This window comes from Parambassis ranga, unplaced genomic scaffold, assembly GCF_900634625.1.
Source record: "Parambassis ranga unplaced genomic scaffold, fParRan2.1 scaffold_24_arrow_ctg1, whole genome shotgun sequence".
NCBI lineage: Eukaryota > Metazoa > Chordata > Actinopteri > Ambassidae > Parambassis > Parambassis ranga.
This window is the reverse complement of record NW_021144797.1, coordinates 1,442,710-1,514,798: the sequence shown is the minus strand read 5'-3', so window position 1 is coordinate 1,514,798 and position 72,089 is coordinate 1,442,710. Positions and strand designations below refer to the sequence as shown.

The following is a 72,089-nucleotide window of genomic DNA, read 5'->3' as shown; positions in this document are numbered from 1 at the left end:
TCATGCGTAAATGCCATAGTTTTCTCATAGATACGGCTGCAGCGGCATTTCTTAAGTCTAGGGCTTGGCGATAAAAATGACAATTATCGCGATATAACTTTTTTCAATAACAACATGACAAAAGTTCGATAATGCTCAATAAATGTGTACATGTTGTGTGACGCTGCACATGCGTATTGCATGCTGGGCTCTCGAGTGCTACATGTGGAGCTGTACCGTCACTGTGAGGAGTTGAGACTTGGAGGAGTGGTGAGAGAAAAAAACGGCACAGACAACGTGGAAGGAAAGGTCACAAAACGTCTGTAGTGTGGAGATATTTTGGCTATTTTGTTTTTGTTTGTTGAAATTATACCTAAAGCACTTAGAACTTGCACATGCAGCCACGTTACTTGTGTTTTATAATATTGCCCCTTCGGAGTCGACAAACGCATGTTTTACAAAGTCGCTTACAGTTCAACTTTTTTTTTTTTCTCTGAAAAAAACGACACTTTAGGCTTTCTATTAGTATACTCCGCCATGTCTCTGTCTTGTTTACAGGCTGTGTCTATGGGAAAGTCAGTGTCCAATCGGACGATCGAACGAGATCAACAAAATCCAATTGTAGAGCTTTCTGCTCTCACGTGGTATATCAAATATGGTTGATTCAACAAGAGACGTATCACCCCTGACTAGCTGGGTCGACGCATAGCGGACCGTTATCTCAGCTGGAATGTCATCAAAGTCAATAGAGCGAATGGCACATTTTTTACTTATAGTGTAATAAATTTGTATGGGTTATGGTTCTACATTTTAGTACAAAGATATAGATTGTAATATTGATTTTATGGAGATTTTTATTAAGAGATATACACCTTAGTTTTTTTGAAGAATTGGTCATGTCATGTTTTGACAAATAAAGAGAAGCTTAACACCACAATTAACCATCTGGTTTCTACAAACTGTTCTCCTCTAAATGTGAAATAAATATAGATTTTACATATCGTGTTAATTATCAATATCGACTGATATGGAAATAAATTATCATGATACATTTTTTGCCATATCGCTCAGTCCTACTTCAATCCGCGACCTCCTCCATACCCGGCGCCAAAACCACGTGTCTATGTGTCTGATCTGCAAACTGCTCACTCACGTTTCGAATCCAGGACCTCTTGCACTCAAAACACTGATCATCCCGCTGCGCCACAAGAGAATCATTCTCAATGATGTCACTAACGAGTTGTCGATTGCTAAATAAGTTCGAATATTACTCAAGTACTCGAGTAATCGTTACAGCCCTAAAAAAAGTACATCATAGATATTTTCTATCAACCACAATGGTATTTGAGGTGTTAGTGTTAGTATTAAATAACAATGTTGATACAGCAGTATACCAAAGGGGTACTGGGAAACTCACTCTAAGCTTGAACTGGAAAACTTGAGAGCTCTGCTTTGTGTCCATTTGTTCCTCCAGTTCTCCCTCAACAACATGACTGTAAGGAGGAAGAGATCCTGTCTGACCAGCAGCTCTGTAATCAGGAAAAAAAATCCAGTCTGGACCATTTTGAACCGATTGTCATCCAATACAAAGAAGAGATCAACCATCAGGACCCACTGCTGACACCTGAGATAAAGTTACACAGAACAGGTATGTGAAACTGCAAACAAGCAGTGAATCCAGTGACTCATGCGGGATCTTACTCAGTTCTGTGCAACGTTTATATTAAGCTCAATGATCAAAACTGTGAAACATGTTTTCTTGTTTCTTCTAACCCTTTAGATCTCACTCACAATTTTAAGGAGAAAGAGCTGATTCTGGCTGACCAGCAGCTCTGTAACCAGAACAGGAACAGCAGCCTGGATTGGGAGGAACCAGAACTCCCACAGGTTAGAAAGGAACCGCATGTTCTCTGCAGCAGTCATGAGGAAGAGCAGCATGAACTGAGAGAGGAGACTGAGCCCTCTATATTGACTGTTGCTAATGAAAGGAACTATGTTGAACTAGAACCAAGCTGTGACAGGATTGTCTCTCACAACTCTCCTCCAGGAAAAAAATCTGTAAAATGTAAACCTGGTAGAAAAGGTGAGAAGCCATTTTCTTGCAGCACATGTGGAAAATTCTTTTGTCGAAATCATGATTTAACTATTCACATGAGAACCCACACAGGTGAGAAACCACATTCTTGCAAAACATGTGGCAAGTGTTTTAGTCAATATAACCATTTAACTACTCACATGAGAACCCACACAGGTGAAAAGCCATTTTCTTGCAAAACATGTGGCAGGTGTTTTAGTCGATATAGCCATTTAACTACTCACATGAGAACCCACACAGGTGAGAAACCATATTCTTGCAAAACGTGTGGGAAATGTTTTACTCAAAATGGTACTTTAACTGCCCACATGAGAACCCACAAAGGTGAGAAACCATTTTCTTGCAAAACATGTGACAAATGTTTCAGTCATAAAAGTAACTTAAATGTCCATATGAGAACTCACAGATAAGAAGCCATTTTCTTGCAAATTATGGTGGAAATGTCTTAGACAAAATAGTGTTTTAACTGTCCACAAGAGAACCCACACAAATAAATCAAGTGTTTGCCAAACAGGTGTGACCAACTGAACCATTTGTTTGAAAATGTTCCTTGGTAGGTTTTATTTCTGTGTACTATTGAATGTGAACTGACAGCTGACACTGAGATCTGTCATGTTAATTTGTGTGTATGTCAATCATCAGTTCTAACTGTTAGTTCTAGTTCTGATTCTAGTTTTAATTCTAGTTCTTACTGTTAGAACAGTTAGAACTGATGAAGCTGCTTGGATGAGCAGCGAAACATCTTCAAGAAAACTCTACAAGTCCAGACGCCTTGCTTCAATCTTCTCTATGTATGATGACCTGGATGACTGAGAATCTTCATCAACAAAACAGCACAAAAAAACCCAGTAAACTAAAAGCTTGTCTGAATAAAAGTTTTTTCAGCTGGCGTTTAAAAGAATGAACAGACTCAGCCACACGGATAGGGAGGGGCAGAGCGTTCCATAGTCTGGGTGCCACTGCCTGAAAGGATCGGTCTCCCTGGGTTTTAAAGTGGGTTTTTGGAACCTCATGTAGGTGCTGGCAGGAGGATCGAAGAGTGCGTCTAGGGGAGTAACACACCAGCGTGTCTGTGATGTACTGGGGGGCTTGCCTATTTAAAGCTCTGAAAGTTTGGGTTAAAATTTTAAAATCAATTCTGAATTTAATGGGGAGCCAGTGTAAGGAAGATAAATTTGTGGTAATGTGTGACCATCTGTTTGATCCTGTTAAAAGCCTTGCAGCAGCATTCCGAACCAATTTCAGGCGTTTGAGTCCAGAATTGTAAAAAAACAAATAAAAAGTGAATTGAAGTAATCTAAACGAAACCAGATAAAAGCATGGATAATCAGCTCTAGATCTGCATTTGACAACATCGGCCGTAATTTTACCTGTTTATGGTTTAATAATATGAACAATGAGCATTCAAACGTGTTTTTGTGTGGGAGCTTTTTTGATGAAGATCAGAGTGAGTCTTAAATGTTCATATGATTTATCAGATTTGTCAGAATAAATATAAAACAATACAAGTGAATATACACACACACACTGCATACAGGACTATAACATACTATTCAGCCCATTCACCCATGTGAAAATATATACAACATATACAGGTCAAATATTATACAATAAAATTAAACAGCACTGCATAAAGACAGCCTTATCTAGACATGGAGGACAGTGTCAGTCAGTGTTGATCCTAACTGGACAGGCTGATTTCACACAAGTGTGACTGACTTGGAGTTACATTGTTACAAAGATTTCTTCTCTTCATTGTTCTCTTTTTTTCATTCATTAGAGTGCTAACCATTACACCATGGAACCTCCTCTTTACGTAAACCTGCCTGGAAGAGAACCAGAGACATGTCTTGTCCAGATGGTCTGTCTTTCCAGAAACGGAGTCTGTCATTGGTTAAACTGAGTGAGCTGATGTCCAGGTGTAGAACAAAGGAGCTCCTGCTAGCAGTGGTACAGTTTGTACCTACCAGCTTCAAATGAGACAGAAGTGTCCTCTGAGGACTCACACAGCACTACAGTAGATCCTTACTATAGTCATCCATCTTGTCACATGACCTCACAACACACTGAACTGTTAGTGGGATTTGAACCCACACTATCAACAACAAATTTGGAACACCTTTTCCACTCTCATTGATCCTCACCAATTATTAACTTCTTATTGATTCTTGTTGTCCATTGATTCATTGATCAATCAGTGACATCATCAATACAGCAAAGCTGAACTTCATGTGGTTCATTAATGCCAGCCTCTTATTGGTTGTTGCTGGTCATTAGATAAAGAATGACAGACCTATAAAAGGCTGAACTTTTCTTGCTGAACCTTCTCTTCCCTCCAGCCAACCCTTCATTCAGGTACTTTTACTGCCATAAGCTGTTGGCAAAGATAGGACCACTGTCCTCTATGGACTAGACTGATACCATCAAGGCCACAGCAACAGTAACTGTAATGTGAGGAACTGGGCCTGCTCATCTGACAAAGATTGCTGAAGGTAAACCTGTTTTATATTTATCGACACAACTAATGGAACGACACAATTAATGCCGAACACCAAACTCACATGTATATAACGTCTTTATATGTCTTTAATGTAGTGCTGACTTTGCGGATGAAGGCCCCAGTCGAGCTGCCTACGGCTCCAACACAAAGATGTGCAGGCAGCGTTGGTGAGGTGGTCACCGCTGCAGAGGGCCAGCAGATACATGAGACTGCAAGCAGGTAGGAGACCGGCTACATGTTCTTTTACATGAAAGAGTGGACTGCTGATCGACACACACTTGGCCCGCTGTGAGTGCCACCACGACAAAGATATATTTGGCTGTCTGAAGCCACTCATCCAAGTGCTGCAACCTGAAGCTGAGGCTGGACACCATTGGCTGCTTGGGCGAGGAACAGGATGTCAGCCAGCTGGAAAAACAAGCACTGGCTGAAGGACTAAACTTTGCCAAATTGCCGGAGCAGATTCCATTGGTGGAACTTATCATGAGGTGGAGTCCTCAACACACAGTAGAAGAGAGATCCCACTAGCAACTAAGAAACAGATAGTCAGCTACCTACAGAAACTGGAGAGGGATCAAATAATCAGCTGCCAGCTCTGCTTCCAGCTTTATCCAGGCCTGTATGGACTCCAAGATACACCAAGAAGGAGTCTCCCTCAGACCCATCATCAACAGCACAAACTCAGTCACACAGAATGTGGTTAAGCACTTGGCATCCTGACATCCTGACACCACACTGCACTCAGTGTTCGACTAGAACAGCCTTAATGCACCATTCTGATATGGATTGCTTCTGCCTGATATAGACCCTGGTGGGGAATAGTTTATCCATTCCTGATAAAGCTCCCGATGAGACAACACCTCGGCTGCCCCGCAGACGGCGCAGCCCCTGCGGAATGCCTCTTTGTTTATTTGATGTAGCACTATTCCAGGGTGTATCTTTCTGTGCCTTAATCTAACGTCCATTGTGAGCACATTCCCAGGGGCCATGCCGCTCCTGAGTGTGGCCCAGATCCTGTCCCCCCGGAGGCCAGGGAAAACCCTCCTCTACGCCTGGTCAGCCGCTGGTGGTCTCCTCTTGTTCCGGACGAAGATGTGATACAACCCTTTTGTGGGGATGTCTTGTAGGTTTTTCTGGTCCTGTCGGGTATAAAACTCACAACAGAGTGGATTAGTTGTTCCTGGCTGCCTTCCCTCCCTCAGCAACCGTAATCAGCGCTGAGGGACAGAGGCAGCCAGTTTATCACATACATCAACAATGTTGCCTTTTCTGAAAACTATTCTCCCCCTCCTTAGGATGGCCAGGATCCCCGCAGCTTCTATGCCACCGGCCGGGTCGACAATGTCCCCGAACCGGACTAAGTATCATGACGTCATGGGCGACCTGGTTCATGTTAGACCTCCACAGGAAGCTGCTGATGGCTTTGTTAATGTTGCTCTCCTGCTGTGGGGACAGAGGACAAACAGCCAGGACATGATTCATGGTAGACATCATTAGTGAATTGATTACAGTTATTTTTCCCTTTATCCCCAGCTGTCTCTGCTTCCACAGGTTAATTATGTTCTTGATTTTTCCTGTTAAAATGTCCCAATGTTTTTGATTTGCTCTCCCTTCATCTTTCCCCACCCACACCCCCAGTATCTTTATTTCCTCTCCCGCATTCTGAAACCCCCATGTGTTGCGTGTGCTTTGTGCTCCCCCACACATCATTATTTGTGTTTTATTAATATTCATTTTTGCACCCGATGCTTTACAAAAAGAATCTATCGTGCCCATCACCTCATTAACACTATCTTTATCTACCACCGTGGCATTTGTGTCGTCTGCGTACTGCACAATCTTGCAGCACGCAGACTCTCCCACTCTAATCCCTCTAATATTTACATTTCGCTTCTGCCAGAGGCTCTGTCACCAGGGTGAAGAGCATGGCAGACAGCGGACAGCCCTGTCTGATCGATCTGCTCAGCGGAAACGCGCCCGTGCACGCGCCGTTTATTTTGACGCAGCTGGTGGCTCCGCTGTACAGAGTTATGATCCAGTTAATGTACCGCTCTCCAAAGCCCAGCCTCTCTAGGACTCGCCATAGAAAGGTGTGCTCCACACGATCAAAAGCTTTTTCAAAATCTACACTCAATAAAAACCCCCGTTGTGCACATGTGTTTGACCAGGCATCTGACGGCCAGGACAGAGTCAGAAATGTCTCTGCCCGGCACGCCATGTGCCTGTGTCTCACCCACCACCTCCTCAATGACCCTTTTCAGCCTGTTTGCTAAAATGTTCGCCATTATTTTATAATCCGTATTCAAAAGACTTATCGGTCTGTAGTTTTCTAGTTTGTTTTATCCCCTTTCTTTTTATACACTATTGTTATTATTCCTTTTGCAAAAGTCTCCGTTGTTGTTTTTCTTCTTTCTATTTCGTTGAAATAGGATGGGGGCCAGGTTAGGACTGAACGCTTGGTAAAATTCAGCTGTCAGTCCCATCCTGGGCTTTTCCCCGTATTCAGTGATTTTATGGCTGTTGTGATTTGTTGTATTGTCAGGTCGGAGTCACAGAAGGCCCTGTCTGCTTCGTCTAGCTTTTTCTCCAGGTAATTTATATTTTTTCCCTTTCGTCCTGATCTGTTGCTTCAGTTTGAAATAATTTGCTATAGAAATTCTGCGCCGTTTGTAAAATCCCTCCCAGATCCGTTATTATTTCCCCCTCACTGTTTACTATCGATTTTATAAAAGGGTTTTCTTGTTTTCGTTTTTCCAGCCCCAGAAAGTAACTTGTTGATTTTTCCCCTTCCACTAGATATGTTGCTTTTGCTCTTATTGCCGCTGCTTTGCATTTGCTGGCCGTTAAATTGTGCAATTTTGCCTGCGCTGTTGCGAGTATGATTGTGTTTCGATCTGGATTTTCTTCCATTTTTTTCGTTTCTATTTTTATTATTTCTAATAATTCGTTCTCTTCCTGTTTTTCCTACCACAGTTTTTTTATCCTATTTTTTACCCCCTCCCACCATTTCAATAAGTCTTCGGTTTCCGTTATTTCATATTTTATTCGTTTAGAAAAGAATTAATCTTTATTTTGAAATGTTCATTTTCTCAGATTTGATTGTTTAGAACCCACAGACCGCCGTTTCTGGGCCTGCCCGCTCCTCTCATGCGAACCTGAAGCAGGGAATGATCGCTCCACCTGTTAGGCATGTAATCCACGGTGTCCACCTCTGTGACTACTCCAGGAGACGCCAGTACCAAGTCTATTCGGGATTGTCTCAGCTTCCCCCGCACCAGCTGTCTCCTGGAGTAGTCCCGACCTCCCGGGTTTAGCATAAATCTATTAAATTATATTCCGACATTAACTTTAGTAATTATTGTCTGCTCGTGTCACTCTTTAATTTGTTGTTTTTTATATTTACTGTATCTTCTGTTGTCATTATTATATTAAAGTCCCCAATTATGATGCAATTCCCCGATACCCATTTGCTTAGTTTTTCCCATAGTAAATCTTTCCTTCCCTTTTCATCATTGTTTCCATATATATTAATTACTTAGATCCTTGCTGCCTTCTTTCAGGTCCACCATGACCAACCGGCCCCCGCCGTCGGTGTGCACACAGGCCACATCGTGAGGGAGGCCCGGTTTGATCCGCACAGCAGCGCCCGCTGCCAGAGAGGGTCCAGGGTCATAAAATATTTCTCCTCTCCAAATGTTCTTTACTTGACTTAATAGGTCTGCGCTCCACCTTACTTCCTGCATACAGAGAATATCCGTGTGTGTGTGTTGTATTGTCCTTATTGTCCTTGCGCCAGGAATGTTTAAAGATGTGATTGTGATCAAGAAGTAAGGTGGAGGCAGACCTCAATGCAACAGTATCATTTCTTTTTCCTAGCATGCCTATTCTGTTTTGCTTCCTGCATCTTTTTTCTATATAATTTCTGCCCTGCCTCTCTCTCCAGGTCAGAGTCGGAGGAGATCACCCTATGTCCCAGGAAGGCGGGCACAGAGACGGCTTCTCTTGCCCTGGCTTTTTCAGCCAGCAGGGACTTACTGGAGCGAAGGGTGAGCCTCACAAAACTGTCTTTCATGGTGCTTTGCCCAAGCTCCTGGGAGCCGGCATATAGGCTAACGTCATCCAGGCTGGATCCTAACGACAGAGCCTCTTCACCACCTGGCAGCCTCCGGGCAGGGCTCTTCACCTCCCCTTCCGGGTGCGCTCATTTTTTTTATATGCTACAGGATCCGGGGTAGGGCCAGACTCACCGCCCCCTTCTGGGCAATCCCTCACGATTATGGAGCCAAATCGGGGTCATAAATTTTGTTAACCTGAAAAAATAAAATTCATTCAAACACTAAAACTTGAAACTGAAAATTTATGTTTTGATGTTGATTTTTTTCAGCTCAAAATTTTTTTTAATCAACTTTGAAATTCTTTTGAATAAATTGTCATGGTTTCAGCCAGGTCTTTTATTTTGTAGTTCATTTTCTGTTTGTATTAGTTCTAGTTTTACTAGTCACTTCCTGTTTTATTTTGAAACTCGATCTTCCCCTTGTGTTTCAGTTCTGTTTACTTCCCCTTCCTCATGTGTGCTCCCTTCCCCCACCTGTGATTACCTGCTCCGCCCTAATGTGCTTCACCTGTGTCCAATTGTCTTCCCGCCCTCCTGTGTATAAAGCCTGTGTGTTTCCTGCCCCTTGTGGCCAGTTCGTTTTGTGAGTCTTCCATGCGACACAGCCGTCCAAGTAGCCTTTCTGCTCTTGTGATTATCCCTACGTCTTTTCGAGTAAGTTTCCCTACGTGTTCTCGAGTAAGTTTTGGATTCTTGTGTTTTTTCCTACGTGTTTTCGAGTGAGTTTTGGATTCTCTTGTGTGTGACTTGTTTTTTGGATTTGACTACTGCTTTTTTGCCTTTGCCTTTTGGATACCTTTGCCACGTTGACTGATCACCCGTGTACCGAACCCTGGCCTATATTAAAGGAACTGAGTTTGTTTTCACCTCCGGCTAAGTCTGCATTTGTGTCCGCCATCTCACAACCCCTGACATTACGAACTGGCCATAAGAGGACGCAGCAGACATGCAAGATGTCGGAGCGGCTGTTAAAAGCCAAAATCTTCAGTGGGCACCTTTTAAAATGGTGCGCCTCTGGAGCCAGGTTTACCGGCTTAGGGAAACTGTTCAAGCCGAGTTAAATCTGTTGGACAACCTGACCTCACCGCCTACAGAGGAGAAGGAGATGTGGCGGATGGTTAACCGCAGGGTTGTCCTGCTTCAGCAACTGGGAAAATTATGGAACTGGAAAGAGCTACTGAAAGCTGGCATGGACCAAGCGCTGAACGCAGAGCCTTGGCTCCACATCCATTACATCGGGGCGTTCCAGGAAATGGAGGAGTTCACTGCTCCTGTGGCCTCCTTTCTGCCCTCCTGGTTTCCCAGTCTCCAGTTGACGCCATTCTCCCCAGTTCCGCCCGGAGGCGGGCTCCCGATGACGTCACCACTTCCGGTTCCGCCCAGAGGCGGGCACCCGTTGACGTCACCACTTCCGGTTCCGCCCGGAGGCGGGCTCCCGTTGACGTCACCACTTCCGGTTCCGCCCGGAGGCGGGCTCCAGACGGCGCCGCTCCTCCCGTCTTGGACAGGGGGCGGGCTCCCGATGACGTCGCCACTTCTGGTTCCGCCCGGAGGCGGGCACCCGACGACGTCGCCACTTCCGGTTCCGCCCGGAGGCGGGCTCCCGACGGCGTCGCTCCTCCCGTCTCGGCCAGAGGGCGGGTTCCAGACGACGTCGCTCCTCCCGTCTCGGCCAGAGGGCGGGCTCCCGACGGCGTCGCTCCTCCCGTCTCGGCCAGAGGGCGGGCTCCCGACGGCGTCGCTCCTCCCGTCTCGGCCAGAGGGCGGGCTCCAGACGGCGTCGCTCCTCCCGTCTCGGCCAGAGGGCGGGCTCCAGACATCGCCACCTGCCCCTGAAACCTCCAGTGCCCCCCGCAGAGGACTTCCTGCCAAGACTGGAGTGGCAGAGACACTGGAGGCCACCTGTCTGGATGCAGGGGGTGCATCCAGCCTTGATCTTGGAGGGCCATCTGTTCTGGGTCCACGCCCTGACCCAGAGGGACCCTCAGCCCCAGCGACTGACTCTGTCACTGGGGAACCCCCAACTCCAGTTTCTAGCCCTCAGCCTGGTGGGGTTCCGTCCCCGGCTTCCTGTTCCGACCCCGGTGGTCCACCGCTCCCGAGTCCCTGTTCCGACCCCGGTGGTCCACCGCTCCCGAGTCCCTGTTCCGACCCCGGTGGTCCACCGCTCCCGAGTCCCTGTTCCGACCCCGGTGGTCCACCGCTCCCGAGTCCCTGTTCCGACCCCGGTGGTCCACCGCTCCCGAGTCCCTGTTCCGACCCCGGTGGTCCACCGCTCCCGAGTCCCTGTTCCGACCCCGGTGGTCCACCGCTCCCGAGCCCCAGTCCCGACGCTGGTGGTCCCTCGCCTCTGGTCTCCAGCCCCGACGCCAGTGGTCCTCCCTCAGTTCTGGTTTCCTGTCCGGACCCCGGAGGGTCCTCGGCTCTGGTTTCCTGTCCGGACCCCGGAGGGTCCTCGGCTCTGGTTTCCTGTCCGGACCCCGGAGGGTCCTCGGCTCTGGTTTCCTGTCCGGACCCCGCAGGGTCCTCGGCTCTGGTTTCCTGTCCGGACCCTGGAGGGTCTTTTGCCTCGTCTTCGGCTCTGGCTTCCAGTCTGGACCCTGGAGGGTCTTTTGCCTCGTCTTCGGCTCTGGCTTCCTGTCTGGACCCTGGAGGGTCTACTGCCTCGTCTTCGGCTCTGGCTTCCAGTCCGGACCCTGGAGGGTCTACTGCCTCGTCTTCGGCTCTGGCTTCCAGTCTGGACCCTGGAGGGTCTTCTGCTCCAGCGCCAGTCTCCAGTCTGGACCCTGGAGGGTCTTCTGCCTCGTCTTCGGCTCTGGCTTCCTGTCCGGACCCTGGAGGGTCCGCAGACTCGTCTCCGCCGGCGTTCTGCCCGGACCCTGGAGGGTCCGCAGCCTCGTCTCCGCCGACCTTCTGCCCTGACCCTGGTGGGTCAGCCTCATCGTCTCCGCCGACCTTCTGCCCGGACCCTGGAGGGTCCGCAGCCTCGTCTCCGCCGACCTTCTGCCCTGAACCTGGTGGGTCAGTCCCATCGTCTTTGCTGGTCTTCTGCCCGGACCCAGGAGGGTCCGCCTCGCCTTCCTCGCTGGTCTTCTGCCCGGACCCAGGAGGGTCCGTCGTCTCGTCCTCGCTGGTCTTCAGCCCGGACCCAGGAGGGTCCGTCGTCTCGTCCTCAGGAGGGTCCGTCGTCTCGTCCTTGTTGGTCTTCCGCCCGGACCCAGGAGGGTCCGTCGTCTCGTCCTCGTTGGTCTTCCGCCCGGACCCAGGAGGGTCCGTCTCGCCATCGCTGGTGGTCTTCCGCCCGGACCCAGGAGGGTCCGTCTCGCCATCGCTGGTGGTCTTCCGCCCGGACCCAGGAGGGTCCGTCTCGCCATCGCTGGTGGTCTTCCGCCCGGACCCAGGAGGGTCCGTCGTCTCGTCATCGCTGGTGGTCTTCCGCCCGGACCCAGGAGGGTCCGTCGTCTCGTCATCGCTGGTGGTCTTCCGCCCGGACTCTGGAGGGTCCGCGTCTCCATCGCTGGTGGTCTTCCGCCCGGACTCTGGAGGGTCCGCGTCTCCATCTCTGTTGTTTTTCCGCCCGGACCCTGGAGGGTCCGCGTCTCCATCTCTGTTGTTTTTCCGCCCGGACCCTGGAGGGGCCGTGTCTCCATCTCTGTTGTTTTCCCGCCCGGACCCTGGAGGGGCCGCGTCTCTATCTCTGTTGTTCTTCCGCCCAGACCCTGGAGGGTCTGCAACCTCGTCTCTGGTGTTCCCCCGCCGTTTCTCTCGACCCTGGGAAATCTCGGCCTTCTCAGCCTCTGGCCTTGCTCTCTGAGCCCCCCCAGACTTCGTCACGCTGGGTCTCTACCCAGTTTTCTGAGTTTTTGTTTTCTGGACCCTTATTAGACTGAGTTTTTGCTCCCTGGATTTTTGTTCGGACTTGTGGTTTCTAGTGGAACGTCTGGGAGCCGTTCCTTGAGGGGGGGGTACTGTCATGGTTTCAGCCAGGTCTTTTATTTTGTAGTTCATTTTCTGTTTGTATTAGTTCTAGTTTTACTAGTCACTTCCTGTTTTATTTTGAAACTCGATCTTCCCCTTGTGTTTCAGTTCTGTTTACTTCCCCTTCCTCATGTGTGCTCCCTTCCCCCACCTGTGATTACCTGCTCCGCCCTAATGTGCTTCACCTGTGTCCAATTGTCTTCCCGCCCTCCTGTGTATAAAGCCTGTGTGTTTCCTGCCCCTTGTGGCCAGTTCGTTTTGTGAGTCTTCCATGCGACACAGCCGTCCAAGTAGCCTTTCTGCTCTTGTGATTATCCCTACGTCTTTTCGAGTAAGTTTCCCTACGTGTTCTCGAGTAAGTTTTGGATTCTTGTGTTTTTTCCTACGTGTTTTCGAGTGAGTTTTGGATTCTCTTGTGTGTGACTTGTTTTTTGGATTTGACTACTGCTTTTTTGCCTTTGCCTTTTGGATACCTTTGCCACGTTGACTGATCACCCGTGTACCGAACCCTGGCCTATATTAAAGGAACTGAGTTTGTTTTCACCTCCGGCTAAGTCTGCATTTGTGTCCGCCATCTCACAACCCCTGACATAAATAGTTTATTTTCAGGTTTCATGTCAATAATTATTTTCATATTTACCATTTTATTTTTTAAGTTTCAGAGTTTTTGTTTTCAGATTCAAATCTTAATTTTTTACAGTTTCACATCTTGTGTCTTCAGGTTCAAATCTTTTTTTCAGCTTCAGATTTAGTTTTCAGGTTCAAATCTTTTTTTCGCTTTCGCCTCTCCTTTTTTCACCTTTGAGGTTTTGACCCCGATTTTGCGGGGGGGTGGGACATGGGTGTGGCCTGCTGAGTGACAGCAGGACAATGATGCTGAGGCAGAGCGCGCTCTGGGCTGAGGCCTTAGCTCGGCCATGGTGCCTTCAGGGAACATCGGACGTGTGTCCGTTAAACTCAACATGCGCTATCTATCGTATTGACGTGACTGGCTGCAAAACACTGACACCAGGCAAAGTTGTAGACAGTGTCGCATCAAAAGGGAGAATATTAATAATTTGTGGAAGCGATAAGACGCTAAACACATCATGCAGGCCTCCTGGCGGACCCTGAAAGGAACTGTCGGCTGGCTGTCACTCTCTTCCTGCTCTGTGCACCAGAGAAGTAATAAGCGTCAGTGCTGAGTTACAGCAAGAATAAATACATAACATCATCAAACATGGCAATTACTGCAGGTTAGATTTGCTAAAACCAACAAGGGCAGCGATGCTACACAGCCAGTTAGCACTGAATCTTTATTATGACTCTTCACATCACCAGACACCTACCTGCTCTACTTTAGTCTGAACACCAATCATACTGTATGTAAGACCTGGTCAAGGACAGTAAAGCTCTGTTTATTGACAACATATAAATGTTTATTGTTTACTGATTGTCAGGTCAGAATTCAAATCCTGAGCCTTGAGCAGACCCATCAGCTGCTGGACCAAGTCTGACCTCTGACCCCCTCACCATGGTCCTCCTGCAGCAGGTGCAGCCAGCTGTTGTTTCTGAGGGAGCTGCAGGCTCAGATGATGCTGTGGCCAACCTGGTGACTGGTGCATCCTCATGCTGACACACACAGGCCTGTATAGAAGGAAGGCGCCCCACACCTAGAACTGGCCTGTTATCTCTTCAGGTTCTAACATGTTTGGTGCTTCACATGAGAATAAATATCTGTTCATTTAACAACTGTAACTGTGATTGTTGTCTATTACAGAAAACATTCAGTCTTTGTTATTTTAAAAAGCTGCACAAATAATGAAAACCGGATATGTTGGCAACAGTTTACTGTATTTGGATTTAAATAAAATACATAACATATATATGAACAAAATCAGTGATCATTATTATCACGTGCTGTCCTCAGGCAGGTGAAGACTGGTCTGGTGCAGCTTCTGGCCATAAGATCACAGAGCTGTGGAGAGAATATCACAATTACACAATGTACAGTAATTACAGCGAGACATAAAGAGAGCAGCAGTAAACTGAACAATGATGACAGCAGCAGGTCTATGACAGAAGATGCTGCTCTGCTCTGTGAGAGTCACACTGAGTCACACAAACAGAAGCTTCTGTGGTTGCCTGGCCTCACACAATCATGTCCTTCCCTAACTCTGCACCAATGGGGTCAGCTCAACTGATATTTAGTTTACCTTATTTGGTAATGGTTAAACCTGAGAGTCAGGAGAAAACAGAAAGAAATAGCAGGGGGTCCCCTTTTGTCAGTCGTAAACCTAAGTTGAAGATAAGTTCTCCAGGAGAATGATCACTGTACCATACAAGTGACTTTATGACGCCCCATAAAAGCTTACACCTCTTCCCCCATGTAAGTTCACTTTAAGTCCTAACATCTCATAAGCTGTGGGTCAGATCTGGAGGTGACCAGGAAGACAAACTCACAGGAAAGGTGGGTCGAAAAATGGGGTCATGGGGATGAACACATTCTTTCAATCAAGATCTGGATTTACAACCTTAGCTTGATATCAACCAGAGCTGTCTCCAAAGAGCAGACAACAGCTAACAAAGGAAATGAAATTCAAAGTCTATGAGAAGTAGGGAAATGACACACTTCTCAATACCTTCAGTATACCTGTCTTCCTTTGATCTTCTGTAAAACTTACTTAACACAAAAGTACTTATAAAACACATTACAGTAATATGCATACAGAAATGAAAACTTCATGTTAGGGACACACTTCTAGATATGTGGACCCACACCACATAACAACATCATGCAAAATAAAATCTTTCACCTAACACCCTCCCTCCTAAAATGCAGGCTGGAGGATGCGGGCATCGACCCCGCTACCTCTTGCTTGCGCTTACTGCATCGCGCTAGTCGAGCCAAAGTAAGCCCAAAGTAAGCCCACATTAGCCAATCACGTTCCTTTCCCTGGGCTTACTTTTGACCAATCACGTTCCTTTCCCTGGGCTTACTTTTGACCAACCAATCGCTTTCCTTCACTGTGGCTTACTTTTGACCCTTCCTCGTGAAAACGGTAAGATGAAGTTTACTTCACCTTATTTAATTTACTATAAATGGGCCATTGTCTGTTCAGATACAGTCTGTACCTTAAGAAAACAAAACAGGCCGACATAGCGATATAGCGATTGGACATTATATAGCACACGTTTTCTTCGACGTACCCGTCAACCTCTAAATACCGACCAAAAAATGTCACTACCATTGATCGCTATCGCTATCATGGCCACCCGCTAACAGGCTATACGTGCAATTGATTCTCTGTAAACTGGTAGATATTGCTCTATTGTTCGTTTTATGTAATGTACACATAACATACTAATATGCATGTAATACCTTGTAATGGTGTAAACCGCTTTTTGTAGATGTAAAGTAGCCTACATGTAGGCTAATCCAGGAGGTCATTCACTATCTCTATAAACTATAAACGTAGGATATTGATCAGTTCAGAAATTCCAGTTTTAACATTAATATAGTAAAGTTAAGGATTCAGACATTGGGGTTTTCAAAATACATCAGAATAAATCAAAATAGAATACTTTTTACTCTTACAAATTAAGTTATGTTATGATGTTAAAATGGTTTGTTTTCAGGTGGGTGTTTTATTACAATCCCTCCCCTTTAACAACTTACCTCTACAAATATTTAAATAAAGGTACAATACAATAGCTCAATGAAAATAACATGGTTTTGCTTTGTAGGAGACACAGTAGTACACATTATCATAGTAATGTGAATTACTTTATCAATCCCTGTGGGGAAATGAAGTAGCTTGTTAAATGATCACACTCTAAAAGTACATTTCAGAAAATGTATGCTTATCCGGTTTTTAAGCGGCAGTCGGCTACATCACAGCGTCTCCTCATGGCGCCATCAGAGGAGGCGATGCACATGCAAAATGTGGAATCTGGAAGGGCCAAACCTGAAGAGGAAGTGCTGGCGGAGGCCAGAACTTTTGTGGGTGTAAACGGTGGAGACCCCAGTGACCAGTTTTTGGTGCTTGCTCACTGCAAGCTCCAGTTTGGGAAGTACCAGGGCCAGAGATTTAGATGGCTCCTGGAAAACTCTCTGGGGTATGCATTGTATTTGATGGACAGCATATCTAAAGAGACGATGCAGGCAAACCCCCTGTCACAAAATAAGCAGCTGTTCATTCAGTACACATCTCTTATTAGAGAGATGGCAGAGGAACTGGAGAAGTTTAAAACAAAGCAGCAATTGCAAGCAGAAGCCCGGGAAACTGGAGACCAGGGATGTTTGATGGTAGAGTTTGGAGACTTCAAGGGCCGGTCCATGAAGGACGTCTATGAAGACCAGAGCAAGGAGGCCCAGGCTCTCATCAAGTACCTGATCAAGGCAGATGCCAGGCCCAAAACCAACATGGCTATTTTCAAGACATACGTCTTGAAAAGAAGGGCTTCTGCTGGAGCATGTCAGCCTGCACCTACACCTGCAGCCTCCAGTGCCTCTGCACCTACCCCTGCAGCCTCCAGTGCCTCTGCACCTACACCTGCAGCCTCCCACATGTCTGCTCCTTCACCTGCTGCCATCCAAACTGGTGTGTGGAAGACTGGCACTGTGAAAGCACTGTTGGCGCGTGGCAAACATTTGTCTCCTTCACAGCTGGCTAAAAAACTGATGTCACCAGTTAAACCCTGTGAGTGTAACTGTGCAACATGTACAGTATATGTATTCAGTTGTCATTATGGCAGACTACACAGACTTATCCACTTGCTGTTTCCAGCCCCAGTACCGCAGTGCACTCTGCCAACAGAACCCCCAGCCAAACATTTGGCACAAAGGCAGCCTTTCCCTACTGGTAAGTAACATCGTACATTGTTTGTCCTTGTGTCTTGTCAACAGTAATAATTTTATTAACCTATTAATAAATGCTAATAACATTTTATATTTGTGCTGCAGGCACTTCTGTTGCCCCTTCTGGAGCGGGTGACTTTGCTGAAGACGATGATGAGGAGCTGGTATCTGCAGTGTCACAATATGAAGCACAGCAGAATACAGGTGTGGCATACGACACAAATGCAAATATTATGTAAATGTTTAGTGAAAACACACTGTGAAGTATTATTTTTGAGGAATAAAAAAATCACTGTTTTTTCAAATATTTTTGTTTACAGTACAGGATTATGTCGCATCAAGCTTCAAGCGGGATGCATTCTTTGAGTGCACCTGTTCAAAACCTTAAGGATATCCAAAGGTGTTGGTGTTTTCATTTGTGTTTCCCGTTGAGAAACAATCATTGGATAACATTTTCACTAACATCACTTGCTTTTCTCACTCACTATCTGTCTAATCCCCTGAACAGGACGGAGGAGATTCATTGTTTTAATGATCACAGTAACTGTTTTTCATCACTGCAACTGTGTGCACGCTTCATGTCTGTGGGCATCACTACTTTATACTAAATTCATCACAACTTATTTTCTTTGCTCTATTCCATCTAATCCTTTTCAAATACAGCTCTGGAAAAAATAAGAAACCACAGTGGTCTCTTATTTTTTTATGTCTAACTATTAATTATAATCATAATCTATTAATGCTTGTCCAAATGTATGCTGTGCAGGCAGAATGTGGACTGCGATCAAATACAACAGTCATCCTTATATTATTTTTTTCTGCATTTCTCCTTCAAAAGCTCCAGCCATTGCTCATTCAGAGGCCCGTGCTGGTCCGCCTCTAGTGGTAAAAATACCAGACCCTCCACATCATCAGCCACCTACTGAGCTCCCTCGTCACTGGAAGGATCAGCTTCCACCTTTCCAGCAGGAGTGGATCCGTAAGACCCTCTTCAAGGCCAACCTACACACTGGCAAGCCAGAGCTAGTGCCCCAGCTGAAGCTTTGGTGGCATCCTCCTCAGCCCCCTCTCATTCACAGTCAGCTGCCCACCTCACCTGACCTCTTCTTCTGTCGGCCCCTTTTTTTATGGATGCCGCTGAAGATGTGGCAGTTCCCTCTTGTCTGTGTTCGCCCAGACTGTGGTAAACACAGACTAACAGCGGCAGGACTGTATCGTACTGTGCGCAAGGTCTTAGACATCGACGGGTGGTATGACCTTGCAACAGAGTACTTGGAGTGCAAACGCTGCACAAAAAAGTATCCAGCCTGGTCCGAAGACATCTTAGGACAACTGGATATGGGCCACCGCAGTCAGTTTCCTGCTTTATTGACATACAGGCAAGTCATAATTAAGATCAAACATTATTAGGTGCTTTGATTTGTGTTATTGTTTAACCAAAAACTGCATTTGTGTTATTACACTGGTCTTTCATTAGATACTCATGTGACAACCGGGTGGTGAGGATGATGAGGGAGAGGACATTGGGCAACAGTGTGACTCAGCTTCACAAGAAGTTGATGGAGCAACATGGTGAGGCATGGTCGCAGCGTGTACTGCAGTACCTCACTGCCTGTGAGCCATTTGCAAAGTCCTCCCTTTGCAGCCTCCTGTGTTCCTTGAGCCTCCTCCCTTACCTGCCATACCTAAACCTAAGTGGCTGTTAGCTGTATACGCCAGGGATGTTCTGGGGCGACTGCATGAGGTCAAGGCCAAAATTACATCTGTCTTTGGGTCTGTGCTCAAGATTGACTCCACTAAAAAGGTATCACAGCATTTTACCTATACAGAATGTTGGCCAGATATAAATATGTTTGCGTGCATAATGAACACTCTGTTTGACCTTTTCCAAATAGGTCACAAAGAAACTCGCTGGGGCTGCTTCAGGGACAGCTGCTTGGTGCACAAATGTGGGAAATGAACACGGCCAAGTCCTTGTCTCTGTGCTCACAGCTGCCGAGGGACATGGATTGGATGCCATGGCAGCTGGCCTGATGAAGCGCTATCGGGAGGCAGGACAGATGCCCCCAAAAGTGATGTATGTGGACAGAGACTGCTGCAGTCAGCATGGCCAGTCTCGTGTTAAGGCCATGTTTTCAGAGTGGGATGACCTCGAAGTGCGCCTTGACATCTGGCATTTTATGCGGCGATTTGCTGCAGGTGTCACAACAGAGGCTCATCCACTCTATGGAGTCTTCATGGCACGTCTGTCCACGTGCATCTTTGAATGGGATCCAGAGGATGTCGCTGCTCTTCGCCGTGCAAAGGAGGGGGAGCTAGCAGCAAAGAAGACCGGCCACCTCTCAGAAAAGGCACTCAGTGCTCGCATTACCCGGAGGGAGTTGGCACTGCACTGCCGCAGGAGGACCAGAGGGATGGAGGAGACCACCAGCCTGATTGGATCACTGATTGATCACTTTGACAGTGTGGATGGGAAGGACACTCTGGGAGTTCCTCTACTGGACCATGATCGGATCCAGCAAATATGGAAAGAACAGCAGAAACATGTACTGTGTATCCAAGACCCAGAGAACTTCCCACTCTACATTAAGAAGGGGACACTGAAGAAAGGTGGTTTGGAGCTGTGCTGCTACAGGTGTGCCCGTGGCTCTACCTCCCTGGAGTCTTTCCACCTCCACTTGAACCGCTTCATCCCAGGTATCCCATATGGATTACAGTGTCTCTTTAAGTATTATAAGCACTGTAACTGTTTCCATTACTTTAAAGTAATGTCACATTCTACAGTAATATTACAGTCCTTTTCTGATGTCAGAACAGATCTTATCTCACAAGAAACTAATTTAATTACTTTTCCTCATTAATTCTGGTTATAATGATGATTTTTCATGTATTTACATAACTCTATTGCATGTAACCTCATAGTACCTCAAATGTAGCACATATCTTGCGTGTGTGTGACCCTTTTTCCTATTTTATTTAACCTTTAGGAACCAGTGCCAGTGATGCACATTTTCAGGCCTATCACTTTATGCCCCATCCATCGTTTACACTTAACAAGTCTGATGTGTTAACAAGCTCTATGAAAAAGTTCATCTTGACCAGTCAGAGTGCTGCCATTTATATTGACTGTCTGAGGACCAAACCCTGGCACAGTCCACCTGACACTTCCAAAAACTATCATTTTAAAAACGCTGGACCGAGAGCAACTGGTGTGCAATGAGGAGGCAAAGGATAAAACGTCCCAGCACATTTCAAACCCAGTTTCACCCTGAGGCAGAGACTGCTTCACCTTAAGGACAAAACACCTGGGAAAGGCAGATCTCAAGGTACTACAATAGTCAGAATGATTCATCATATGGTGACCAGATGAAACATCTCATCTCTGGCTGTCCGCATCAGTGTCAGTGAAGATTTCAGATTGTTTATTAAGTGTTCATCCTTGAGCTTTTCCAAACTTGTTGTGGACAGCACACTTTTCATGTCAGGATGGCCAAGGCGCTGCGTTCAGGTCGCAGTCTCCACTGGAGGTGTGGGTTCAAATCCCACTCCTGACAGTTCTGTTTATTTCCTCTGGAGGGGAAATAAGTAATCATTTAAATAATTTATCCTCTGGAGGGGAAATAAGTAATCATTTAAAACATTGACTGACTTAGATTCTAACCCAGACCACAGAAGCCAATTGGATGATTTCATCTGATATGATGAGACATTACACCAAACCTACAGGGGTTCTTCCTGTTTTTTCCTGCCACTGTTGCCCTTAAGGAGGTTCAGTCTCTGGCTCTGATTGGATGACGTCACAGGCTGCTGTCAGGTTAGGGATTTAAGTCCGGAATTTTGTCTACCATTCTGGCATGGATGGATGTCTATTCTGGTATGCTGCCGCTCGTTCTAGATTTCTGCCTTTCAATCTGGAATGATTTCTTTCAATCTGGAATGCTTTTCATTCCAGAATGCTGTCTTGCTGACTTTTGTCCCGGAATGTTGCCTTCCATGTCGGAATGCTGACTTCCATGACGTCACAGGCCGCTGTCGGGTTAGGGGTTTAATCCCGGAATTTTGTCTACCATTCCGGAATCCTGCCTATTATTCTGGAGTGGGTGGATGTCTATTATGGTATGCTGCCACTCATTCTAGATTTCTGCCTTTCATTTGGGAATACTTTCTTTTATTCTGGAATGCTTTTCATTCCAGAATGCTGTCTTGCTGACTTCTGTTCCGGAATACTGACCTCTGTTCCAGAATACTGACTGTTATTCGGGAATTCTGCCTATCCTTCCGGAATACTGATGTCTATTCTGGTATGCTGCCACTTATTCTAGATTTCTGCCTTTCATTCTGGAATTTTGACTTTCATTCCAGAATGCTGTCTTTCATTCTGCAAATGTGCTCTTCATTCTGTTATGCCGATGTTTGTCCCGGAATGTTGCCTTCCATTCTGGAATGGTAACTTCCATTCCAGAATACTGGATCTCATCTCAAGGCATCACAATAGTCAGAATGATTCATTATGTGGTGACCATGAATGCAGATGAAAACTCTCATCTCTGGCTCAAGACTTGTTGAGATAGCACAGAGACACTCTCAGTCTGTCCACATCAGTGTCAGTGAAGATTTCAGATTGTTTAAATAGAGAAGCAAGAAAACAAGTCAGCCTTATCTTTCACAAAAACACATGACAATAACATGTGAGAAAGAGAGTTTTATGTTCAGTGCTCCCCCTGCTTGTTGGGACAATTGTAGAGCACCTTCCTAATAAAGTAAACAGCTTAGAATTGACAGTGAAGGCTTGTAGTCTCAAACGACCATGTGATTGTGAACACAGCCGGCTTGGAAGCAATTCAACCTGTGCCATGTTGGCACGTGAGTACTTGCTCAGCTGTCGGCAACTTTCTGTGATAGCTGCCTGTCAAACGGAGACTCTGGTGGGCGCAGATTTACCTGCGAATGAAATGGAAAACAAGTAAAGGAGCACCAACACCAATCTGGACAGGACAAACTGGACAAGACCATGCACTCATGGACAGAACCAACCTGGGTCGTCAGACTCTTCATTGTTACCTTTTGCCGGTTGTTGTGGCCGAGTGGTTAAGGCGATGGACTAGAAATCCATTGGGGTTTCCCCGCGCAGGTTCGAATCCTGCCAACAATGGTTTTTTTCATCTCCAAGATCACTTTATGCCCCATCCATCGTTTACACTTAACAAGTCTGATGTGTTAACGAGCTCTATGAAAAAGTTCATCTTGACCAGTCAGAGTGCTGCCATTTATATTGACTGTCTGAGGACCAAACCCTGGCACAGTCCACCTGACACTTCCAAAAACTATCATTTTAAAAACGCTGGACCGAGAGCAACTGGTGTGCAATGAGGAGGCAAAGGATAAAACGTCCCAGCACTTTTCAAACCCAGTTTCACCCTGAGGCAGAGACTGCTTCACCTTAAGGACAAAACACCTGGGAAAGGCAGATCTCAAGGTACTACAATAGTCAGAATGATTCATCATATGGTGACCAGATGAAACATCTCATCTCTGGCTGTCCGCATCAGTGTCAGTGAAGATTTCAGATTGTTTATTAAGTGTTCATCCTTGAGCTTTTCCAAACTTGTTGTGGACAGCACACTTTTCATGTCAGGATGGCCAAGGCGCTGCGTTCAGGTCGCAGTCTCCACTGGAGGTGTGGGTTCAAATCCCACTCCTGACAGTTCTGTTTATTTCCTCTGGAGGGGAAATAAGTAATCATTTAAATAATTTATCCTCTGGAGGGGAAATAAGTAATCATTTAAAACATTGACTGACTTAGATTCTAACCCAGACCACAGAAGCCAATTGGATGATTTCATCTGATATGATGAGACATTACACCAAACCTACAGGGGTTCTTCCTGTTTTTTCCTGCCACTGTTGCCCTTAAGGAGGTTCAGTCTCTGGCTCTGATTGGATGACGTCACAGGCTGCTGTCAGGTTAGGGATTTAAGTCCGGAATTTTGTCTACCATTCTGGCATGGATGGATGTCTATTCTGGTATGCTGCCGCTCGTTCTAGATTTCTGCCTTTCAATCTGGAATGATTTCTTTCAATCTGGAATGCTTTTCATTCCAGAATGCTGTCTTGCTGACTTTTGTCCCGGAATGTTGCCTTCCATGTCGGAATGCTGACTTCCATGACGTCACAGGCCGCTGTCGGGTTAGGGGTTTAATCCCGGAATTTTGTCTACCATTCCGGAATCCTGCCTATTATTCTGGAGTGGGTGGATGTCTATTATGGTATGCTGCCACTCATTCTAGATTTCTGCCTTTCATTTGGGAATACTTTCTTTTATTCTGGAATGCTTTTCATTCCAGAATGCTGTCTTGCTGACTTCTGTTCCGGAATACTGACCTCTGTTCCAGAATACTGACTGTTATTCGGGAATTCTGCCTATCCTTCCGGAATACTGATGTCTATTCTGGTATGCTGCCACTTATTCTAGATTTCTGCCTTTCATTGCGGAATTTTGACTTTCATTCCAGAATGCTGTCTTTCATTCTGCAAATGTGCTCTTCATTCTGTTATGCCGATGTTTGTCCCGGAATGTTGCCTTCCATTCTGGAATGGTAACTTCCATTCCAGAATACTGGATCTCATCTCAAGGCATCACAATAGTCAGAATGATTCATTATGTGGTGACCATGAATGCAGATGAAAACTCTCATCTCTGGCTCAAGACTTGTTGAGATAGCACAGAGACACTCTCAGTCTGTCCACATCAGTGTCAGTGAAGATTTCAGATTGTTTAAATAGAGAAGCAAGAAAACAAGTCAGCCTTATCTTTCACAAAAACACATGACAATAACATGTGAGAAAGAGAGTTTTATGTTCAGTGCTCCCCCTGCTTGTTGGGACAATTGTAGAGCACCTTCCTAATAAAGTAAACAGCTTAGAATTGACAGTGAAGGCTTGTAGTCTCAAACGACCATGTGATTGTGAACACAGCCGGCTTGGAAGCAATTCAACCTGTGCCATGTTGGCACGTGAGTACTTGCTCAGCTGTCGGCAACTTTCTGTGATAGCTGCCTGTCAAACGGAGACTCTGGTGGGCGCAGATTTACCTGCGAATGAAATGGAAAACAAGTAAAGGAGCACCAACACCAATCTGGACAGGACAAACTGGACAAGACCATGCACTCATGGACAGAACCAACCTGGGTCGTCAGACTCTTCATTGTTACCTTTTGCCGGTTGTTGTGGCCGAGTGGTTAAGGCGATGGACTAGAAATCCATTGGGGTTTCCCCGCGCAGGTTCGAATCCTGCCAACAACGGTTTTTTTCATCTCCAAGATCACTTTATGCCCCATCCATCGTTTACACTTAACAAGTCTGATGTGTTAACGAGCTCTATGAAAAAGTTCATCTTGACCAGTCAGAGTGCTGCCATTTATATTGACTGTCTGAGGACCAAACCCTGGCACAGTCCACCTGACACTTCCAAAAACTATCATTTTAAAAACGCTGGACCGAGAGCAACTGGTGTGCAATGAGGAGGCAAAGGATAAAACGTCCCAGCACTTTTCAAACCCAGTTTCACCCTGAGGCAGAGACTGCTTCACCTTAAGGACAAAACACCTGGGAAAGGCAGATCTCAAGGTACTACAATAGTCAGAATGATTCATCATATGGTGACCAGATGAAACATCTCATCTCTGGCTGTCCGCATCAGTGTCAGTGAAGATTTCAGATTGTTTATTAAGTGTTCATCCTTGAGCTTTTCCAAACTTGTTGTGGACAGCACACTTTTCATGTCAGGATGGCCAAGGCGCTGCGTTCAGGTCGCAGTCTCCACTGGAGGTGTGGGTTCAAATCCCACTCCTGACAGTTCTGTTTATTTCCTCTGGAGGGGAAATAAGTAATCATTTAAATAATTTATCCTCTGGAGGGGAAATAAGTAATCATTTAAAACATTGACTGACTTAGATTCTAACCCAGACCACAGAAGCCAATTGGATGATTTCATCTGATATGATGAGACATTACACCAAACCTACAGGGGTTCTTCCTGTTTTTTCCTGCCACTGTTGCCCTTAAGGAGGTTCAGTCTCTGGCTCTGATTGGATGACGTCACAGGCTGCTGTCAGGTTAGGGATTTAAGTCCGGAATTTTGTCTACCATTCTGGAATCCTGTCTACCATTCTGGCATGGATGGATGTCTATTCTGGTATGCTGCCGCTCGTTCTAGATTTTTGCCTTTCAATCTGGAATGCTTTTCATTCCAGAATGCTGTCTTGCTGACTTTTGTCCCGGAATGTTGCCTTCCATGTCGGAATGCTGACTTCCATGACGTCACAGGCCGCTGTCGGGTTAGGGGTTTAATTCCGGAATTTTGTCTACCATTCCGGAATCCTGCCTATTATTCTGGAGTGGGTGGATGGATGTCTATTCCAGGATGCTCTCATTCTAGATTTCTGCCTTTCATTTGGGAATGCTTTCTTCCATTCTGGGATGCTTTTCATTCCAGAATGATGTCTTGCTGACTTCTGTTCCACAATACAGAGTGTTATTTGGGAATTCTGCCTATCATTCTGGAATACTGATGTCTATTCTGGAATGCTGCCACTTATTCTAGATTTCTGCTTTTCATTCCGGAAATTTGAATTTCATTCTGGAATGCTTTTTATTCCGAAATGCTGCCTTTCATTCTGCAAGTCTGCTTTTCGTCCAAGCGGCTGTGTTAAGGTTGCAGTCTCCACTGGAGGACAATCCTGAGACTGAAACTGGTACACCCAAAGGATAAAACTCCCAGGGAGAAACACAGCAATATCATATATGCAGTCCAGTGCAGTGAGGAATGCTCTGATCTGAACAACCACTCCACAGGAGAATGGCTCAGCACAGGAGAGCCACCTCCTCAGGACAAAACTCAGCTGTTCACCTCCACCTCAAAGAGAAGGGACACTCCTTTCAGGACAACAATGTTCACATTTTAGACAGAGAGGAAGTCAAGGAAGCCATCTATGTTAAGCTGGAAAAACCTTCTCGAGGTGGTGGCCTCATCTTTCTACCACATACAATGCAGTGATTTCATCCATTTCCAGGAAGTTTCACTCCAAGTCACATGCTAACAGCAAGAACAATGGGCTGTCTACCAGCAGTCTCATAGTTGTTAGCCAGTCATTAGACACACCTGGCACAGGCAGCCAGATCATCACAGGTAATTATGGAAACATTTAGTGCTATTGTTTGTGAGTTTTACCCAGCTGATGAGCTGCTGTGGGATTGTATTCAGACTTAAAATTACGCATAATTATGAGCGTTGGCGCTTGAGCGACAGACGGTTGCCATATCACAGCACGAGTTTCCTGCTTCCACGATTGCCCGCCCCCCTAAACTCCGCTAGTGCTACCCCTCTTTGTCCGTATTTTGAGTTTTGGCGGACGCACCGCTGCCAACATGGTGGTGATCAGAGTGTCCCAGAGCCTCCCACCGAGCTTCAAAGCGGCTCTTCAGAAACAAATGGGCGATGTCTCAGAAGCTCTGTCCATAGTTTTTACTGTTGAACTTAAAACACAACACGACGAGGATGGGATTCAAACCCACGCATTCAGAGCACAATGGATTGGCAAACCATCTTTGAAGAAGAACTTGTTTCTGTCACAGCTTTTGCCTTAAACATAAGCATCTTGTTTGAAGACAAACTTTGACAAACATTGAAGGCCAGTTTTTGGAGTAGTTGTTTGGTTTCTCCATTGTACAGAACAGAGCATGCCTCACTGGACCGCACTGGACTGCATATATCCAGGGGTGGCAGTAAAAAGCAGCTTCCCTGAGGGGAAACTCAGTGATGCTGTAACCTCTGTTACGCTCACTTTTTAAAAAAAAAATACTTTAATAATACTTTAATTTAAGAAGGGAAATTGCTTAAGGCTGCTGCCAAGCAGTGTCATACAATGACCAGCACTGGAGGCAATGTGGGTAAAGGACACAACCCTGCTCTACCACTGAGCCACTGTTGATGTTACCTTCCCTTCTGGACTGCTGACTTGCCAGAATACTGACTGTTACTCCTGAATTCTACGTATAATTCCGGAATACTGATGACTATTCTGGAATGCTGCTGCTTATTCCGGATTTCTGCCTTTCATTCGAGGACAAAAAAACAGACTGCTTTGTGGCTCTGTGGCACAATGGATAGCGCATTGGACTTCTAGTTAAACACAGGAGAAGTGATTCAAAGGTTCTGGGTTTGAGTCCCACCAGAGTCGAAGTGCATTTTAACTTCCTGTGATGCCGTCCTTCAGGGTGGATACCTGTTGCAGCACCTCCTGTCCTGAGAGCTAGAAAAAAGGACTGCACTCAGACATCCCGGAAAACAGCATCGCTGCCCCCGGCTTTGTGACCGTACGAGATGTGACTGGTGTGAGCTTTTGCTTGGCACAGAGGCAGCTAATAAACTGAAAGTTGTACCTTTTTCAAATGACATGGTGAGGAGGAGAGCAGAAGATCTCTCAGCTGACATTCAGGCAAAGCTGCTGGATAGACTGCGATCATGTAAGAAATTTTCCTTTCAGGTGGATGAATCGACAGAGCAGAGCATCTCCAGTGCTGCTCAGTTGATAGTTTTGGTGTGCTATCCCCGGAAAGGAGATATTTTGGAAGACTTTCTGTTCTGTAGGTTATTGCGCAGATAAAGTCTGTCAATCCAGAGATTAAAGCGGCTCACTGTATGCTACTGAACATGAGGCACTGCTGGATCACTCTGAGGTGCGATGGCTGTCGCAATGGCTGCAGCACAGAGCTCAAACTGTACCGACCAGCTCAGAGGAGAAGAAGAAGGAGCAACATCACATCAGGAAGGCCCTGCAAACCTGTGACTATCCCAGCTGGGCTGTCATCAAAGCCACAAAAACAAGACCCACAGACAACAAGACAAAGACAACAACTGGCTGAGGAAGAACATTGTCACTGCAGAACTGAAGAAGCTACTCGGGGGAGTGTTGGTCCCACTTAAGATTCAAATTTAGGGTGTTTTCACACACTTGCTCTCTGCGGCTCTCTAAACGAACGCAGATCAATAACTCAGGATTTTTTGCTCTGTTTAACTCTAACTCTATTTTCCCTGAATGTGCAGTAATTTAACCAGAAAACACAGGAGAAAGCCGACATTCTGCTTCAAGTGAAAACTACCCAGAATTCAGTGCAGTGGAGGAGTCTGAGAGCTCTAGTGGACCTGGTGTGAACAGAAAGAGGACTAAATTACATAAAACCAGTGACCCTGACATGATTTGAACATGCAACCTTCTGATCTGAAGTCAGGCGCGCTACCAATGCTCCATGAAGCCCGTTCACAGCTTCTGCTCTTCCAAGGACTCAGTTTAGCATGACATGATCAGCTTGATGTTCATATATGTGTTACACATTATTACTAGATGAGCTGCACTGAAACATCCAAGCGACCACGTCCCAGCACATATCAGAGATGCAGAACAGATGGAACAGTCTTATGGAGTGATGGAGGCCATGAAGCCTCCTAAAGCTTTGAATGGAGCTGAAGTCATGATGCACTGATCTTTCTTATATTATTATTATCTTATTATATGTGGTTACAGACCTATGTGGGTGGGTCTGGGTAAAACTTAAAAAAAATAGCACTAAATGTTTCCATACTTACCTGTGATGTTCTGGCTGACTGGCCCAGGTGTGTCTAACGACTGGCTAACGACTATGAAACTGCCGGAGGGGGACTGGTTGACAGCCCTTTGTTCTTACTGTGAGTATGTGCAAACTTCCTGGGAATGGATGGAATCACTGCATTGTATGTGGTAGAAAGATGATGTCTGAGGCCACCACCTCTGTTAAGGGAAGGTTTTTCCAGCTTAACATAGATGGCTTCCTTGACTCCTCTTTCATACCACCTTTCCTCCCTGTCTAAAATGTGAACATTGTTGTCCTCAAAGGAGTGTCCTTTGTCTTTGAGGTGGAGGTGAACAGCTGAGTCTTGTCCTGAGAAGGTGGCTCTCCTGTGCTGAGCCATTCTTCTGTGGAGTGGTTGTTTAGTTTCTCCAATGTACAGATCAGAGCATTCCTCACTGCACTGGACTATATATCACATTGCTGTGTTTCTCCCTGGGAATCTTATCCTTCGGGTGAACCAGTCTCTGTCTCAGTGTTGTCATCGGTTTGAAATGGACCGGGATGTCATGGTTGTTGAAGATCCTGCGGAGTTTCTCTGATACTCCTGACACATATGGAATGGAGGTGTTCTTTCTCCGCCTGGTGTTGTCCTTCTTCTTGTTGTTGGGGGGTCTTGTTTTTGTGGCTTTAATGAGTGCCCACTTCGGGTAGCCACAGGTTTGCAGGGCCTTCCTGATGTGGTGTTGCTCCTTCTTTTTCCCCTTTGAGCTGGTGGGTACAGTTTGTGCTCTGTGCTGCAGGTTCCTGATGACTCCCAGTTTGTGTTCCAGTGGGTGGTGTGAATCAAACAACAGGTACTGGTCCGTGTGTGTGGGTTTCCTGTACACTTCCACATTGAGGCTCCTGTCCTCCTCAATATGTACTGTGCAGTCCAAGAAGGCCAGATTGTTGTCCTTGGTGTCCTCGCAAGTAAACTTGATGTTGTTATCCACTGCGTTGATGTGTTCTGTGAACCGTTCCACTTCGTTGGTCTTGATTTTGACCCAGGTGTCATCCACATATCTGAACCAGTGGGTGGGGGTGGTTCCAGGATAGGAACTCAGGGCTCTTCTCTCCACTTCTTCCATGTAGAGGTTGGCCACAATAGGAGACACAGGTGATCCCATCGCACAGCCGTGCTTCTGTCTGTAAAAGTTCCCATTGTACTGGAAATAAGTGGTGGTCAGGCAGAGGTCCAGCAGGTCACAGATGTGGTCTGGCGTTAGGTTGGTTCTCTCCTTGAGTGTGCTGTCTTGTGTGAGGCACATCCTTACCATCTCTGTGGCTTCTGATGTAGGGATGCAGGTGAACAAGGAGGTGACATCAAATGAGACCATAGTGTCGTCTGGGTCCATTCGGATCTTCTCTACCTTGTTCACAAAGTCCTACCAGTGGTGTCAGGAGTTCAGCCAAGTGCTTAGCCACGTTGTATGTGACTGAGTTTGTGCTGCTGACGATGGGTCTGAGGGGGACTCCTTCCTTGTGTATCTTGGGGAGTCCATACAGGCGTGGAGTGGCTTCCCCAGGATACAGTCGAAAGTAGAGCTTGCGGTTGATGATTTGGTCCTTCTCCAGTTTTTGTAGGTAGCTGACTAGTTTCTTCTTGTAGTTTCCGGTGGGGTCCCTCTTCAGTATCTGATATGTGGCTGTGTCACTGAGGAGATCTGTCACTTTGGAGTGGTAGTCCTGTGTGTTGAGCACCGCTGTGCATCTTCCTTTGTCTGCTGATAAGATGGTGATGTCCCGGTCCTTTTGTAGTGCAATCAGGGCCTTCCTTTCATCGCTGGAGAGGTTGGATGGCGGTGCTTTAGCAGTGGAGAGTGTGGCTGTGACCTTCAAGCGGAGTTGCTCAGCTTCTGTGTCTGTCAGGTTGTTGTTCTTGATGGCTGACTCTGTGGCTGTGATGAGGTCCACCACTGGAATCTGCTCTGGTGAGATGGCAAAGTTGAGTCCTTTGGCCAACACGTCTTTTTCCGGCTGGCTCAGTTGTCTGTCTGAAAGGTTCTTTACCCATTTGTCCTGGGTGTCCTGCTGTGGCAGTGAGTGGTCTTCCCTCCTCCATGTGTGAAGGTTAGCTGCATTTTTAACAGAGAAAACAGTTTTCAATTTATGGAATTTGCGTTTTTGTCGTTCCTTACCCCTGGTGTGCTGTGCCGTCTGGACTTTTTCAGTCAGTTTGATGACTTCATCCATGACTTCGCTGGGTAGGAGGGTGGCAAGCTGTGATCTTGTCTGCTCCGTGGTGACCATGAGGGTGTCTATGGTGAAGTTGATCTGTCTGATCCTTTCGTTGAGGAGTTGGTTCTGGGCTTTCTGCAGGATGGTGTCTGCTCTGTGGCCCTTGACAGTGGATCCGAGACGTAGGCTGTTCGGGGTTAACTTTTCCTGTCTGCATCTCAGGCTGAAGCGTAGGTGGTTCCTGTAGTCTGCCAGTTTCCTAGAGGTCTTTTCATGTTCCCTCACCAATCGTAGGGTGTCCTTCCCAAAGTGATTGGCAACATGTTGATGAAGATTCTCAGTCAGGGATCAGCTGTTAGCCCTCAGGGACACAGCGGTGCTGCACAGCAAGAGACCCGACGTTCCCCGAGACATAAGGAGGAGAAGACGACGGGGAACCTGTGCCGGAGCTGCGCATCATTCCAGGAAATGTTATAAACCTGTACTCCCCTTGGTCATCACTGGGAATGTTTGATCTCTCACTAATAAGATGGACGAGCTGACGGCGCTGACCCAGCACCAGAGGGAATATCGTCAGTGTAGCATGCTGTTGTTTACTGAAACTTGGCTAACGGTGCTAACACTGGACTCTAACGTTGCGCTAAATGGATTTCAGTTGGCGAGGACAGACAGGACAGTGGAGTGCGGTCAGAGGAAAGGAGGGGGGCTGGTATTGTTTGTTAATGATAGATGGTGTAATCCTGGACACATCACTGTCAAAGAACAGATCTGCAGTAAGGACATTGAGCTGTTAGCCGTTAGCATGAGCACTGATTGATTAAGGATCTACTGTAGTGCTGTGTGAGACCTCAGAGGACACTTCTGTCTTCATTTGAAGCTGGTAGGTACAAACTGCACCACTGCTAGCAGGAGCTCCTTTGTTCTACACCTGGACATCAGCTCACTCATTTTAACAACTGACAGACTCCATTTCTGGAAAGACAGACCATCTGGACAAGACAGGTCTCTGGTTCTCTTCCAGGCAGGTTTACTCACAGAGGAGGTTCCATGGTGTAATGGTTAGCACTCTGGACTCTGAATCCAGCGATCTGAGTTCAAATCTCAGTGGAACCTTTTGTTTCAACAGTTATCCTGGTGTCCTTTCTACACAGTTAAGTCTATGGAGAAGTCCACAGTCTGTTCATTGGTCCAGCTGTAGTCATTAATGGACTGAAGGCCATGAAGGAGGCTGTGGTGCTGAATCCTGCTGCTTGTGCTGGATGATCCAGTTATAACATGGAATCCTCTGCTGTCCATGCTGGTATGTCCTGCTAGTACTCATTATTCAGGAAACAAGAACAAGTATTAGGGAGTGCTCTCAAGTGCTCTCTAAGCAAAATAAAATAGCTTTGTTTCTATGGTGACCCCACAGGCTGCAGCAAAACACCACTACAGGTGCTGGTCATATAATTAGAATATCATCAGAAGGTTGATTTATTTCAGTAATTCTATTCAAAAACTGAAAGCTGTATAATGCAAACATTCATTCCACACAGACTGAAATATTTCAAGTGTTAATTTATTTTAATTTTGATGGTTATAACGGACAACCAATGAAAACCCACATTCAGTATCTCAGCTGGATGGATGAGTATGGATGGATAATGTAGTGGACTCCCACCCAGCAGATCAAGTCCCAGAGGTTACAGCATCATTTATAAGCTGAGTTTCCCCTCAGGGAAGCTGCTGTTTACAGAGAGAAGCAAGAAAACAACAGTCAGCATCATCTTCCATAAAAACACATGACAATAACATGTGAGACAGAGCGTTTATGATCAGTGCTCCCCCTGCTGGTTAGGACATATGATGACAAGTACCAGTCAAAAGTCACTCAGTGGTTTGTCTTTGTTTTTATGACTTTCTACATTGTAGATTCATCCTGAAGACATCAGAGCTATGAAGGAACACATGTGGAATGATGCAGTGAACACAAAGTGTTAAACCAAGCAGAATATGTTTGATGTTTGACATTCTTCCAAGCAGCCAGCTTTTTGCTTTGATGACATCTTCACACACTCTTTGCATTCTCTCAATCTGAACTGAACCACCAATGCTGTGCAATGCTGACATCTAGTGGTGGAATCGCAGGTTACAGAATCAGAAATTACTTTTTTTAGGGGAAATTCTTGTTTGTTACAGACAGTAGTTTGATAGAGATGGGCCGGAATGACTTCCTGTCTTCTCACCTGCTCTGTGGTGAAGGTGATCGGTGGAGGTGGGGAACCAGTAACTCCCAGGTGATGACTGTCAGCCGAGGGGTCTGAGGACGAGGTGCGAGCAGGGCCATCTGGATGAGCTGTGGGAGAAGAGAGGGCAGGTGACGTGGCTGGTCGTTGTCGCTCAGCTGCTGAAGAGTCGTTAGCAGGGTGAACTGGGGTCACTAAAAAAACTGATACAGCTCATTGGCCCTTTCCACACTGCCATTAACTCCACCCCTGCTGCTCCACCTGTAACCAGTGATGGTCCTCATGCCACTCCACACCTCTCTTGTGTTGTTTTGCTGAAGTTTCCACTCCAGCTTCCTCCTGTACTTCTCCTTGGCCTCCCTGATTTTTATTCTCAGGTCCTTCTGTGTAGCTCGCACCTCCTGCCTGTCGCCCTCTTTGAATGCCTTCTTTTTTCTATTCAAAATGGCTTTAATGTCCTTAGTCACCCATGGCTTGTTGTTGGGGTAACAATTCACTGTCCTAACTGGAACAACACTGTCCACACAGAAGTTTATGTATCCAGTCATGCACTCTGTGATCTCATCAATGTCCTGGCTGTGGGGTTCACAGAGTGCCTGCCAGTCAGTCACTTCAAAGCAGTCCTGAAGTGTTGAAGCATCCTCATTCCAAAATCAATCCATCCTCCACATAAAGTCAAAAGTTCTAAATGTGAGTCATTAAATGAGAGGTTCCAGCAGAAACGTCCAAACATCTGAAGAGAAGCTGAGAAGCCTGAGATACAGGGGCTGCAAGCTGTGCTTCAACTGTTCCTGTTTAGACAATAAGAACAGATCATCATCTTCATCACCCTCAATAAGAACTGATCATCATCTTCATCACCCTCAATAAGAACAGATCATCATCTTCATCACCCTCATCACCTCTCACCAACCTCCCTTCATCTGCTTGGAGCCGCAGCCAGGCGGTGCCAGATCGTTCATATGGTGGCATATTAGTCATTCATTTATTGCCACATGTTTTCATTGAATGTTACATGTATTGATTTAATTTCTGCTTTGTGGGTCAAATAAAGGTTTCCTCCATTTTAATTCATATTGATTCAGTTCACGCTGTGTTTATGTCTCCCTGTAGCTGACAGCAGCAACAACAGGGCTCAGTCTGTTTAACCACTGGATGTAGTGAAGTTTGTAGTTATCCAGAGAAGGACTGTGTATTTTATGATTTGTATCTTAAAAGGAGATTTGCATATTAGGGATGAAATAAATACAGCGTGAAATATAAATAAATAAATTGCAAATTTCCCTTTCGGGGCTCCATAAATGTTAATCCTAAAAAAGGAACATCCAGTGTGGACTTGCATACACAGTGAACATAAACTGCTATAATAACAACTTTAAAAACAATCAGACTAATTCCACTGTGATCCTTAGCAGCATTATCCGTAATAAGATTGTCAGTGAAGAAAACAAATATAAACACACACACACACTCTTCTCCCAGCTCTTATAAAGACATCCGTCATGGAAGCAGAGTCCTACCGGAGCTCCAGAGAGACACAAACAGCAGCAGCACTCTGTGACCCATGTCCACTCTGTGTGTCCTCCAAACAGTCTTCCTCAGGTCTTTATCAGGACAGCAGTCAGGTCCAGCCCTCTGGGGGGTTCTGCTCTCAAAGGTGATCTGGAATGACAGCTGACAGCAGAGAGAGGAAAGCTTTAAATGTACTGCTACAACCTGATTGGCTGCATGAGCAGCGAGGCAGCGCCTGATTGGTGGAGGAGCTGACTAGAGAGCGTGTCAGTGCATCAGTCATGTGACTTATCAGCTCTGCTCTTTCTGCCTTTTCCTCTGAATCTTTTCATCTCATCAGTGTTCCGCCCTCATACGTCCTGCATCAACATGAAGCTGCTGTTTATTCATGCATTTCTAACACACAGAACAGCCACCTGCTGGTGATCAGCTGCATGTACCAGAAGCAGACAGAGATTTCTGATATGATGTTAAAGGTGTCACAGAGGAGGATCCGACTGTCTGACATCTGATTCTTTTCTTGACGTGAGCTGTTTTTCTCTTCCAGGCCTGCACACTAGCTCTGTGGAGGCCTGCCTCTCTCTCCTACTCACCTCCACCTGCTTTAAACACCCCATGACACACAGACACACACAACCTGTGGCTGCATCACTCCCAGTGAGGGGGCATGAGTGAGGTTGCTTCTAGGGAGGCTGAGGGTCTCTTGATCTGCACCAAGCTGAAGTCGTTGTTTGTATAGATCAGGAGGAGGACTTTGTGAATGTCTGTTATCCAAGTCAGCTATTTGTCTTTCCAGCTCCATTTGTTTTCATTTAGAATCTCTTTTCTTTTTAGCCACAAAAGATATTACCTGGCCTCTCAAGTATGCCTTAAGGGCTTCCCAAACAGTCAAAACAGAAACATCTGGTGTCATATTAATATCTAAATATAAGGAAATTTGATCTGAAAGAAAACGCACAAATTCTTCATCCGATAATAAGAGAGAGTTAAACCTCCAGATTCGGGTGGGAGTCCTGGTATCAGTGATATTCAATTTGAGTAGAAGAGGGGCATGATCAGAAACTACTATAGGTTGATATTCACATGAAAGAATATCTGAAGAAAAAATAGTCAATTCTACTGTACGTTTGATGAGCATGGGAGAAAAAAAGAATATTTCCTGTCCTGTGGATGAAAAAAACACCAGATGTCTGAGATACCATAGTTTGAAAGAAATGTCTCTAGACAAGAGGCAGATTTTGATATGGGATAACCAGGCCTAACCGATGACCGATCCATCCCTGGGTCCAGACACAGATTCAAATCTCCCCCCAGAATGAGCAGGTGTGAATTTAAACAAGGGATCAATTTAATGATGCGGGAGAAAAACTGTGGGTCATCAAAATTTGGAGCATATATATATATTAGCTAAAATAACTTTGAGATTAAAGAGTTTGCCAGTCACAATAACATAGCGGCCATTTGAGTCGGCTAGTGTTGTAGAAGGCATGAAAGAAACATCCTTATGTATCAATATTGCAACACCCCGAGCTTTCCCTTGAAAGTTTGAGTGAAATAGCTGACCCACCCACCCACATTTAAGACGAGCATTATCCAAACTCCTGAGATGTGTTTCTTGGATAAAAGCAATTCCTGCACCCAAATGTTTCAGATGAGTAAGAGCCTATTTCCTCTTAACAGGATGGTTAAAATCATAAAAAAATAAGTCTGTCAAATATAAAGTTCTAGGACAGAAATAGTAAGCCCAAATTAAATCTGTCTTCAGCCCTGAAGGTCAGCAATGACGAGCCTCTGACCTGCCAGGAGCAGATCTTGTCAGGATCTTCAAGGGTGTTGATGAGATTGTCCCAATCAGTGTGTGGAACACTCATCTGTTGGAAACAGTGAAGCCACTCATCGACCATGGCTGACCTGTACTCTCGCTGAAATGAAATAAAATACAAAGAAATGCTGCTGTGGCCATCACAAATATATTCAATTATGCAGGCACATGGACAGAGACAAAGGCATACATTGAAATATGCACATATACTGTAGAGAAACATTTTCAATATGCCACACTAAGGTACAACAAACTTACAGTAAAGGGTCCCAGGTATACTATGTATCCAGCAGATAGAAGCATATCACCTGCTACATTATTGGCCATGTTATCCAAATGTTGGACTGTTTCCTCCCAACGCACTTTTTTATCTGCCAGACTACCTATAAGCTGCAGATCATCATGATGGAAAAATTAAATAATTGTATGACTTGTATAAAGTTATTGTGTAGAGTATTTAGAGTAGATATTTGTACCCTGACTGCTATTAGGTACCAGGATGAGATGCCAGGGAGGTCCTCAGGGCACGTGGAGGTCACATACACTACTGATCCTCATTTTGACATTGACAATTTCCACTCAAGTTGGATCAGCCTGTGATGTGATTTTCCACTTTTATTTTGTGTATGGTTCCAAATCCAGATCTCCACATGAATAATTTTGATTTACATTGATCATTTTTATGTTAATTTGTTGTCAACATATTCTACTTGAATGAAGATTTTCACCTGGAATATTTCATTCATTAAGATCTAAATCTTCTTAAATCTTAAATGTACCCTTTTGACACAAAAGGGTACATTTAAGTACCATGGGAATCAGTTTGGAACCTGTGATGGTAAATCATCGGCAGTTGTACCTTAGGGAACAAAAATGGACCTCAGTTGTACCCTTTTTTCTGACAGTGTACAGGCAGACCAGAAACCCTCTCACCAAGGAAATCAAGGTGGCAAAAAGGGTTAGGAAAAAGGGAATACTCAGAAGAGTTGAAAAACAGCTTTTCTGCTAACGACCATGCATCAGTGTGGAGATCACAAACCACAGGAGGCGACCTCCCCCACTGCTGGCGACCTCAAGACTTTCTACTGCAGGTTTGAGAGGGACCACTTCACACCCCTAACCTGTACCACAATGACCCCACTCGGCAGCACCCCATCAGGGACCACCATCCCATCACAACCACCAACACAACGAACCCACTCTGCAGCATCTCCATCATAATGACCACCAGAACGACTCCACTCAGCAGCAGCAACCCCAACAGCCCCACAGCCATCAGTGCCTCCTCAGTGGTTTCTATGGTAACCAAACAGAATCCCATTTAAAAGGTTACAATTCCACCACTGTTTCTTCGGTGACCAATGAAAATACAAAACCATAATTCATTCACTGAAGTGAGAACAGGAAGGCCTTTCTGTGATCTGAATTTTATCTGAATCACAGTGAAATGATGATCCTGGAAACTAAACAAACAGCCAAAATAAAGTGTCCAGAGAAAGTCCAACATAATAATCCAAAATACAGGCTGCTATGTCAAAAACATTCTCACATGATATAGTTATATAAATGCATCAGCAAAACACTGCAAAAAGATCAGCAAGAACAAAGAACAGAGGGCCAAAAGGAACAAACTCAGCAGAGGCTGCAGGAGGACTTCTCTGGCCTCCAGAGCTCAGCTCTGGTCCTCTGGTTCCAGCCTTGGTCCTCCACTCACTGTGATCCTTTGTTGTACCAGGTGTAAGATTAAGATTAAGAATAAGAAACCTTTATTAGTCCCACAATGGGGAAATTGCATTTTTGCAACGGCATACAGACAGCAAGGGATAAGTTAAGAGAAAGATATATACATCATAAAATAGACTACCAATAAAAAGATATATACATTATAAACAGTTTACATATTAACAGTTATTGCACAGGTGAGTGGAGGTAGAAGTGGTTTATAAACTGTACATAGTGCAACTAAATAAATAACAGTAAAATAAAAGCACACTGTGGTGTGTGAGTATTGCACCTATCAGAAGTGTTTATTATAGAGTCTGACAGCAGCAGGAAGGAAAGACCTTTTGTATCTCTTCTTCACACACCGAGGGTGGAGCAGTCTGCCACTGAAGCTGCTCTGCAGGGCTGACAGGGTGTCCTGCAGGGGGTGGACTCATTGTCTAGCATTGATGTCAGTTTTGCCAGGACCCTCCTGTGTAGTTTTGGTGGCTACACATGTGTTCAGAAACTGTTCTGTTGTAGCAGCTGAGCTTTACTCCAATCCACCGTCACCACAAACACTTCCCCCTCTCTGTTCTTCTTCTTCCTCTGCCTCTTCTTCTTCTTCTGTGGTGTTTTCTGGCAGCTGACATCCACACAGTGACATTTCTGCCTCCTCCTGTCTTCAGTCAGACTGTTTCTCTCACAGTCTGTAGAGAGAAGCTGACATTGTTGCACTGATTAACCTCAACCACACACACCTGTGTGAGCCGCACCATCATTCTAACAGTTCCATTGTTACACTGAGTGACAGCAAAGCAGTGAGCCCCCTGCTGGTGATCAGCTGCATGTACCAGAAGCAGACAGAGATTTCTGATATGATGTTAAAGGTGTCACAGAGGAGGATCCGACTGTCTGACCTCTGATTCTTCTGTCAGCATCAGACACATCACAGTTTGATCAGTTTTCAGATCACACACAGCAGCATCAGTAACACTGAGCAGACATTACACACTCCATCAAACACACACACACACTGCTCACTTATAACAGGGATAATAAGTAAAGTTCTTTACAATAAATTCACATTCACATTTTATTATCACTTCACACATGGCACAGTATATGGCAGAGAGTTAAAGGTGGAATATGTAGTCAGAGTTAATACCAAATATTGACACTAGGTGGCAGCACTTCAGCCTCCATCCACTGCTGCACTACCAGCACCACTCTCAGTGCTTTTTGTTTCCATTGACTGTACAACATGATTCAATCCATGTTATTTATATGACAAACTATGTGTAGTGTTTCTATGTGTGTAGCTGACATGTTGCTCAGCTTCCATTGGACACATATACTAGATGGAAGCTGCAGCAGGATTGGCTGATGACTGATCACAGGTGTGAACAATCAGCCGGTGACGAGTGGAGCAGGAGCAGCTGCCCATGCTGCAGAGACACAAACAGCAGCAGCACTCTGTGACCCATGTCCACTCTGTGTGTCCTCCAGACAGTCCTCCTCATGTCTCTGCTCATGTCTTTATCAGGACAGCAGTCAGGTCCAGCCCTCTGGGGGATTTCTGCTCTCACTGTTTAACTCTGATTTCCTGATAGCAGCACTCACACAGCTCAATGCTGAACTGACAGTTACCATGGTAACCAGGTCATCAGTGTTATTCAGCTCACCTGTCAGTGATCAGATCTGTTCCATTAGTATCTTAAGTGACTGCAGACAGTGTTGTTAGATTTGTTTATGTTTTACGAGTGTTCACAAAGGGAGAGAAACATGTAATAGCATGTTGCTAACAGACGCTAATTTCATGTTGTCTGTGTTACCTTAAAGCTAGACTCATAACCAGAGAGTAAGTACGCTTATATGAAGTTACGAGGTTAAGTTGGTTACATGTGTGACTGTGAAATGAAAATGCATTTGTTTATTTCTGAACGGAATGAGATTAGTGCAGCATATACATTGCAAATGTTTGGATGTTTGTATTTGGAATATTTTCATCCATCCATCCATCCATCTTCCACCGCTTATCCGGGGCCGGGTCGCGGGGGCAGCAGTCTAAGCAGGGACACCCAGACTTCCCTCTCACCAGACACTTCCTCCAGCTCCTCTGGGGGAATCCCGAGGCGTTCCCAGGCCAGCCTAGAGACATAGTCTCTCCACCGCGTCCTGGGTCTTCCCCGGGGCCTCCTCCCAGTGGGACATGCCCGGAACACCTCCCCAGGGAGGCGTCCAGGAGGCATCCGAACCAGATGCCCGAGCCACCTCAGCTGGCTCCTCTCGATGTGGAGGAGCAGCAGCTCTACTCCGAGCTCCTCTCGGGTGACTGAGCTTCTCACCCTATCTCTAAGGGAGCGCCCAGCCACCCTTCGAAGGAAACTCATTTCGGCCGCCTGTATTCGCGATCTCATTCTTTCGGTCACTACCCAAAGCTCATGACCATAGGTGAGGGTAGGAACGTAGATTGACCGGTAAATCGAGAGCTTCGCCTTCCGGCTCAGCTCCTTCTTCACCACAACAGACCGGTACAGCGACCGCATTACTGCGGAAGCTGCACCGATCCGTCTGTCAATCTCCCGCTCCATTTTTCCCTCACTCGTGAACGAGACCCCGAGATACACAAACTCCTCCACTTGGGGCAGGAGCTCTCCTCCCACCCAGAGAGGACAAACTACGTTTTTCCGGTCAAGAACCATGGCCTCAGACTTGGAGGTGCTGATTCTCATCCCAGCCGCTTCACACTCGGCTGCAAACCGTCCCAGTGCACACTGGAGGTCCCGGCCTGATGAAGCCAACAGGACAACATCATCCGCAAAAAGCAGAGATGAAATCCTATGGTTCCCGAACCGGATCCCCTCCGGTCCCTCGCTGCGCCTAGAAATTCTGTCCATAAAAATTATGAACAGAACCGGTGACAAAGGGCAGCCCTGCCGGAGTCCAACATGCACTGGGAACAGGTCTGACTTACTGCCGGCAATGCGAACCAAACTCCTGCTCCGGTCATACAGGGACCTAACAGCCCTCAGCAGAGGGCCACGGACCCCATACTCCCAGAGCACCTCCCACAGGATGCCGCGAGGGACACGGTCGAACGCCTTCTCCAAGTCCACAAAACACATGTGGACTGGTTGGGCGAACTCCCATGAACCCTCCAGCACCCTGTGGAGGGTATAGAGCTGGTCCAGCGTTCCGCGGCCAGGACGAAAACCACATTGCTCCTCCTTAATCCGAGGTTCGACTATGGGTCTAATTCTCCTCTCCAGTACCCTGGCGTAGACTTTCCCAGGGAGGCTGAGGAGTGTGATCCCCCTGTAGTTGGAGCACACCCTCCGGTCCCCCTTTTTAAAAAGAGGGACCACCACCCCGGTCTGCCAGTCCAGCGGCACTGCCCCCGATTGCCACGCGATGTTGAGGCGTGTCAACCAAGACAGCCCCACAACATCCAGAGACTTAAGGTACCCAGGTCGAAGCTTTTTGACTACCTCGGCGACTTCAGCACAGGTGATGAACGAGTCCACCACTGAGTCATCAGCCTCCGCTTCCATAATAGAAGGCGTGTTGGTGGGATTGAGGAGACCCTCAAAGTACTCTTTCCACCGTCCAACCACCCCCTCAGTCGAGGTCAACAGCTCCCCACCCCCACTGAGTACAGTGTTGGCAGAGTACTGCTTCCCCCTCCTGAGGCGCCGGACGGTTTGCCAGAATCTCTTTGAGGCTGACCGATTGTCCTCCTCCATGGCCTCCCCAAACTCCTCCCAGGCCCGAGTTTTTGCCTCTACAACTGCCCTCGCTGCAGCATGCTTGGCCTGCCGATACCTATCAGCTGCTTCAGGAGTCCCACAATCCAACCAGGCCCGATAGGACTCCTTCTTCAGCTTGACGGCATCCCTGACCTCCGGTGTCCACCACCGGGTCCGGGGATTGCCGCCACGACAGGCACCAGAGGCCTTGCGGCCGCAGCTTTGGACAACTGCATTGACAATGGAGGTGGAAAACATGGTCCACTCCGACTCAATGTCTCCAGCCTCCCTCAGAATCTGGGTGAAGCTCTCCCGGAGGTGGGAGTTGAAGATCTCCTTAGCGGCGGGTTCGGCCAAACGCTCCCAACAGACCCGCACAGTACGTTTGGGCCTGCCGGGCCTGTCCAGCCTCTTCCCCCACCAACGGATCCAACTCACCACCAGGTAGTGATCAGTTGACAGCTCAGCCCCTCTCTTCATCCGAGTGTCCAAAACACAAGGCCAAAGGTCAGCTGACACGATTACAAAATCGATCATTGACCTCCGGCCTAGGGTGTCCTGGTGCCAGGTGCACCGATGGACAACCTTGTGCTCGAACATGGTGTTCGTTATGGACAAACCATGCCCAGCACAGAAGTCCAATAACAAAACACCACTCGGGTTCAGATCGGGGAGGCCGTTCCTCCCAATCATGCCTCTCCAGGTGTTACTGTCACTGCCCACGTGGGCGTTGAAGTCTCCCAGCAAGATGACAGAGTCCCCGGTTGGGGCGCTATCCAGCACCCCTCCCAGAGACTGTAAGAAGGTCAGGTACTCTACACTGCTGTTCGGCGCATACGCCGAAACCACAGTGAGAGACCTCTCCCCAACCCGAAGGCGCAGGGAGGCGACCCTCTCACATACTGGGGAAAACTCCAACACATGGCAGCTAAGCTGTGGGGCTATAAGCAAGCCCACACCAGCCCGCCGCCTCTCACCATGGGCAACTCCAGAATAGAAGAGAGTCCAACCCCTCTCAAGGAGTTGGGTTCCAGAACCCGAGCTGTGCGTGGAGGCGAGCCCGACTATATCTAGTCGGTACCGCTCAGACTCCCGCACAAGCTCAGGCTCCTTCCCCCCCAGCGAGGTGACATTCCATGTCCCCAGAGCCAGTGTCTGTGGCCCGGCCACCAGGCGCTCGCATTCGAGCCCCAACCCCGGGCCTGGCTCCAGGGTGGGGCCCCGGCTGCCCCATACTGGGCGACGTCACGGTCCTTGTTCTTCTTTCCATCATAAAGGGTATTTGGACCGCTCTTAGTCTGGCCCATCACCCAGGACCTGTTTGCCTTGGGAGACCCTGCTGGGGGCATTAAGCCCCCGACAACATAGCTCCTAGGATCATCTGGGCACTCAAACCCCTCCACCACAGTAAGGTGGTGGTCCACGGAGGGGAATATTTTCAGCTAAACCTTATTTGAACACATTATTTTAGGGACTAATCTGTTCAAGAAAGATGAAGATAAAACCAGACGTGTGTATATGTACATTTCATATACTTCCAGTATTTGTATCTCTGTACATAATTATTTTTGCCTTGCCTTTTGACTCCTCTGCTGTAAATCACTTCTTCACCTGCTTTCAGGTGGACTTTGAAGAACCTGAAGACGTGCTGTCACTGCCCAGGAGACCACCAGCTATTCCAAGCCATTCATTCCAGCCTAATCAATCCAAAACATCCAAGAAAACTTTTTTCTTGTTAAATATAACTAATAAATACAAAATGTTTAACAAGCAGTTCAAAGCAGAACAGACAAGAGCCAGACAAAATGGTGAACTGGAACAGAGCAAATTTACTGCTGAAAATGTCCTGAGCTCATGCTTCTTACTGTACAACAACGAGAGTGGAAAGACACACAACTGTCCTCACCGGGATTATGGCTGTAAATTGTGTGCATAGACAGAAGTTTTATGTGTCCAGGTCAGGACAGACATTCAGCTTGTAGCTGATTGACTAACTTACTACAATGAGACATTGTTTGTGTCTTTGCTGCAGTTTGAGTTACTGTTACTGTTCATTTGACCCGTGTGCCTGTAAGTCTCCTGGACAGCTAAACAGGACAATGTGGAAATAAACAGCACTACATGCATTCCAATCATTTACAAGGACTGAGAGCTGTGATTCACAACAAAGCTGCTGCTGCTCTCCATACATTCATCTACACAGGCTTCAAGGAGACACTGAAACATGGCATCTTCGGACAGCTTTAGGAGCACCTGGACCACAACATTATATTAGACTGTGATGGAGATGCTATCCATCTGTGATATTAGCACAACAATGATTCTTTTCCATTTGTCTAATACAATATTTAGCAGCATAAAGACTGTTTGAGGCCTCACAAAGTGAGGAAGGTCTAAAAGTATGAACTAACCTTCAGCATGATACCTTGATGCTTCACATCAGTCTTTCTGCTTCTCTTGTGCTGTCTGACATCTACTGAAGTCTCACTTTCTGTTTGAGGAACATACTCTTCCTCACTGATCTCACAAAGTGACGAAGACTCTTCTGATGTGTTTTCAGCCTAACATGAATGAAAGGTTGATTTTTATTGTTCATGTCTTGGATGTTTAGTAGTTGTCAGATCATGGTTTGGAAGAGGCTCCACAAAGAAGAACATTTCAGTGCCTGTCTAAGTGAACCATCACAGTGGACTTGTGTTTGTAATCAGCATGTCATTCACTGCCATGCAGTCAGCTGTGTAGTAATACTGCTGATAGAAGTGTCAGTGAGAGCAGCAATTAATTAAAATAAATTAATTAAAATTAGTAAGAGCAGGAATTCTGCCTTTCATTCTGGAATACTGATGTCTATACTGGAATGCTGCCACTTTTCTAGATTTCTGCTTTTCATTCTGGAATTTTGACTTTGACTTAACTTTCTGTGATAGCTGTCTGTCAAACGGAGACTCTGGTCGGCGCAGATTTACCTTCGAATGAAATGGAAACAAGTAAAGGAGCGCCACCACCAAACTGCACAGGACAACCTGGACAAGACCATGCACTCATTGACGGAACCAACCTGGGTCATCAGACTCTTCATTGTTACCATTTCCTAGTTGTTGTGGCCGAGCGGTTAAGGCGATGGACTTGAAATCCATTGGGGTTTCCCCGCGCAGGTTCGAATCCTGCCAACAACGGTTCTTTTCATCTCCAAGATCACTTTATGCTCCTCCGTGTCTGAGGACCAAACCCTGGCACAGTCCATCTGACACTTCCAAAAAATGTCATTTTAAAATTGCTGGGCCGAGAACAACTGGTGTGCAATGAGGAGGCAAAGGATAAAACGTCCCAGCACATTTCAAACCCAGTTTCACCCTGAGGCAGAGACTGCTTCACCTTAAGGACAAAACACCTGGGAAAGGCAGATCTCAAGGTACTACAATAGTCAGAATGATTCATCATGTGGTGACCAGATGAAAAATCTCATCTCTGGCTCAAGACTTGTTGAGATAGCATAGACAGACACACTCTCAGTCTGTCCACATCAGTGTCAGTGAAGATTTCAGATTGTTTATTAAGTTTTCATCCTTGAGCTTTTCCAAACTTGTTGTGGACAGCATGCTTTTCATGTCAGGATGGCCGAGCGGTCCAAGGCGCTGCGTTCAGGTCGCAGTCTCCACTGTTTTATCTTCTCTTATCACTCTCTGACACAGTACTCGAGTAGGACATCTAGTGGTGAATAAAATGAATTGCGGTGTGTGTTATTGGTTCATGGATTGTTTGGGATTTGGATCTCATGCACATGCACACTAGTGTAGTCTCGTTCGACCACACTACATGGTTGGTTTCAGGCTGACACAATAAAATACATTACACTTTCAGTTTCACTGCACGAAGTTGTTATACAAAGTGACATTTGAGGTCAGGGTGTCCGCGGGGTCTTAAAAAGTATTAAAAGTTGATGAATCAACTGTGGGAAAATGAAGGCCCTTAAAGTATTGAAAAGTCTTAATCTTAATTTGAAACGTGTGTGCAGAACTCATACAGCCCTCTCACTGCAGCCTCACACAAACAGACAGACAGACAGGGTTTAAAGACGTTTCGCTGCTGAACAGCAGGAGGAGCAGGATTTGTTGCTACTATGTGGGTTTTGCTAATTTGCTGTTGACCTGAATGAGTGATGATAACGATCCGGTCATGTTCAGGGAGGGGGCGTGACGTGCTCGTAGCATCATAACAGACTGAACAGCAGGTCTGAGGACAGTGTTATCTGACCTGTGTGGTTCATCCATGAAGGCTGAGTCACTCTGACTGACAGCAGTCAGCTGGTTTAAGGAGTTATAGAACATGGTTACATGGTGAACACCCATTTAAAAAGTATTGTTATTATCCTGCTATAGTGGACCATTGTCTGCCAGGATGATATCTGCATACAGCTAAAACTGTAACAGACAGAATGAAGAGTCTGTCAGCTGGAGCTCAGCTTTAGAAAGAGAGGAGACACTGAGGCAGAGGAAGAGAGGTGAGGAAGATGAGAGAAGAGATACTGTAGCTGCATTAGATGAATGATGAATGTTGAAGAAAACAAAATATATATCTCAATCACAACTATTAAATAAATAATAGTGTATATAATTTTAATCATTTTTTAATTCACATTGGCACATTGGTAAAAAAAGAAAAAGAAATAAGACCATGTTTCACCTCTTTCTGAGCCTCGTTAGTGCAGTAGGCAGCGAGTCAGTCTCATAATCTGAAGATTGTGACTTCAACCCTCACAAGGGGCACTTGTTTTAGAGCCAGAATACAGATCACGATCACAAAGAGCACACTGTATATTTACATGTCATCCAGGTCATGTTCATAGAGAGCGTCTGGACTTTTTTTTCTTTTTTCTTTTTCAAGTTTTTCTTGAAGATGTTTCTCTGCTCCTCCAAGCAGCTTCATCAGTTCTAACTGTTTGGTGGGAAAAGTGGTTTATATGTGGTGGAGGTGGGTCTGGGTGAAAGTCACTCTTCCAAGCATGTCCGTAAGGTGTGTTCATACTAAAGTCACACTGTTTCTCAGCATAAACCACAGAATGGCCTGTACAGGGATTGAACCCTGAACCCTTTAACACACCTGTCATTTCGTCGGAAAACAAAAAAATGATAACCCTAGACTAACAGACTTCAACAAGAGAACTGAACTATTTCAGACGTGAAATCGCTGACACCAAGGTCACCCTATTGTCTGAAGCAAACATATTGTGAGTTTCTGTAGTGTAGTGGTTATCACGTGTGCCACACATGCGAAAGGTCCCTGGTTTGAAACCTGGCAGAAACACAACATTGTTTTGTTCAGAGTTTTTCTTCCTGTAGGGATATAGTAAGACTGATGAAGAAAGAAGTGCATTCAGACTGAAAAGGCGGCTGCAGGAGGAGAGCTGGCCCAGTTTGGTTCAGGAAGCAGTGCAGCACGTTGGTTAGCTGAGAACAACTCAGTTTATTCAGGAGTTTACATCGAGACACCTGGACTGAAGGATTGTTTTTTGAACACGTTTCGCCACTTCTCCAAGGCTACGTTCAGACTGCAGGTCTTAATGCTCAATTAGGAGTTTTTGGTGAAATCCAATTTTTTGGTGTTTACAAAATAATATGCGACTGCTACCACTCTCCTGTGTCAACGGACTGTGGCCCTGAAGTGACCCGCATGCGCAGAAGAGGACACGACGTCACACAATGTGTGCTTGTGTGGCTTTGTTTACGTTAATGTCCGATCGTAGCCAACATAATTACATTCAAATAATATCAAGAAGAATGCTGAGAAGGAAGAGCGCAGTAGCTGCAGTGTCTGTACAGAGATGCGTGTGGGTGCGGAGTGGTGGGATAGTGATGTGACTGCTTTTAGCAACAGTGACTTCATTCATAACATTCAACATTCATAACTTCAGAATGACGAGAACCTTTGAATACGTCTGCGAGCGCCTTTCTGTGTCACTTTCACAGCAAGACAGTCGACATCTGCCTCATCTGTGAGCCGTGCGTTGGAGTTGGGCTCTACTTCCTGGCAACAGGCGCTTGTTGCTAACAACACAGCTTGTCTGCCTGCTCCTGTGTCGCAGAATTGTGACGCCTGTTGCCTTTCACTGACGCAAAAGTCGGATATATGCCGCATAGCTGTTCAGACTGAGGTCGCATTGCAAAAAATCTGATACGTATCTGATTTAGGACCACATATGAAAGGGATCGAACCCGGGGCCTCATACATGCAAGGCATGCGCTCTACTACTGAGCTACATCCCCCACTTTTGTTAGGGCCCGAGCACCGAGTAGTGCGAAGGCCCTATTGTAAATGTTTATTATGTGCATATAAACAAGATCCTGAGTAGCATAAAATACATAAAGTAAAATATTGTCGGTGGAAGAACAACACTAAGCACATGTTTTTCTTTCTTTATTACAATATCTCCAGTTTGTACATTTCTTTGGGGAGAAGACAAAATTGCCTGGAGGAGGGAAGGCTGTAACAGACTTCATGCTCAGCTGATGATTAAAGGCTACAATGAGCAGATCACAAGTACTACAAAGGACCACCTGACCACCTGTGGGGATTTCTGCCCACTGCAGCTCTCTGCTCATTGATATGAACTCTGACTGTGATAGTGATTCCTGGTATGGTACAGATCTGTGCATGGTACAGATGTATGCATGCGTATCATGCCGACATCACACACACACACACACACACATAGACACGTGCACACAGGTCTTGGTTAAGACCCTACAGGTAAGTATGGACAAGGAATGCTAAAGACAGGCACTGCGGTCTTGACAAGATTTGTCTTTGTGTGTGTGCAAGGTGTGTGCCCAGGTAAAGTGCGGCCTCCCCGGTGAGCTGCCTGCTGTCCTTCCTGGTTCTCTGGCGCACTACCAGGGGCCCCAGAATAAACAAACAAACAAAGAAAAACAAAGCATAAACTCCTGGACCCCTTCTCAGCAGCACCAGGGCGCGGCGCTGCATTAACGGTACGACGGGCACGAGGATTCTCGTGAGTGCAGCTTATTAAAAAACGTGTTTTATGGAGACGTGGCTGCACTCAGACATCCCGGAAACCTCCGTCGCTGCCCCCGGCTTTGTGACCATACGGGTGGACAGAGATGTGACTGGCAGCGGTAAGAGGAAGAGAGGAGGGATTGTGCTGTATGTGAGTGAACAGTGGTGCAAACCCGCACATGTCCGTGTCAAGGAGCGTCTCTGTAACCCGACTGGAAATCTGCAGTGAGCCCTGAATTTTTACATGTTCAAAATATCTGTTTGCTTCACATCTACTCATATTATTTACCATCGTTGGTGTTGAGTATGTGACGGAGCTCAGGAGGGGAGGGGAAAAGGGTGCTAACAACGCCACCCGGGGAGGCGAGGGCCTCAACCCGGGAAATGAAAACAAGGGCACACAGGTTTGACTCACACACAGGGCAAGGGTCAGGTACCATAAAAAGAAGATTTATTTAATTACAACACGAGTAGGATCCATATACCATGTTTAAAATTAGTTATAAAATACGTTGCCAGTTCAGTAGGTGAGATGGGTTGGGATGGCCCTGCAAAATAAATTTTAAAAAATACTGACAAGACTGAGGCTCACCAGGGCAGAGGGACAAACCAAGAGGAATCAAACTACACCTGTGACACTACACTCCAAACGAAAACCTGTGAAGGACACCCACCACCAGGGAGGGGGGACCACCACCGCTGGGGTGGGAGCTGGAGGAACTGGAGGACAGCAGAAGCAAGAAGATGCCTCGCACGCTGGGCAAGACCAAAGAAGAGCTGGGCGCGGCCGCCGCCGCTCGGTCAGGGCGGGGCTGAAGCACCGTTAATGTTTGACGGTTTGAATGTAATGTTTGAATATGAAATATTTTACCGTTTGTTGATGTTTGTTGATGTTTGTTGATGTTGATGGTTACTTGTTCTAATAAGTGCCAAATGAAATCAGTTTCAGTGAGGGACAATGCTCTGGTTGTGGTTTATTGATATTATTTAACACATTTACAGGTAACTCTTACAAAGTGGTGACTAAAGAAAAATACAGGTGGAAGGAAGAGTGGCCAACAGAGACCCATCTGGTTCTGTCTCCAGTCATCAAACACAGACCATGTGATGATGTCACTGATACAGTAATCAATACACTAACTGATTCAAACAGCTGCACATTCAGCGGCCTGCTGCTGATTCTCTGCAAACACAAAGTGTCAAACTGACTTCTCCACTAAAACAACTGAGAGCAGCAGCATCCGTGATGGAGCCTTCAGCAGCCTTCAGCAGCCCGGCAGGGAGTCACACAGGCCCCGCCCCTCAAGTATCCATCTTAAATAAAGACTTCATATCTTTTAACCTAACAAATGATTTCAGAGGGACCCCCACATCAGCGGACCGCTGTGCTGCAGCCGAGCCACTTCCTCATCGGGCTCATTGTTTGTCAACAGTGTGTCGCAGACGGAGTGTGAGTCACAGGCCCGGCCCGTCTCTGTGCTGGTATCAGATCCATCACTCACATCTATCAAGCACTCTGTATTCTCTGGATTCCTCCACACCACCTCCTCCTCCTCCACACCTCCTCCTCCACACCTCCTCCTCGACACCTTCTCCTCCTTCTCCTCCACACCTCCTCCTCCACACCTTCTCCTCCTTCTCCTCCACACCTCCTCCTCCTTCTCCACACCTCCTCCTCCAAACCTCCTCCTCCACACCTCCTTCTCCTCCTTCTCCACACCTCCTCCTCATCCACACCTCCTCCTATCCAATTTTTAAAAATCCCTTTAGACCTAATCATGTTTTATTATTTTTTCTACTTTTCAATGCACATGCAATAAAAGAAATTTCTCACCACTCATTTATACACAGCCCAATACACTGCTCAAAAAGATACAGGATCACTTGAACTCCACAATGTAACTCCAGGTCAGCCACACTTCTGTGGACTCAGCCTGTCCAGTTAGGATCAACACTGACTGTGAGTCAGGTGCTGACCACAGACCAGTTCTCTGCTCTCATCCTTTCTGCCTGATGTTTGCTCACTTTTGTAGTTTGTCAGTGCTCTCAGCCCTAGAGGTAGCATGAGGCGGTGTCTACAACCCACACAGGTACAGGTAGTGAGTTTTTTTTAATTTCTTGATGGTCTATTAGGTATACATTAAAACAATCAGTCACGATGTCAGTGCACTTGCTTGTTAGTTAGCTGCTGTCTGTTAACCTAAGCCCATCCATTAATGACGGGCTGAGTAACATTAAACTAAAGTAAGCTAGATTCACACGTTAAAATACATGGTATACATGAACAAATATTGCCTTTTATTATCATCCATTTACCAGCCTCTCTGTTGACTTGGTGCCCAGTCTGCCCTATGACACATAAGCTGTGTCCCAATTCAGGGTCTGCATCCTTCGGAGGACGCAGCCTACACGGTCTCAGGAGGCCGCGTCCTCCTGAGGATCCTCCGGAGGATCCTCCACCGTTGGTAAATGGGACGGTCTGGCCTTCAAAGCACTTCCTGATTGTGGCGCGACGTCATAAATTTTGCCCCGGGAAAAACAAAAGCAGCGACAGCGACACAACACGGACTAGACAACAAACGGGACAACAGTGTGGATTTAGACATTTGGAATATTTTAATATATTTATTTGTTGTTGGAGGAAGGGGAGAGGCGGCTCCAGCGGCAGCAAAACCGGTGACGGCTCATTTTCTTCAGGCTGGGAGAGCGCAGTGGGGAGGTGACGGTAAGCTGCTGTTTAACCATATTATTGATCATAATTAATATACCGGTTACTGAGCAAACGCTAGATATATAACCAGTAGATAGACAAATATGATTAAATGTAATTTATATTTTATTCAATTGTAAGACTTGATACAGGGTCTGTTTGTAATTTTAATACTTTAAATTAAATAGCTAAATGTGTAAGAATCCTGCAAATAACCCTGAAACCACTGCTTTAATGTGTCATTAAGCATCAGGTCTGTCACTGCACCAGAGAATTACTGCTGGGTGGAGGAGAGTGGGGCTCCCTGCAGGACCAGCTGTCTGTTCTGGAGGAGGTGTACTGACCATCATCACCTTTGGAGGGTGAGGATACATATTTTATAGCTTTTCATATTTTAAGCTGCGTTGGAAGCCGCTCTGTTGAAGTTATTATTTTTATTTTTGCCCTTTTTAAAAACATCTTTAGTAACTTGGCAGCCGCCGATCGTCAGCTCTGCAAACCCTGATGGACGATGTGGTGGACAGAGGAGACAGACACCCCCCTCCCCCAGATGATGTCCCACTCACAGCCAGAGGACTCCAAGGTCTTCACCGTGGCATCATCCAGTCCAGAAGCACCAAGGACTCCTGCTCAGCCAAACATTTATATATATGTTCTTTGTGAATAGTATTTTCTGCTGATTTTTATAAATAATAAACTGTACATTTTCATAATGCCCACTGGTAAATAGTTAGAAATGTTCAAACTGTGTCTTTGTAAATATTGTACATAACAGAACAATAAATGATTTACTGTGGTCACTGAGAAGTTGTTCAAAAGTTTACTTCAATTATAAATAGGTGATGAAACACATAATGTAACAAGGTTAGAAGAGTTTAAGAACACAGAGACAAGAACGATTTAATACACAATTTAATAAGTAACCATTTAAATAACACAGAACATAAAATCACTGCTGTCCAACATCCTCTGTATGAGCTGAGGTCTGTCTGTTCTTTCTCTGCTCTCTCTCTCTCTCTCTCTCTCTCTCTCTCTCCAGCCTCACGTCCTCCGTTATCAATTGTCAGATTTCTTCTGTTTCTCTCTGCTCCTCCTACAACAAAATGCCAACAGGCAGAATGACCGTTTGATATAATAACGATAATATTGCTCCTCACGTGAACTATACTTTATACTATACTACAGTAAACAGTCCAGAAACAACATTCAATCAAAACGTTTAGTTTACAGCACCTCGTATCAACAGGACGTCATGTTTGTAAATATAAAACTCATTTTTTAATGCCGCTGTCACTACTAGCATTTTAAAACTCTCGAACTACTGCTCTGTACTTACATTTAAATGTGAATTCGGCACTCCTGCCGCTGCCGCTCGCTTGGTCCGTCATTGTACTATTGGACAAAAAGTAGGCCCGCAAAGCATTGTGGGATATTTAAGGCCACGAAGGATGGTAGCGATGCGTCCTCCAAATTCAGGCAAAAGGAGGACGCATTTGGAGGACGCATTTGAAGGACCCTTCGACTTTTGGCGAATTGGGACAGCCTTCGCGCAGCTTTGTGACGTAAGCGGCCTTAAAATGCGCACTGCGAAGGATGCAGACCCTGAATTGAGACACAGCTATAGTTGTCAAAATGAGTAGTTCCCCTTACTGGTTGTGTGGACACATTACAACCTTTTATGTTGCTTACTGAAATCACTGTTATTGCTGACAAAGAATTAGATTATCTATTTCTTTTGTTTTTCTGTTATCTATAACAAGTGCCAGTAATTAGTGATACCTCAGTGTTGCTTAGTTGTTTGATCCAAGTTGCTTTATAACGCATCAGTAATCGAATTGTAATGAAACTCAATTGTGAGGTACCTGAACATTTACAACCCTAAAATAGTCACACAAGACATTTTGAATGTTTTTGTTTTTCTTTTGTGTGTTGTCAGGATCTCATGCTATATAGACTGCACCTCCACCTCCATCTCCATCTCAAGCCTCCTACTTGCTGCACAGGACCAAGCTTTCTGCCCGAACAGGGACTTGAACCCTGGACCCTCAGATTAAAAGTCTGATGCTCTACCGACTGAGTTCTTACAGAAACTAATTCTGTGCGGACAGGTTAACTGAAACAGAGTGGACTAGTGGACCGGAACCACCTGGGTAATGGTTTTTCCCAGTGCAGGAGAGAAAGCAGGGACAAATTGTCACGACTTGGTGTTATTTATGGTTTTGTTTTCCTTGTTTTGGGTTTTTAGTTTAATCTGTGTTTAGTTATTGTTATTTTCCTGTAGTTCTGGTGTTTTGTTTTCCTGGGTTTGTGTTTAGTGGTCTAGTCTTGTCTTGTGTTTCCTGTTTTACTTTGGTAGTCCTGTCCTCCCTGTGTATTGTCTTGTGTTTTATTTCCTGTGTTTTCCCTCCTTGTTGATACCCAGCCCTGCCCTCATGTATGTCACCTGTGTCTCGTTGTCTTCCCTGGTCCCTGTGTATTTAGTCTTTGTCTTCCCTGCACTCTCTGCCAGTTTGTCTTGTCGTCACCCAGGGGGATTGTGTTTGGTCTTGTCTTACGTCTCTGCCATGCCATGCCATGCTACAGCCACGTGACCAGGTTTTTCCATGCCATGCCATGCCTTTTGTTTGCCATGCTTTGATTTAGGTTTGTTTTTGCCCTGTAGTGGCTTTTCCACGTTAGGTGAGAATTTTAGTTGGTTAACTTTTGCCTTGCCTTTTGAACCACGCAAAGTGTGATTTTTTAGTTTGTTTTGTTTGCCCTCCTGGCTTAATTAAAGGAAATATTTATTGATTTGTTGGTGGATTGAAATCAATCTCGATATATCCAGATTCGCATTGTTCATACTCAGAAAAAAACAATTTGGATATATCTGGATATGGCTCGATTCCCGCTCTAGCCGGATTGATTTCCCCAGGGTGAACGGAGTCTTATTCAGCATAGCCACATGCCAACCAGGTGGGGAGGGGGGATTAAGTCAACCGTGCACATATATACACACCATAACTCATTTTGTTAAGTTAAAGTTAGTTAAAGAAGTAAGTTGCTTTTTTTTTGTTTTTACAACATTGTATCTTTTATCACTGCGTAACCAGCGTTCAGTTACTTGTTAAGATGAATGTTTTGCCAGTACGAGAAGAGCAGAGATGTTAGTGACGCTGTCAACTTTCACAAGGCTACGTTTGCGTGTTGTTAATATGATGCTAACAGGCTCTGATCGGCAGCTTTCTGCGTTATTCCATTTACGGGTTTTTCTGAGCTTCTCTGATGATCAGACAAACTTGATGTGGGTACAGACTTTGTTCTTGTCGATGGTCATTATCACGGTCACGTCAGGGCTGCTTAACATGCTAGTTGTCTTTGTGTTGTTGTAGCTGCATCCTCAGCTCTGCTGAGGGAGAGCAGAGCAGCGTCTTCTGTCATAGACCTGCTGCTGTTATCATTGTTCAGTTTACTGCTGCTCTCTTTATGCTGTAATTACTGTACATTGTGTAATTGTGATATTCTCTCCACAGCTCTGTGATCTTATGACCAGACGCTGCACCAAACCAGTCTTCACCTGCCTGAGGACAGCATGTGATGATAATGATCACTGATTTTGTTCATATATATGTAATGCATTTTATTTAAATCCAAATACAGTAAACTGTTGCCAACTTATCTGGTTTTCATTATTTGTGCAGCTTTTTAAAATAACAAAGATTTAATATTTTCTGTAATAGACAACAAACACAGTTACAGTTTTTCAGTGAACAGATATTTATTCTCATGTATGATCAACAAAAAAAAGAACAGAAGCACCAAACATGTTAGAACCTGAAGAGATAACAGGCCAGTTCTGGGTGTGGGACGCCTCCCTACTATACAGGACTGTGTGTGTCAGCATGAGGATGCTGCAGTCACCAGGTTGTCCACAGCATCATCTGAGCCTGCAGCTCCCTCAGAAACAACAGCTGGCTGCACCTGCTGCAGGAGGACCATGGTGAGGAGGTCAGAGGTCAGACTTAGTTCAGACGGAGCTCCAGCAGCTGGTGGGTCTGCTCAAGGCTCAGGATTTGAATTCTGACCTGTCAATCAGTAAACAATAAACATTTATAAATTGTCAATAAACAGAGTTTTACTGTCCTTGAACAGGTCTTGCATATGATTGGTGTTCAGACTAAAGTAGAGCAGGTAGGTGTCTGGTGATGTGAGGTAGCTGAACTGCTCTGTAAACAACATAAACACAGGAGGAAATGCACTGAAGATTCATACATCCAATGCTAACTGGCTGTGCTAATGCTAACTGGCTGTGTAGCATCACCACCCTTGTTGATTAGCTTTACAGGAGTTTATCCAGAACATAAACTGACTGCGTAGGAACACACTGCTGAGCATTCAAAGCAAAGACGGTGTAGCGTCATGGCTAACATGGTGCGTCCCTGTGATTAGGAGGCATGGCTTCAGGGTAGGGGTGGGCGAATCGATCTAAATATCGATAGTATCGATACCAAAGTTAGGATCAGTAATTACTCGATACTAACGTGATGAGATCGATATTTCTGTGGAAGTTTCTCTTCTGTACCTTCAGCAACTTTACTCGTATTTACTCGCGGTGCAGACAGCGCTCCTCTCTCACTCTGCTCAGTGCTCAGGCACACTCCGCCCCTCCCCCTCCTTCTCCACTCTGCCGGAGCAGATGGAGCTCCTGATTGGCTGTAAAGTGCAGCTAGCATCATGGAGATGGCAGAGAGGAAGAGGAGCGCTGTTTGGAGTTATTTCACAGCGACAGACGTAGAAGAAGAAACTGCTAATGTGAGGTGTGCAGAAAAGTGACCTGCCACTGTGGAAACACAACTCATTTACACAAACATAAAGCAGCAGAGCCCAAAGACCTCGAGCTGCAGAGTAAACAGAGGGAGGAGGAAGAGGCAGATCCCCAAACATGAACCAGAGACAGTGGTCACTGACAAAGGCTTTACTGCAAAACACTCATGAATATCCAGGAGATGATTTAAAGAAGTGAAAGTTTAGAGTAATCTGCAGCATGAATTAATGGCGTCTTTCTGAGTGCTGTAATAAGACATGCAATTTTAGCAGAATGACCGAACAGTCATCATATCACCAGCTGAAATAAATCTCGTTTTTCTCAAATTCCAAAATACATCTAATAATGTAATTATTTAAGTTTATATAATGATATGTATTTCAGTATAATTAATATAATTATGCTTTGGTGATAACTGTTGAAGGATCATTATTCTTCATATTTAGGCTCCATGCAGATAGGTGTTAAACTTTTATAAAAGTATCTTAGTCATGCTGTTTCACCTACATGATTCACAAAGAGCAATGGCTGTCACAAGGAGCATTGCTGACATGATTGTGAAGTTAAAATTTCAAACTTAAACAGTTCTGCACTTTTGTTTGCAGCTCGATTTACTTAACAAATGTTTCTTGTGTATTATTATTCTGCTAATCACGATAATCTATTTAAAGGCAAAAAAGAAGGCAAAAAATAATTATTTATGATCATGAAATTTCAAAGTAAAAGTATCGGTATCGGTATTGGTATCGGCGATACTGACCCTGGATTTACTTGGTATCACCTCTGTGTGCTCGTCCCCCGCTGATTAGCTGCCCTGCCCTAACGTGCTGCACCTGTGTCTGATTGTAGGCAGGCTCTGCGCTCTTCACATGATTTGTCTGTGTGTGCAGGTATGTTCAGCACAGAGTTAGGTCAGGCATTGCTGTGTGTCTTAACCTGTTTGACCTGGACTTGCCTCTCAGAACTGTTTTTAGACCATGAAGCACAAAGGCCCCTCAGATCCTCCAGCTCCTCTCCATGATGTGTCCTGACATACCAAAAGTAGGTCATATATCACATCATCAGAAGTCTGTGGAACAACTGCTCAAGTGAAACCAACTCAGTGTCCCTGGTGGTCTAGTGGTTAGGATTTGGTGCTCTCACCTCTGTGACCCGGGTTTGATTCCCGGCCAGGAAATTTTTAAAATTTCCTTCCAGTCATTAATACAGTCCTACCTCATGTCAACAAAGATTCTCAGTCACCCAGGTCATCATACGTAGAGAAGATTGAGGCAAGGCGTCTGGACTTGTAGAGTTTTCTTGAAGACGTTTCGCAGCTCATCCAAGCAGCTTCACCAGTTCTAACCGTTGGTGGGGAAACAATGGTTTATATGTGGTTGTAGACCTCAGTGGGTGGTTGCAGACCTCAGTGGGTGGTTGCAGACCTCAGTGGGTGGTCTGGGTAAAACTTACAAACAATGGCGCTAAATGTTTCCATGATTACCTGTGATGGTCTGGCTGTCTGTGCCAGGTGTGTCTAACGACTGGCTAACGGCTGTGAGACTGCCGGAGGGGGACTGGTTGACAGCCCTTTGTTCTTACTGTGAGTATGTGACTTGGAGGAAAACTTCCTGGAATGGATGGAATCACTGCATTGTATGTCAGATGACGTCTGAGACCACCACCTCTGTTAAGGGAAGGTTTTTCCAGCTTAACATAGATGCTTCCTTGACTCCTCTTTCAAACCACCTTTCCTCTCTGTCTAAAATGTGAACATTGTTGTCCTCAAAGGAGTGTCACAGATGCTTCTCAGAGACAGAGTAAGCACACCCTTCCAGCGTGGCTTGGTGTGTTCATACTAAAGTCACACTGTTTCTCAGCATAAATCACAAAATGGCCCATACGGGGATTGAACCCACGACCTTGGCGTTATTAGCACCACGCTCTAACCAACTGAGCTAACTGGCACTGGAAAAGGTTAACACACCTGTCATTTCGTCGGACAACAAAAAAATGATAACCCTAGACTAACAGACCTCAACAGGAGAACTGAACTATTTCAGACGTGAAATCGCTGACACCAAGGTCACCCTATTGTCTGAAGTAAACATATTGTGAGTTTCTGTAGTGTAGTGGTTATCACGTTCGCCTCACACGCGAAAGGTCCCTGGTTTGAAACCTGGCAGAAACATAACATTGTTTTGTTCAGAGTCTTTCTTCCTGTAGGGATATAGTAAAACTGATGAAGAAAGAAGTGCATTCAGACTGAAAAGGCGGCTGGAGGAGAGCTGGCCCAGTTTGGTTCAGGAAGCAGTGCAGCTGTGTTCATTGATCAGCTGCTGCACGTTGGTTAGCTAAAAAACAACTCAGTTTATTCAGGAGTTTACATCGAGACACCTGGACTGAAGGATTGTTTTTTGAACACGTTTCGCCACTTCTCCAAGGCTACGTTCAGACTGCAGGTCTTAATGCTCAATTAGGATTTTTTGGTGAAATCCGATTTTTTGGTGTTTACAAAATAATATGAGACTGCTACCACTCCTGTGTGAACGGACTGTGGCCCTGAAGTGACCCGCATGCGCAGAAGAGGACACGACGTCACACAATGTGTGCTTGTGTGGCTTTGTTTACGTTAATGTCCGATCGTAGCCAACATAATTACAACCAAATTAAGAAGAACGCTGAGAAGGAAGAGAGCAGTAGCTGCAGCGTCTGTACAGAGATGCGTGTGGGTGCAGAGTGGTGGGACAGTGATGTGACTGCTTTTAGCGACACTGACTTCATTCATAACATTCAACATTCATAACTTCAGAATGACAAGAACCTTTGAATACGGCTGCGAGCGCCTTTCTGTGTCACTTTCACAGCAAGACAGTCGACATCTCCCTTATCTGTGAGCCGTGCATTGGAGTTGGGCTCTACTTCCTGGCAACAGGCGCTTGTTGCTAACAACACAGCTTGTCTGCCCGCTCCTGTGTCGCAGAATTGTGACGTCTGTGATGACCATCGTTGGTGTTGAGTATGTGACGGAGCTCAGGAGGGGAGGGGAAAAGGGTGCTAACAACGCCACCCGGGGAGACGAGGGCCTCAACCCGGGAAATGAAAACAAGGGCACACAGGTTTGACTCACACACAGGGCAAGGGTCAGGTACCATAAAAAGAAGATTTATTTAATTACAACACGAGTAGGATCCATATACCATGTTTAAAATTACACCACCTCCTCCTCCTCCACACCTCCTCCTCCTCCTACACACCACCTCCTCATATCATAATATCATATCATCACCTCCTCAAATCATAAATGTTACCTCCTACCAACAGGGTAAACCACCAACAATCAAGAATGCATGATTATGTAGTGCCATGGCTGTGCAGTCAAAAAAAGTGTGTTTATAATGGAAGTCTATGGGACAAAAATGGGAGAAAAAAGGAAAATCCAGTGCTGTGCAAAAACTAATAATGCAATAAAGTCAATTTTTTTACTGATGTTTGACATGACCAAGACTGTAATAAAGGTTAAAAAGAATCCAGTCCACATTCACCTTTTCTATTAAAAATGAGCCATTTTGTGTGTTTTTTTCCAATTTTCAGCACCACCCCTTGTAAAATTGGTGATTAAAGGGTTAAAATCCTGGGGGAAAATGGTTTTTCACTACTGTTGATTAGAATTGAAGTTAATTAAAAGGTCTATGCAAAAAAATTTCACTACTTTAACGGTTTAAAACCGTTAAAGTACAACACATAAGGGGGTAAAATTTGCCCACAGTGTACTGTTGACCTGTGAAAAATTTTAAAATCATATTAACAAAATTTATGTAAATTTAAGCTTGTTGAGCAAAAATGATTCAATTTGTTCACATATTGACAAAGTTATGGCCAAAATAAACAGAAAAATTACTCTCAGAGGACAAAAATGTCCCGAACAGTGCATGAGGGTTAAAAATCGACTTAAGTTTGGTTAACCAAGGAAACGCTTGCAAAGGGAAAAATTGCCGTTATTGTTGTTGACAATTATTGTTGTCCATGCTAGCAAGCGACATGACTTCATTGTGAAATTGAACGTTACAAATTACAAACGGCTATTTGTAGCCGCAGTCTATAAAGGCAACGTAACCATTTTTTTAATTAATTAAAATTTGAAAAAAATGCATAAGCACTGTATAACAGCTGTTTTCTAGTCTAACTTGTGGCAAGTAACAAACAACGGAACTACTATGATTAAGATGTCAGATGCCAGAGTTCACCGGCGACCTCTCGACTTTCCAGTTTCAGTATTCAAGGGAATATAAAAAAAGTATTTTCACCATGAAATATGTGCTATACCGCACACATATCTATGTAGCGTATTGTCAACAGCCAATTATATGCTGTGTACAGTGCAAGGTTGGTGGTTCGATCCCAACTCCTCCCTAGTCAGTGTTGCGTGTCCTTGGGCAAGACACATAGCCTGCATAGCCTTAAGCAGTTTCCCCATTGTGGGACTAATAAAGGTTTCTTAATTTAATTTAATTTAATTTATAGCCACAGTCAAAGTATTAAATAATAACAAACCACTGGTGTATTGATGACTGTTTTTAATTTTGGTCTGTGCTGCTGCACATCTTGAATGGGGCATCCTTGAAGACATTATTGATCTTAATTGATATTTTCCTGGGTAAGTAAAGGTTAAATAAAATAAATAACTTTTATTCTTTTAACAGGTTATCACCAGGAAACAGGAACAAACCAGTGAGCTCAGAAGCAGAAATACAACAGTGACAGCCTGCCTTCAGACTCTGCTACCTGGCGAATTGCTCGCCTGCATCTTGAACAGAGAAAGTGGTTAGTAATTAGTAAGATAGTAATGTTTTAATAATATTTTAACTTTTAAATGTGTTTGTATGCATTGCCATATTTAACTACTTTTATGTGTTTTTTTGTTGTCATATCACGGAACTAGGACCATATGGATCAAGGAAATGGAAATTGACAGGATGTGAACGTTGTGGGACTTTGCTGACCATGTCTCCAGAAAGTCTGTATGGTACTGAGTATAGATCTGTTGTTTGTACACTGTCCAAACTCAAGGTGTGCTATTATCAACACATTTATTGTAGTATTGTGAACCAGAAAACCTGCTGTTCTTATTTCAGCACATTGACTGCCTTGTAACGCTGGGGATCAACATATAACATGTGAGCAGTGTGAAAAGTCAGCATACTTCACAGAACAGAGTGACTTGATTGAATCTGTCCTGTCTTTTGGCCTTTAGCCGGCCCCATTAGGGTTGGGATGGTTCAAGAAAACTCCCCAGTTCGGGGCGAGTGTTCTGTTCGGTATGTTCTAGTATAGTAGTAGTATACGTATAGTATGTGTGCACACCTGTCTGTGTGTGTCTGCGCATGTGTCTGTGTGTATGCACATCTTTCCTCTGACCTACCTGATATAATGATGGGGAAACATTGCAGTCAAAGAATAGTCTGAATATATACCATATGAAAGGTCTGAGTCTGGAATAATACCATACCATACCATATAATGTGGAAAGGCAACACCTGAATGATGAACAATATGACAGATATAATGTTTACAGTCTGATCAATAAACAGGATAGATGTCCTCTGTATGTGCCTGTGTATGTTTGCCTGTCTCCGTGAGAATCTGCAATCTGAATTTGATTTGCTGAAACACGCTGACCAATCTGCAAGAATAAAGCTCTTTTATTTTGAAAAGTAGAAAACCTTTGAACATGTCGGGGTGAAAATCCCCTTGTTTCCTTCTGATTCCCCTGAATTAGTTTGTAGGGAAGGAGCAGATAAATTCTGGTCTCAAAATTATAATTTATTAAACAATGAGGCAAATTCTGAGTCGCAGAGCTCTGGGTTGTTGAGATACAAAGAACAAGGCAAGAACAACCATGAACAACAAAGAACAACTCATCAACAACCCCTGGACATGGAGTTCACACATTGAACACATTGAACGCCCATGGGGCGTTCCCGCCTGCCGGCCCACAGGGGCATCTACTATCCCCCTGCAGACCCTGGGTCATACAGCAACTAGACCATTAGTGTTTACTGCCAAATAAGGTAAAACTTCAATTCCTTAAATCTCATAGGTTGGGAGGCTGATGTAAGGATGACCATAACATGGGACACTCAGGAGAAAAACACATTCCTTTAGTATCTGGCTTTTATCAGGTCAAAGGTGATGCTATCCTTGGTCTGGATTTATGACCATCTCGTACCAACCGGAGCTCTCTCCAGAGAGCAGAAAAACAAGAGAGACAGAGAGAGTCAGCTACAAATCTAAGTTATATGAGAAGAATAACATTCCACACTTCTTAATACATTCAGTATACTTACTTTCATTTTCTATAAAAGTTCCTAACATGAAAACTAATAAAAACACATTATTGAATAATAAACACTTACAAATATAAATGTATAAAAATGAATAGGAACAAACTTCAATATATGTGAACACACGCTACATGGTAACACAGTGCAAAGTAAATACTTTCACCCTTCAACTCCCTCTTTTGAGCTCTTTAAAGAGCTCACAACGAAGCTTCCTCATCACCTGACACAGGCACCTCTGCTGCCAGCAGAGGCATCTGGTATGAAGGAGGATGAAAATCTGAATCCTTCTTTTCAATTGCTGACACAATTAACCTGTTACATAAACTGCGCACACAAGGAACACAACAACAACCACATGCAGTCAAAATACCCAAAAATGTTGCAAGAGAAGTGAGTAATGACAATACTACCGCCTTCCAGGGTCCCAGCACCCTAATCAGCCAGTCGTCCAGGGGGTTATCTACCCCTGAGTGCTCATGTAACGTACTGGAAAGAGTCCTCAAACCTTCTAAAGCTTTAGTAACCTTACCATCAGGAGCAGTGTTATTGGGAATGAAAGTACAACACATTTCACCAAACATAGCACATACACCTCCTTTCTCTGCCAATAACATATCCAAAGCCATCTGGTTCTGTACTGAAATCAGAGAGGTGGGGACGAGCTGTTCAGACAAACCTTCTACAGCATCCCTGGTTAAATTAGCCAACCTGAGGACATTATAATGCACATAATTAATTCTATCGACATTTTTATTAGGAGTTACTGGAAATAAAGCAGAGATAATAGGAATATTCTCAAACCCTGCTGCAACCTGGTCAGCCAATTTAAATTCATCAGGAACGCCTCTGGGCACCCCTATTGCATCTATGTAGGTGGGGCTGTCTAAAGATAAGTCAAAGTGACTTGTGTAACGCTTCATGATGACGTGTCGCCGCCGTCTACGAGTCAGCGCCGCGTTTCCTCCTTGTTGGGATGGCATCTTGGTAGCTTTCTCACCTACTATCATCAATCTAACCATAGAGCATAAACCCTTTCCATCTAATCGCAGAGAAACAAACAAATGAGGCCCCCCACAATAATAATATAAATCTGCTCTAGCCTTTGATCCTAAAACTGAAGTATTACGCTGCAACACCGTCTCACACCATGATATGTTAATATTCCCATAATTAACCGTTCCTGTGCCTGTCATGTTGAAACATGTATAATTACCAGTACCCTTCCATGGCTTGAAGGGTCCAGTTTTAGTTTGCTCACTAATTGGCGGAAATAAGGAGGACAACGTAGTACAATTTGGTGGGGAGACTTCACGAGTCATGGCCATAATACAACCAAATCCCCATGCATCATCTGGATATAATGGGGCAGGTTCAGTGTACAGGTGGGGCCTCGCTGATGCACAAGCAACACAATCTGACATATTTTGCTCCCTCACCTGTTTTACCATCCATCTGAGCCAAATATTATCATCCTCATAACCGGTAGATAATGCTAATACATCGAACGGGGTGAGCTTAGTGTAATCATGGACTACAATGTCCTTCTGAAAAGGAGGGGTCGGCGATGGGTTACTCAGTGTGGGTTTATCTAGCAAATTAATCTTAATTAATCCTACGGGATCCCTGCCTTTCACGTCTACTCCCACAACAATATAAAAATTATCAGGCTTGGTGTCCCAACATTGGCCAGGCACTCCAGAAGGTTTAACATAAGGGTTGTGGTCCAGGCCAATAATTGATAACATAATGGGATTCTGCGTGCAGCTCCAGTCTCTTTGTAAACGGAAATACCCACTTAACAAGATCCGCCCCCTTGCGGTGGTTTTAGCTATTTTAGGTGCCCAATTTGTGTGCTGCCATACATGTTCCCATGAAGAACACCATCTCCAGGCCCCTGGCCACCCCAATCCACAAACATAGACGCCATACTGTCTCCACGACGCATTATATCCCCCGCAGTTGATTACTGTGCACAAATCAAAGATAAAAGAGGACTCTGAACCCTTATAGTAGTCTAACTCTATACCTCCCCCGTTTCTCACACATGCATCTCCTCCTGTCCCTGGTGCTCTCCTCACCCTGCGTGTGCTGGGCCCTGGATTTGACATACCATTGGATCCTGGAAGACCTACAAAATAATTATGTTCACACAAAAATAAAGTCAAAGATACAATAACTACAGACATGAAAACACAAGCTCCCAACACCCTACAGTTACCCCACAGTCCCATCTTGTCAGCCGGAGTCTTCTTGACACAGGAACTAGAACCTCTGCTCCTGAAACTTTAGACCTTCCTCTCGACAGCTGACCTTACTGATGACTGTGGTTCGTCTCCTGGTGGGGTGATGCGCTTAACTTCGCCTATCACCCTTAGTTGGAGTGATGCGCTTAACTTCGCCTATCACTCTTAGTCCCACGCTGATCCTGTTGATTGCTCATGTATGTGTATTCACCGTCTCATCCTCTTCAACCAAATAGGGTAGACTACCTACTGGTCACACTCCTGGTTTCAGGGGATTATTCTGCCCCTTTCATTTTCTCCTCCTCCTGCTGCTGCTGGATGTTGCTCAGCGTTCTCCCTGGTTCTGTAGCTAGGGTGCACTGGCTCCAGTGATACCAGGTGTCTCCTTTGCCTTTCAGCCGCACCGCGTGGGAGGTGCGCTCCACCACCTGGTAAGGACCTGTCCACCTTGGCTCCGACCACTTTCTCTTTATCACCTTCAGGAGGACCCACTCGGCTGTGTGTGGTGTGGCTCCGTCTGGACTCTCCGTCTCTCCTTTCACCTGTGATGCAAAAGCTGACACCAAAGCTTTAAGTTCATTAAAGTAAGGTTTATACTGATACCTTACTTCATACTCTTTCAGTTTCAGTGGGCCAGCTGGTCCGGGAAACTGTCGACCTGTAAGCAGCTCATAGGGTGTAAACTGTGTGACAGCATTAACAGAACATCTGACAGTCATTAGAGCAATAGGCAGTGCTTGAACCCATGTTAATTTGGTCTGTGCACAGATTTTAGCCAATTTTTGTTTTAAATTTTGATTCATCCTTTCCACTTTTCCCTGTGACTGTGGGTGATATACTGTACCATACCTGTGTTTTAGGCCTAAAGCCTGCTCCACCTTTTCCAGGTCTGAACTCTGATGAGAGATCCATTGTCTGATCTGATCCGCTCTGGGAATCCATGCTGTGGAATGTAATAGTTAATCAAACACTTTATCACTGTAGCACTGTCCTCCTTCTTTGCAGGCCACACTTCTGGCCACCCTGTGAATGAATCTACTGCCACCAGGAGATACTGATATCCCTGGTGCTTTTCCACCATGTCTGTATAATCAATGACTATTTCTTGTCCAGGGACAACTGGAAGTGGAAAACTTCCCATGTCTGGCTTCACTTTGGGTTTGGGATTATACTCTGTGCATATCTTGCACTCTTTTACCCAGTTCTTGGTCATCTCTGGCATAAATGGATGCCACCAGTGTACCAAGTTCCTCAACATCTGTTTGTGTCCCACATGACCAGGCACATGTGCCTCGCTTAAAATGCTTTTCCTGAGCCCTGGTGGAAGCACAGGCTTTCCTTGTGGGGACCTCCATACATCTTGGCCTTTTACTGCCCCCCTCTGCACCCAGACTGTCTTTTCCTGTGGTGATGACCATTTGAAGAGTACTTACATATCCTGCTGCTCCTTTTGCTGCCTGATCTGCAGCCTCATTTCCTCGGCCTATCAAAGTGTTCTCTCCACTATGACCTCTACACTTAATAATGGCCACTGCCTGTGGTTCTTGCAGAGCCTCTAACAGCTCTCTCATCTCCTGTTCATGTTTTATGGGCTTCTCATCTGCAGTCAGGAACCCTGTTCTCTGCCATTGGGGAAGTTCTGTGATGGCTGCTCCTACAACATAAGCTGAGTTAGTATAGATGTTCACTCTTTTACCTTTGCTCCATTTTAATGCTGCTATCATAGCTAAAACTTCTGCTCTCTGTGCTGACTGCCTCTCTGTAACCTCCTCTTGGCATACGACCTCAAACTCATTTTCCTTTCTTCTAACGACCGCATAGCCTGCCTGTAGCTCATTGTTGGGTTTCCTGAAGCAACAGCCATCTGTAAACACATCCTCAGCCTGTGGGAGGGGCTCTGTCTGAAGGTCTGGTCTGGCTTTAATCTCAACCTCAATCTTAGCTTGACATGTGTGTGGCTCTCCTTTTCCCATCTGATCTGCCATGTTGATGCCCTCATGAGTGAAGGTGAGATTACTCGCCTCCAAAATTTTACTCATTCTTCTCTGTCTCAATGATGTCATAGTGAATGCTTGGGATGTAACATAAGCCACTACACTATGTGTTGTCAGTACTATTAGCGGATGTCCCATCACTAAATGAGCTGTTTTCTGCACCATTTTAGCCACTCCTGCTGCATGTCTGGTGCACTCTGGTTGTCTTTTCTCCATTGCATCCAAATGAAAACTCAGATACATCAACACCTGTCTCTTACCCCCTTTTGGAGTAGACCCTCAATAGTGTCTGCTATCCCTGCTTCAGCTTGTGGCTTATGAGAATACTGAGGTCTCCAAATGGGTATAGATGTGGAGACTGTGAATGATACTGGTGCACAAGTGTCACAAAAACCTACATCTGTGGGGGAGGAAGACCACAAGTGGTGAGGCAATGTGGCTAACATTTCCTGAGCCTTATCATGGTCAGTCATTTCCCTACCATGCCATCTGTCTAGCTGTTCATGTTCCAAAGCAGAGCTATCAGTAGTGTTGATGGCAATCTGGTAAGCCTTAAGTGATGGTGAATACTGGACACCTGGAAATCTGGATGGCTGCCAATCAGAAGCTGCTTTACATTTCTTAACCATTGGGCCCAACTCTTTAGCTTGATGTTTTGGATGAAGGGCTAATGAAACATGTGGCACACTTTCTTCTACCATTTTAAACCACTCATATTGTTCAGATGTCAGCTGCACATCAGCAGCCACTCCTTCCTCAGCCACAAACAACTTGTCAGCTTTTATGGGCCAAATTTGCCCTTCTATTTTAGACGTGAACCTGTCCTGATAGACAAGATCCTCATCTCTGTCATAGAAAAGGGTAACATGCAGAGGGTCAGAGGGCAAGCCATAAGGTCGAAGAGACATTATCCAAGGCTTCCACAGGTGAAACAAACTCAAGAGACCGCCCCCTGCAGGAGATTCAGGCAGTAGTCTTGCCCAGTAGATGTCTGCACATATCATCTGATGAGTAAGTGGCTTCATAAGCCATTGTCCACCCGTCCCAACACTTTGGGAACAGGCAATTGTCATTCCATTTGGAAAAGTCACTGTCAATCCATCTGAAGAACACAAGATGGATGCACCAGTCTTGATCAGAAGATCCCTTCCCATCAGGTTCACTGGTGATGTGTCAGAGTATATAAAACAATGTCTGTGTTGCTGACCTGCTAACACAGTTTTTAAAGGATCCGTGAACGGCAGATGTTGAGTTTCCCCAGAGAAGCCAACCAGCGGAACAGTGTGTGACGACAATGAGGTTGACGGTGGAAGATGTCTCAAAGTGGAATATGTTGCTCCAGTATCAACCAAAAAAGGCAAATTAGAATTATTAACCTGCATGTGCAGTGTGGGTTCTGCCAACACCCCCACAGTTAAGCCTCTCTGTGGGGACCTTCATGCTAAATGTGGTCCCTCGCCCCCCCCATGGCATGGAGGGGTACTGTCCTGGTGGTGGAGGTCCCAACTGCTGAGGACCTGGACCTCCATTTCCCTGTGATGGATACCAGGGTGCCCCTTGTGGACGACATGAGTATTCCACTTTGTAAGGACAGTCTCTCTCCCAATGGCCAGGCTCACCACAGTGGAAGCAGCTCCCAAGCCTGCCCCACATGTTTCCACCCCGTCCACGCCCCCCTCCCCCACGGCTGCCCCGTCCCCTCCAATTTCCTCCTCTACGATTCTGGCCCCACCCTCTACGATTAAAAGGTGGGGGAACCCAAGGTGGGGTTGAGTAATTATCAGCAACTGGGGGCTGTGGCTGTGGAGGAGGAGTGGACTGAGGTTGCACCACCATCTGAACTGCTGGGGTGTCTTTTTTACCTTTCCTCTGCTCAGTAACATCCTTTCGAGCCTGTCCTAGCTGTAATTTCAATAACTGAGCCTGAATCCCTTTTAATTCAACATTCTCTTGGTCTGTTTTCATTTTGTGTTGTTCCATGTGATGTGTAACATGTCGTTCCCACACATTGGACGCACTTCCAGGCAGATCTGGGTTATTATTCAAAGCTTGTTGGACTGAGACTGGGAGGCCCTCCTCTACTGCCTTCCTGAACCACTGCTGTTGGACACCCTGCTGGCTTGGATTCATACCAGTTTTCCTTGTCCAATCCTCTCTGCACTTCACCAAATGCTCCCTAGGGGGCACTGCTGGGTCCCATGTATACTTAGGGGGACCTGTGGACACTGGCAATGGAAACAATTCACGCATAGCAAACCCTATACAGGTACTGTATGTAGTAAATCTCTCATTATCACCATGCCCAACTGTACCTGACTGTGTCTCTATCTCATGCAGCTCACTGCGTAACATCATCCTAGAAGCAATAGCCATGAAATCTCCTAGAGCTAGGGTCTGTCCAGCTGTCATCTCAGCCAATTTATCCATCCATAAACCTCCACCCTCACTAGGGGGCGGCATTTTTTCCACCAGTGTGTTCACATCTCCTACTGAGTATGGCTTATAGCGCAGAAATGAGCCTGCCTGTACTAATGGAAACTGAGAAACAGTCTCAGTTGGTTGGGTTTGCTTATCTTGCTGTGTGTGAGATCTAAGTGTCATAGTATGTCGCCGTGGCAGATCAGACTTACTCATCTGGCGCTGCACCTCTACTATGGTTTGGTCTATCTGTTGCAGCAGACCAGTTGTGTTGGTGTGAGTACTACTATTACCGTTTACCATATCAACATTATCATCATCATCTGTATCTATCACCTCTCCTGCTAACTGAGAAGTCACTACCACCTGCCTTCCTCTTCCTGTTTTGTTTCTGGTGGATGAAGTCTGTGGCTGAGAGGTGTATGATCCACAAGAAAGGTCTGGAGAGCTAGCTCTTGTGGTGTGTTCAGAATGTTGGGGCGTGACAGGTTTTGAAGATCCTGCCTCCTGAAGGCTTCTCCATAAAAATGCATCTTGTGGAAGGGGGGTGGATGAGAGCTGTATGGGTGAGGCCTGGGGATTACCACCAGGCCTTTGCACTGAGCCTAAAAGGGATTGGCCTGTCCGTCTGTCTGTTACTTCCACCCTCCCATCAGTAATAGTTATAATAGGGTACATCCCCAGAGATGGGGCCTGAGGTGGGGGTTGAGGTGGGGCAGCGGCTACCATAGAAGCGGGCGAATAGGGAGGCGGTATCTCCGCCCCCTGAGTTCCCTCGCTCTCTACTTCCTGCTTGGTGTCAGTTGTAGTGTCCAACTCCTTACAGTCCTCATCAAGACAACACAAATATGCCTGGTATAGAATCTTACGTTTCTCCTCATCTGCCTTTGCTGCCTTCTTCCACTTAACTTTCTCCAACACACTCACTGTCCTACGCTTCTCCTCATTTTTATCTCGCTTTAATTTAATGTTATTCTCCGCTGTTGCGATTACGCTCTTCAGCGGCTTCCTATCATCTCCTTTCACTCCTTGCTCTATCAAAGCTGCACACACCGCAGCCTGCATGTCAGCAGCTGCTCTCTTCTTGTTGTCCGGACCTGCCTGTCCGCGACAACGGCTCAACATCTTACTCATCTGCTCGTCAATTGTCCTCCACATAGACATGATTACCACTTACCAAATCCTTCTTGCGTACCTGCTGTATGTTAAAAATGTACCTTCCTATATGTGCCTTCTTCTATTCCTCAATCTGACTCTGACGGCACAGAGACACACATATACACACACAGACACTCATTCAACCTGCAACACACACTTAGGCCTACACACACACACTCACTTCTCCGACGGCGCGGAGTAAACACCTTTCCTCGACGGCGCGAGGTCAAAACAGTTTAACACAATTTTCAATACATAAAACACAACTTAAACAATAGGCTATATATTTTCTTCTCTTTTCTCGTGATCCTTTTTTTTGTCTTTATTATTTTGTGATCACTGTGACACTTTTCCTCTGTGTGACCCTTTTTTTTTATTTTTTAAGCTTTAGGCGGTCATCACTGTCGTTTCAGGGGTCATCAATTCCCTCAGGCTTTCAACCGAGCTTTATCTATATTTGCGTCCAATCCCCTTGTTTCCTTCTGATTCCCCTGAATTAGTTTGTAGGGAAGGAGCAGATAAATTCTGGTCTCAAAATTATAATTTATTAAACAATGAGGCAAATTCTGAGTCGCAGAGCTCTGGGTTGTTGAGATACAAAGAACAAGGCAAGAACAACCATGAACAACAAAGAACAACTCATCAACAACCCCTGGACATGGAGTTCACACATTGATATACCCCATGGGCGTTCCCGCCTGCCGGCCCACAGGGGCATCTACTATCCCCCTGCAGACCCTGGGTCATACAGCAACTAGACCATTAGTGTTTACTGCCAAATAAGGTAAAACTTCAATTCCTTAAATCTCATAGGTTGGGAGGCTGATGTAAGGATGACCATAACATGGGACACTCAGGAGAAAAACACATTCCTTTAGTATCTGGCTTTTATCAGGTCAAAGGTGATGCTATCCTTGGTCTGGATTTATGACCATCTCGTACCAACCGGAGCTCTCTCCAGAGAGCAGAAAAACAAGAGAGACAGAGAGAGTCAGCTACAAATCTAAGTTATATGAGAAGAACAACATTCCACACTTCTTAATACATTCAGTATACTTACTTTCATTTTCTATAAAAGTTCCTAAC

General features: G+C 45.4%; 8 non-coding genes across 8 annotated transcripts; 7 read left to right on the top strand and 1 right to left on the bottom strand.

Annotated features, from left to right (window-relative positions):
- The first annotated feature begins 22,576 nt into the window (after positions 1–22,576).
- Positions 22,577–22,658, top strand: trnas-aga (transfer RNA serine (anticodon AGA)). The gene has a single exon. It is a non-coding gene; the product is annotated as a tRNA-Ser (tRNA).
- Positions 22,659–24,726: 2,068 nt separating this feature from the next.
- On the top strand, positions 24,727–24,808 carry trnas-aga (transfer RNA serine (anticodon AGA)). The gene has a single exon. It is a non-coding gene; the product is annotated as a tRNA-Ser (tRNA).
- Positions 24,809–32,371: 7,563 nt separating this feature from the next.
- Positions 32,372–32,443, top strand: trnaq-cug (transfer RNA glutamine (anticodon CUG)). Its single transcript has one exon. It is a non-coding gene; the product is annotated as a tRNA-Gln (tRNA).
- Positions 32,444–45,433: 12,990 nt separating this feature from the next.
- On the top strand, positions 45,434–45,515 carry trnas-uga (transfer RNA serine (anticodon UGA)). The gene has a single exon. It is a non-coding gene; the product is annotated as a tRNA-Ser (tRNA).
- Positions 45,516–47,570: 2,055 nt separating this feature from the next.
- Positions 47,571–47,643, top strand: trnav-cac (transfer RNA valine (anticodon CAC)). Its single transcript has one exon. It is a non-coding gene; the product is annotated as a tRNA-Val (tRNA).
- Positions 47,644–57,972: 10,329 nt separating this feature from the next.
- Positions 57,973–58,044, top strand: trnae-cuc (transfer RNA glutamic acid (anticodon CUC)). The gene has a single exon. It is a non-coding gene; the product is annotated as a tRNA-Glu (tRNA).
- A 696-nt stretch (positions 58,045–58,740) lies between these two features.
- Positions 58,741–58,814, bottom strand: trnai-aau (transfer RNA isoleucine (anticodon AAU)). The gene has a single exon. It is a non-coding gene; the product is annotated as a tRNA-Ile (tRNA).
- Positions 58,815–58,964: 150 nt separating this feature from the next.
- On the top strand, positions 58,965–59,037 carry trnav-cac (transfer RNA valine (anticodon CAC)). The gene has a single exon. It is a non-coding gene; the product is annotated as a tRNA-Val (tRNA).
- The last annotated feature ends 13,052 nt before the right edge of the window (positions 59,038–72,089 follow it).